General features: G+C 42.5%; 2 protein-coding genes across 3 annotated transcripts; one reads left to right on the top strand and one right to left on the bottom strand.

Moving 5' to 3' along the window:
• Positions 1-15,649: 15,649 nt before the first annotated feature.
• On the bottom strand, positions 15,650-60,711 carry Smad4 (SMAD family member 4). 2 transcript variants are annotated; one of them, XM_032886205.1, is made up of 12 exons: positions 60,613-60,711; positions 46,500-46,876; positions 44,636-44,810; positions 44,001-44,030; positions 36,739-36,951; positions 33,086-33,205; positions 32,878-32,994; positions 31,499-31,549; positions 24,121-24,304; positions 23,284-23,452; positions 18,636-18,774; positions 15,650-17,391 (listed from the first exon to the last, which is right to left on the bottom strand). In XM_032886205.1, the coding sequence occupies exons 2-12, from the start codon at positions 46,746-46,748 to the stop codon at positions 17,180-17,182; spliced, it is 1,659 nt and encodes a 552-aa protein (XP_032742096.1). In that variant the 5' UTR covers positions 46,749-46,876; positions 60,613-60,711; the 3' UTR covers positions 15,650-17,179. The 2 variants fall into 2 exon arrangements, with proteins under 2 accessions (XP_032742096.1, XP_032742097.1); XM_032886206.1 differs by lacking the exons at positions 32,878-32,994; positions 33,086-33,205.
• LOC116884392 (translation initiation factor IF-2-like) lies at positions 60,163-61,277 on the top strand. The gene is made up of 2 exons (XM_032885500.1): positions 60,163-60,215; positions 60,287-61,277. The coding sequence occupies exons 1-2, from the start codon at positions 60,163-60,165 to the stop codon at positions 61,275-61,277; spliced, it is 1,044 nt and encodes a 347-aa protein (XP_032741391.1).
• Positions 61,278-72,089: the final 10,812 nt, after the last annotated feature.

The raw sequence follows: 72,089 nt of genomic DNA, 5'->3' as shown, positions 1-72,089 counted from the left end.
GTGGGTTCATTTCTGGACCTTCAATTCTATTCCACTGATCTACCTGCCTATCTCTGTACCAATACCATAGTTTTTATCATTTTATCACCATTACTCTGTAATACAGCTTGAGGTCAGGGATGGTGATTCCCCCAGAAGTTCTTTTATTGTTGAGTATAGTTTTCCCTTTTTGTTATTCCAAATGAATTTGCAAATTGTTCTTTCTAACTCCATGGAGAATTGAGTTGGAATTTTGATGGGGCATTGAATCTGTAGATTGCTTTTGGCAAGATGGCCATTTTTACTATATTAATCCTGCCAATCCATGAGCACTGGATATCTTCCCATCTTCTGAGATCTTCTTCAATTTCTTTCATCAGAGATTTGAAGTTCTTGTCATATAGATCTTTCACTTGCTTGGTCAAAGTCAGACTGAGGTATTTTATGTTATTGTGACTATTGTGAAGGGTGTCATTTCCCTAATTTCTTTCTCAGCCTGTTTATCCTTTGAGTAGAGGAAGGCTACTGATTTGTTTGAGTTAATTTTATACCCAGACACTTTGTTGAAGTTGTTTTATCAGGCTTAGTAGTTCTCTGGAACTTTTGGGGTCATTTAAGTATACTATATCATCTGCAAATAGTGACATTTTGACTTCTTCCTTTCCAATTTGTATTCCTTTCACCTCCTTTCATTCTCCAATTGCTCTTGGCTAGGGACTTCAAGTACTGTATTGAATAAGGAGGAGAGGGCAGCCTTGTCTAGTCCCCTGTTTTAGTGAGATTGCTTCAAGTTTCTCTCCATTTAGTTTAATGTTAGCTACTGGTTTGCTGAATATGGCTTTTACTATATTTAAGTATAGGACTTGAATTTCTGATCTTTCCAGGACTTTTATCATGAAGAGGTATTAAAATTTGTCAAATGCTTTCTTCAGCATCTAATGAAATGGCCATGTGGTTCTTATCTTGGAGTTTGTTTATATAGTGGATTACATTGATGGATTTCCATATATTGAACCATACCTGCAACCCTGGGATTAAGCCTATTTGGTCATGATGGATGATCATTTGGATATGTTCTTAGATTCGGTTTACGAGAATTTTTTTTCTCCATCTTTATTAACTTGGGTATTTATTTACATTTCAATTGTTATTACCTTTCCCGGTTTCCAGGCCAACATTCCTCTAACTACTCCCCCTCCCCCTCTATGTGGGTGTTCCCTTCCCCATACTCCCCCCATTACCGCCCCCCCCCCAGAATTCTTTTCACTGGGAGTTCAGTCTTAGCAGGACCAACGGCTTCCCCCTTCAACTGGTGCCCTTAGTAGGCTATTCATTGCTACCTATGCAGTTGGAGCCCAGGGTCAATCCATGTATAGTCTTTGGTTAGTGGCTTAGTCCCTGGAAGCTCTGGTTGGTTGGCATTGTTGTTCATATGGGGTCTCAAGCCCCTTCAAGCTCTTCCAGTCCTTTCTCTGATTCCTTCAATGGGGGTCCCGTTCTCAGTTCAGTGGTTTGCTGCTGGCATTCACCTATGTATTTGCCATATTCTGGCTGTGTCTCTCAGGAGCGAGCTACATCCGGTTCCTGTCAGCCTGCATTTCTTTGCTTCACCCATCTTACCTAGTTTGGTGGCTGTATATGTATGGGACACATGTGGGGCAGGCTCTGAATGGCCATTGCTTCAGCCTCTGTTCTAAACTGTGCCTCCCTATTCCTTCCCAAAGCTATTCTTGTTCTCCTTTTAAAGAAGGAATGAAGCATCCGCATTTTGGTCATCCTTCTTGAGTTTCATGTGTTCTGTGCATCTAGGGTAATTAGAGCATTTGGGCTAATATCCACTTATCAGTGAGTGCATACCATGTGTGTTTTTCTGTAATTGGGTTACCTCACTCAGGATGATATTTTCCAGTTCCATCCATTTGCCTATGACCTATTTCATAAATCATTGTTTTTGATAGCTGAGTAGTATTCCATTGTGTAGATGTACCACATTTTCTGTATCCATTCCTCTGTTGAAAGACATCTGGGTTCTTTCCAGCTTCTGGCTGTTATAAATAAGGCTGCTATAAACATAGTGGAGCAAATGTCTTTGTTATATGTTGGAGCATCCTTTGGATATATGCCCAAGAGAGGTATAGCTGGGTCCTCAGGTAGTTCAATGTCCAATTTTCTGAGGAACCTCCAGACTGATTTCCAGAATGGTTCCAGTCTGCAATCCCACCAACAATAGAGGAGTGTTCCTCTTTCTCCACATCCTCGCCAGCATCTGCTGTCACCTGAGTTTTTGATCTTAGCCATTCTCACTGGTGTGAGGTGGAATCTCAGGGTTGTTTTGATTTGCATTTCCCTTATGACTAAAGATATTGAACATTTCTTTAGGTCCTTCTCAACCATTCGGCGTTCCTCAGTTGTGAATTCTTTGTTTAGCTCTGAACCCCATATTTTAATAGTTATTTGTCTCCCTGCAGTCTAACTTCATAAATTCTTTGTATGTTATGGATATTAGCCCTCTATCAGTTGTAGGATTGGTAAAGATCTTTTCCCAATCTGTTGGTTGCCATTTTGCCTTAATGCCATTTGCCTTTGCTTTACAGAAGCTTTGTAGTTTTATGAGATCCCATTTGTCGATTCTTGATCTTAGAGCATAAGCCATTCATGTTTTGTTCAGGAAATTTTCTCCAGTGCCCATGTATTTGAGATTCTTCCCCACTTTTTCTTCTATTAGTTTGAGTGTATCTGGTTTGATGTGGAGGTCCTTGATCCACTTGGACTTAAGCTTTGTACAGGGTGATAAGAATGGATCGATCTGCATTCTTCTACATTCTCACCTCCAGTTGAACCAGTACCATTTGCTGAAAATGCCACCTTCTTTTCCATTGGATGGTTTTGGCTCCTTTGTCAAAAATCAAGTGACCATAGGTGTGTGGGTTCATTTCTGGGTCTTCAATTCTATTGCACTGGTCTACCTGCCTCTGTACCAATACCATGCAGTTTTTATCACTATTGCTCTGTAATATTGCTTGAGTTCAGGGATAGTGATTCCCCCAGATTCCTTTTATTGTTGAGTATAGTTTTAGCTATTTTTGTTATTCCAGATGAATTTGCAAATTGTTCTTCGGAACTCCATGAAGAATTGAGTTGGAATTTTGATGGGGATCACATTGAATCTATAGATTGCTTTTGGTAAAATGGCCATTTTTACTATATTAATCCTGCCAATCCTTGAGCATGGAAAGTCTTTGCATCTTCTGAGATCTTCAATTTCTTTATTCAGGGGATTTAAGTTCTTATCATACATATCTTTCACTTGCTTGGTTAAAGTCACACCGAAGTATTTTATATTATTTGGGAATATTATGAAGGGTGTCGTTGCCATAATTTCTTTCTCAGCTTGTTTCTCTTTTGTGTAGAGGAAGGCTACTGATTTGTGTTAATTTTATACCCAGCCACTTTGTTGAAGGTGTTTATCAGGTTTAGTAGTTCTCTGGTGGAACTTTTTGGATCACTTAAATATGCTATCATATCATCTGCAAATAGTGATATTTTGACTTCTTCCTTTCCAATCTGTATCGCTTTGATCTCCTTTCATTGTCTGATTGCACTGGCTAGGACTTCGAGAACTATATTGAATAAGTAGGGAGAGAGTGGGCAGCCTTGTCTGGTCCATGATTTTAATGGGATTGCTTCAAGTTTCTCTACATTTAGTTTAATATTAGCTACTGGTTTGCTGTATATGGCTTTTACTATGTTTAGGTATGGGCCTTGAATTCCTACTCTTTCCAGTACTTTTATCATGAAGGGGTGTTGAATTTTGTCAAATTTTCTCATCATCTAATGAAATGATAATGTGGTTTTGTTCTTTCAGTTTGTTTATATAATGGATCACGTTGATAGTTTTCCATATATTAAACCATCCCTGCATACCTGGGATGAAGCCTACTTGATCATGATGGATGATTGTTTTGATGTGCTCTTGGAGTCAGTTTGCAAGAATTTTATTGAGTATTTTTGCCTCGATATTCATAAGGGAAATTGGTCTGAAGTTCTCTTTGTTTGGTCTTTGTGTGGTTTAGGTAGAAGAGTAATTGTGGCTTCATAGAAGGAATTCAGTAACGCTCTATCTGTTTCAATTTTGTGGAATAGTTTGGATAGTATTGGTATGAGGTCTTCTATGAAGGTCTGATAGAATTCTTCACTGAACCCATCTGAACCTTAGCTCCTTTTGGTTGGGAGACTTTTAATGACTGCTTCTATTTCTTTAGGAGTTATGGGGTTGTGTAAATGGTTTTTCTGGTCCTGATTTATCTTTGATACCTGGTATCTGTCTAGGAAATTGTCCATTTCCTCCAGATTTTCAAGTTTTGTTGAATATAAGCTTTTGTAGCAGGATGTGATGATTTTTTGAATTTCCTCAGATTCTGTTGTTATGTCTCCCTTTTCATTTCTTATTTTGTTAATTTGGAAACATCCTCTGTGTCCTCTGGTTAGTCTGGCTAAGGGTTTATTTATTTTGTTGATTTTCTCAAAGAACCAACTTTTGGTTCTATTGATTCTTTCTATGGTCCTTTTTGTTTCTACTTGGTTGATTTCAGCTCTGAGTTTGATTATTTCCTGCCTTCTACTCTTCCTGGGTGTATTTGCTTCTTTTTGTTCTAGAGCTTTTTGGTGTGCTGTCAAGCTGATGATATATGCTCTCTCCTGTTTCTTTCTGCAGGCACTCAGAGCTATGAGTTTTCCTCTTAGCACAGCTTTCATTGTGTCCCATAAGTTTGGGTATGTTGTACCTTCATTTTCATTAAATTCTCAGAAGTCTTTAGTTTCTTTCTTTATTTTTTCCTTGACCAGGTTATCATTGAGTAGAGCATTGTTCAACTTCCATGTATATGTGGGCGTTCTTTCCTTATTGTTATTGAAGACCAGCTTTAGCCCGTGGTGGTCTGACAGGACACATGGGATTATTTCTATCTTTCTTTATCTGTTGAGGCCTGTTTTATGACCGATTATATGGTCAATTTTGGAGAAAGTACCATGAGGTGGTGAGAAGAAGGTATATATTTTTGTTTTAGGACAGAGTAATATAAATATCTGTTAAGTCCATTTGGTTCATGACTTTTCTTAGTTTGTCTATGTCTCTGTTTAATTTCTGTTTCCATGACCTGTCCATTGATAAGAGTTGGGTGTTGAAATCTCCTACTGTTATTGTGTGGTGCAATGTGTGCTTTGAGCTTTAGTAAGGTTTCTTTTACATATATAGGTGCCCTTGTATTTGGAGCATAGATATTTAGGATTGAGAGTTCATCTTGGTGAATTTTTCTTTTGATGAATATGAAGTGTCCTTCCTTATTTTTTTTTTGATAACTTTGGTTGAAAATCAATTTTATTCGATATTAGAATGGCTACTCCAGCTTGCTTCTTCAGACCGTATGCTTGGAAATTTGTTTTCCAGCCTTTTACTCTGAGGTAGTGTCTGTCTTTGTCTCTGAACTGTGTTTCCTGTAGGCATCAAAATGCTGGGTCCTCATTGTGTATCCAGTTTGGTTTTTTTTTTGTTTGTTTTTTGTTTTTTTTGTTTTTTTTTTCCGGAGCTGGGGACCGAACCCAGGGCCTTGCGCTTCCTAGGTAAGCGCTCTACCACTGAGCTAAATCCCCAGCCCCGTGTATCCAGTTTGTTAATCTGTGTCTTTTTTTTTTTTTAATTAACTTGAGTATTTCTTATTTACATCACGTTCACTGGGGGTTCAGTCTTAGCAGGACCAAGGGCTTTCACTTACACTGGTGCTCTTACTAGGATATTCATTGCTACCTATGAGGTCAGAGTCCAGGGTCAGTCCATGTATAGTCTTTAGGTAGTGGCTTAGTCCCTGGAAGCTCTGGTTGCTTGGCATTGTTGTTCATATGGGGTCTCGAGCCCTTCAAGCTCTTCCAGTTCTTTCTCTGATTCCTTCAACGGGCTCCTATTCTCAGTTCAGTGGTTTGCTGCTGGCATTCACCTCTGTATTTGCTGTATTCTGGCTGTGTCTCTCAGGAGAGATCTACATCCGGCTCCTGTCGGCCTGCACTTCTTTGCTTCATCCATCTTGTCTAATTGGGTGGCTGTATATGTATGGGCCACATGTGGGGCAGGCTCTGAATGGGTGTTCCTTCTGTCTCTGTTTTAATCTTTGCTTCTCTATTCCCTGAATCTGTGTCTTTTTATTGGGGAATTGAGTCCATTGATGTTGAGAGATATTAAGGAATAGTGATTGTTGCTTCCTGTTATATTCATATTTGGATGTGAGATTATGTTTTATGTGCTTGTTTTTGTTTTGTTGCAAAACGATTAGTTTCTTGCTTTTTCTAGGGTTTAACTTGCCTCCTTGTGTTGGGCTTTACCATTTATCCTTTGTAGGGTGGGTTTGTAGAAAGATTTGTATAAATTTGGTTTTGTCATGGAATATCTTGGTTTCTCCATCTATGTTAATTGAGTTTTGCTGGATACAGTAACCTGGGCTGGCATTTGTGTTCTCTTAGGGTCTGTATGACATCTGTCCAGGATCTTCTGGCTTTCATAGTCTCTGGTGAGAAGTCTGGTGTGATTCTGATAGGTCTGTCTTTATATGTTACTTGACACTTTTCCCTTACTGCTTTTAATATTCTCTCTGTTTTGTGCATTTGGTGTTTTGACTATTATGTGACGGGAGGAGTTTCTTTTCTGGTCCAATCTATTTGGCATTTTGTAGGCTTCTTGTATGTTTATGGGCATCTCTTTCTTTAGGTTAGGGAAGTTTTCTTCTATGATTTTGTTGAAGATATTTACTGGTCCTTTGAGTTGGGAGTCTTCACTCTCTTCTATACCTATTATCCTTAGGTTTTCTTCTCATTGTGTCCTTGATTTCCTGGATATTTGGGGTTAGGAGTTTTTTGTGTTTTACATTTTTTTATGGTTTTGTCAATGTTTTCTATAGTTACTTCTGCCCCTGAGATTCTCTCTTCTATATCTTGTATTCTGTTGGTGATCCTGATCTCTTTCCTAGGTTTTCTATCTCCAGGGTTGTCTACCCCCTTTGTAATTTCTTTATTGTTTCTATTTCAATTTTTAGATCCTGGATGGTTTTATTCAATTCCTTCACCTGTTTGGTTGTGTTTTCCTGTAATTCTTTAAGAGATTTTTGTGTTTCCTCCTTAAGGGCTTTTACTTGTTTACCTGTGTTATCTTGTATTTCTTTAAGGGAGTCATGTATGTCCTTCTTAAGTCAGACTGAATGCTTGGTCTCCAGTCTGTGGTGCTGTTCTGGGAAGTTGTGGAAACTTTAGGAGGTGGGAACTAGCTAGTGGCAATAGGTCCCTGAAGACAGACAGGTTCTTAAACATACAGACCCTGGTTCTTCCTGTCTACCAAGAGCTAAACAGCTGCCCAATTATACATCCAATGTTGAGACTTTCTACCTCACAATACACTTGGAAGGTGGAGCCAGCTGACCATGAATGCACTCTGAAAACACAAGCCACTCTTTTCTCCTTCAGGTTGTCAGTGATTTTTTTTGTCATCTTTTCCGGAAAGCTAATACAACACTGCTGGGCAGACTAGATTTGTGTCAGTGTGGTGTAAGTTAGAGGAAGCTTCAGTTGAGAACATTCCACCATAAGATAGGCCTGTGGGCCAGCTAGTGAAGCATTTTCTTAATTAACTGGGAGAGGTCCCAGCACATGGTGGGTAGTGCTATCGCTGGGCTTGTTGTCCTGGGTTCTGTAAGAAAACAGGCTGAGCAAGTCATGAGGAGCAAGCCATTAAGCAGCACCCCTCCATGGCCTCTGCATCAGCTCCTGCCTCCAAATTCCTGCTGTTTGAGTTCCTATCCTGACTTACTTCAGTGATGATCACCCTTTCCTCCCCAAGTTGCCTTTTGCTCATGGTGTTTCACTGTGGCAATAGAAACCCTGAGACAACTGTTTCCAGACCCCACAACCACCAGTGTGTTTTCATTTCTGTTCTGATTTAGCTCAGGTTTTTTCTTTACCCCATTATTGAGAGATGCATCGGTAGAGTGTCTGAACAGCCTCTTGTATTTGCTACTGCTACTTTAGTGTATTCAAAGAACAACTTACATGGTCTCAAACTCTTAAAATATATCCATGTTATGACTATATCATCTATCACAGTGCATGCTGTTACCACTGGGAAAGCATATGCATCTTAAAATGTGTTTTTGTTGTTTTGTTTTGTTTTTTTAGCATTTTGAGAATGTTTTAATAGTTTTTTAAATTGTGGATAGATTTAAAAAGCAGAAGTAATTAAATATGTGTGCAACTTTGAATACTGGCAAATTTGTTCTTTAAAAAATTCATTTTTAGTAAATACCCCACTTCCCATGCCAACGAGTTCAAAGCTCTTTCCCACGTTCTCTTCCATTAGATTCAGTGTATCTGGTTTTATGTGGAGGTCCTTGATCTACTCGGACTTGAGCTTTGTGCAAGGTGACAAATATGGATCTATTTTCATTTTTCTACATACCGACTGCCAGTTAGACCAGCACCATTTATTGAAGATGCTTTCTTTTTTCAATTGTATGTTTTTGGCTTCTTTGTCAAAGATCAAGTGTCCCTAAGTGTGTGGTTTAGATCTCCCTACACACATTTTGCAGATGTGCAGCTTGGTCTTCATGTGAGTTCTGAACAATTGGTATGGGGACTACACCAAAAGCTGGTGCCTGTCTGTGAGATGGTGTTCCAGCTGGGCAGCCTTGTCTGGTCTCAGTGGGAGAAGATGCACCTAGCCTCACTGACTTGATGTGCCATGGTAGTGGGGGATACCCAGGAGGGTCTCCATCCGCTCAGAGGAGAAGGGGAAACAGGAATTGTGGGAGGGGGTAACTAGGAGGGGTCGGTGAGAGAGTTGCAAAGTGAGTTTAAAAAGTCATCAAATTATCTTGGAATAAGTCAGCATCTAAAATTTCTAAAGGCGGGAAATACTAAAGTTTCCAAATTCTCTAGTACCTTAGGCTTCTCCTGTATAGCACCTTCAATTATCTTGCCTCTCAGAAGATTAAATTTGTTTCTTTGGACGACAGATTGATCATAATCTTCTTTGTCACCAGCCCAATTTGGTCTTATTTGGAATATCAGGGAAAACCTACTGTTGATCCTCAGATATCCAATCTTGGTCTAATAAATTATAAACCAAGGCAAAAAAAAAAATGCATTTCTAAATTGTGAAATGGGATCTGGCTATGCAGCACAGCCTGACTTCAAACTAACTACCCTCCTGCTTCAGTCTCCTGAACCCTGGGATTACAAGCTTACAACACTGTGCCAACTTACATCCTGCTACTTTTTGGGGGTTGGCATTTTTAGGTTAGCATACCAAGTGATGATTCGAGCATGGGCCCTTCCGAGGACCAGTACACTCTGTTCTCACTCCCCTACCCTCTGCCCTCCCAGGTCCTTTCTTCCCTCAGCTAATCCCTTCTGCTCTCCTGTTACACGCAGCCCGTTTCTCACTCCCTTAACATCCTTTCCTTTCCCCCTCCCTTTCTAGTTCCATGACCTACAGATGTACACCCATGACAGCATTTATGCAGCTTTAAATGTCATTTCTGTACAAGCAAAAACGTGGAGGTTTTTCTCTAAGTCACTTAACATTCTGATTTCCAGCTGTACCCATTTCCTTGCAAACTTCATGACTGCATTTTCTTTCCCCATTCATCTGTTGATGGCCATCAGCACTGGTTCCATTTCCTGGCTAGTGTGAACCCCACAAGCGTGATGCTATAGTACACCTGGATGTTGACCTGCAGGTGTACACCCCAGTCCTGTGTCTGGGTCACATGGTCATTCTGCCTTGGGGGACGGAGCTCCAGAATTCCGGTTCTGATTCTCTCTAACCGTACCAAGCATTTGTTACCATTGGCTTTCACTGGCAGTACCCTCTCTGGAAACCAAACACCTTCCTAAGTAACTGTAAGCCATTTATAATTCTTCTTTTGAAATTGTCTATTATTTATTGATCCAATAATTTCGACTTTTTGGTGTTTAATTTTCTTGTAGTTCTTTATATATCTTGGCTACCAATCCCATCTGATGTAGTTGGCATACTTTTTCTCATTCTGTACACGATCTCTTCACTCTGGTGATTATTTTGTCATGCAAAAACCTCAATTTCCTATAATCCCAACTCTTAGTATCATTCTCTATGCTACTGGAGGCTGCTCAGAAACCCCTTGCTATGCCTGCCTCTTGAAGGACTTCTTCAGCCATTGAAGTCTACAGTCCGTTTTGAATGCATCTTCCAGGGAAGAGATGTGGATCTGACTCCATTCCCCTAAATATGGAAATGCAATTTTCTTAGCACAATTGGTCAAGATGGCCGTTTTTTTACAACATATATTTTTTGGCATATTTACCGAAATATTATGTGGCCAAAACATGGAGCTGTATTTCTGGGTCTTCCATCCGACTCTGCCGGTCTACACGTTTTGTGCTTGTGTGTGCAGTTTTGTCCCTATCGCTCTAATATGAGTTCTGGCACTGCTCTTCTGACAAGGACTGCTTCCAGTTTGGGGCATCTTGTGCCTCTGTATGAGGTTTAGGATTGGTTTTTTTGTAACTCATTTCCTTACCTCTCCCCCCTCCAACCTCTCCCATGTCCCCTGCTCCCTTAAGCTCAGTCTCTTAGCTGTATAATTGTATACATAATTGTACATAATTTATATAATTAGCTCTTCATTTAAGGGGTGGGGCTCCATGAGACTGGTCTCACATTGGCATATTAATTAGTGTCTTTGTTGACACCTTGCTACCATATTGTTGAGATTTCATGGGTAGGACTTCCTGTCACATCTAGAAAACAATTATTGATGTAGCAGACTTCTTGGTCTTCCAGCTCTTTCAATCTTTGTTCGATCTTCCACCATGTTCTTACGTGTAGGGTCTGTGTTGTAGATGGATCAATTGGGCTTATCAGTTCTCTGAATTCTGACCAGCTGGGGATTTCTGTACCGGTCTTCTAGAAAAGAAGCTTCTCTGATACAGGGTGAGAGACACACGTAACCATGGGTGCAACTATTCAGAGTACAGAGGAAGAGGAATTATAATCGTTTAGCAAATAGATACTCTAAAATATTGCAAACTTCAGGTTAGCAAAGGAGAAAGCCCAAGTCTCCTGGCCCTGATGAGCATCTCTTAAGCGCACATCAAGATGAGAGAAGAGATGGTGGTCACACGAGCCATTACGGTCCACACACTTAGCTGCAGACAACCTTCTTCTTTCCTAGAGCCTGAGACTGGGAGGGTACAAGCTCTCCTCAGTCCCGTCTCCAACCCATGCCTCTCCTTTAAGCACCCTGGTGGTGCTAACACTCCTCCAGCACCCACTTTCAGCCCGCCCCTTCTTTAGAGATGAGTGAGGACCGTTACTCCCAGGCTGTCTCTAGAATGTCATCATTTCCCATCGCAAAAGTCACAAAGAAGAAACTGTCGATGTCAAGTGTGAAAACTCCGGATCCAAGGCATCCATGAGTTTAAGAAAACGAATGAGCACATCATGATTTAGTTGGCTTTCTCTTTTAATCAAAAACATACTTTGTTACAGAGTTCTCAAGAAAGGTTCAACTATTTTTTTTTTTTTAAGCCACAGACTTCAACCAAGCAAAAGTCTATATAAAGAAAGTGGGCCTTTAGCTGACCAGGTTTTCCTAAGAGCACAAGCTAAGAGTGGGTCCAGAGCAGGAGACAAAGCTAGGAGTATCACCACCAAAACTGTCCCCCACGCCCTGTCACCTCTTCCACACTGGATCTGCAGCACACTGGTTTTCATAACCTATAGGGAGTCATGCTTTTAAGTCACATGTTAGATGCATTGAAGAAAAAAACCTCCCCATTTGGAGAGGTTTGCCAGCTCTATAGTAAGCCTCTTAACTAATCCAAACCTGTGAGTCAGTCCTTCTACCAATGACAATGACAATGACAAGCAGCCTTAGCAAGAGCAGCTGGCTTCATCCCTTCTTCACAGCTGCCACAGATGTGGCCTCTACCAGGACTCCCCACCCCCACCCCACCCCCAGCCCACCCCCTAGAAAGGTTCCCAGGTCCTTAAAAATAACAAAGTCGGTTATTATACTCATCCAAGCAGGCTGGAAGAAAATTCTCTGAAAGGCATGATCCAGCCAAAAGTTGTCTAATCAAAATGGATATAAAAGAGGCAAAAATAAAGCAAACAGTCATTCACTGGGACTGTTTTTCATAGCATCAATTAAAATATTGATATAATTCTGAAGAACTTCCTGTTTTGAGCACAGAAGAATTAAGCTACTAAAGACCCAAAGAAAGGACCTCTAATATCACTAGGCATCAACAACAGGATTTCAATCCGTTTCAGGTGAAGAATTGCCAGCACTTAGGAGGACGGTATCATACACATACCAAAGTCAGAGTGTCGTGACAGATGAGGACCTCTGCAGAGGCCCAGAGCACAGACGATGACACAGTGAGATGAAGGTGCCCCACCCCCACCCCCCACCCCTGTTCTGTTTGTACTTACTGCAGAGGCTCTGAACACAGATGCTGACAGTGAGATGCTCCCCACTCCCACCCCTGCGTTCCATATTGTACTACAGCCCCTAAGGTGGTGCTAGGCCTTTGGTTAAAAATAAGTCGTAAGGACATATGTAACTACGTGTCCACAGAAGAACAAGTACTGAAAGATCAAGCTCAGTCTCACTGAATAACAAAGAAAAAGTAAGATTTCCTCCTCAAACAGCAGAAAAAAGGTAAAGAGCAAATCTCAAACTGCTGCAGGGTGGGCAAGGTCACTTAGAAGCCAGAGCTGGCAGAATAGTCCAACCCCTCATTTCACAGACGAGGCAGCTGAGGCCCACAGAAGGGAATGACACATGACGTCATGAACTACAAGTGCAATGGTCTCAAATGAGTCCAGAGCCAGCTTCAGGTTGAATAAGAACATGAACTCTGGAGCTACTGAGAAAAGCATCTTAAACTGCTCAAAAGCATTTACAGCAACACAGAGAGATGATTGTCTTCACCGAAATTCTCCTCAGTCCTTCCTACATTACCAAAAAAAAAAAAAAAAGGACTTAAAAGCTTCCTTCATTTAATTTGATGCTAAAATCCCTGAAAACATCACTCATTGCATCGGCTGTCCCTTGGGGTATCAGACCCTCAGTTCTCACAAAGGCACCTATAGGTCAGAACTATCTACAGAGGACGGAGGCCAGAGAGCAGGGCCAGGACACGGAACAAGCAAGGGTGTTTTCCAGAGTGTGCTGAACTGGTGCCTCCAGCAAACAGTGCAGCTTTCTGAGTGAACTCGGTGGAAACGAAATCTTTCAAAACACCAGGGAGGGGGAGCAGCTATGGGCTATGGATTCTTATTCACTTATTTCTCTCCACATCAACCATATAAAACTCATCAAGAATTAGGGGCCATGGAAGCAATCAGAACAATGCCAAATAGCAGTGCACCAAAGTCTTCTTCAGCCCCCAAGAGGAAAGTGTCCCGGGTGACACCAGTACTCCCACTCGTCTGGTTCCCTCCCCTAAGCAGTGAAGACCAGAAAACACTAAGGAGAAGCTCGCTAACCACAAGAAGCAGTAGCTGACAGCAAGGAGGAAGAGAGAAGAGAGCCAACACTCAAACATCTAAACCACAATGGTCTTAGCATTTAGGAAGGGCTAGGCAGTGCTGTCTATCTCAGAAGCCCCAGAGGTCCACAGAGACAGAAATGGCATACCAGTATATTCTGATTTATGTAAATAGTTTCTGCCAATAAATGGCTCATTTTTCAAAGGTTTTACTGTTAGTAAGGCAAGATGATGAAAACTTTCATTCCCCAGGACTGCCAGATGAACAGCCTCACTGTGCTGAAAAAAGGCCCTGCCAAGGACGCTGCTAGGAATAAGGCCACTGCTTTTTAAGTACTGCTTCCGGCAGGCAGGCAGGCAGGCATCTCGAGAGAAGAAATTGCTTGGTTGTTAGAAGGGGAAACCAGAAAGGCCTGAGCAGGAGTCTCACAGCCTTTTCTCTGTGGTCATGCAGAGGAGGATTGGGGGGAAGGGACCATTCACAGATGGCTCTGTGTGGCTGGTCCCCTCCAGGCCCCCGCTTGTGAGCTATTAGGTGCTCCACTCACGACAGTGACCTAAGTCACACTTTACCGCTCGACCACTAGATAAAGAAAACAGTGACGAAGACAGGAAGCTATAGGAACTACTGAAAACATCTGTGGCCAGTTCCAAACAAAACTGCTCCTTCCAAGGGCTCTCAGCTAATGGCGCGACAAGTTAAAATTTAACAAGATCTAAAGAGAGAACACTAGCCAGTTGCTAACAGACAGGGAGCAAACACACTTCACATGCACAGACACTTCACAGGCATTGCGGGAAGACTCCCTTCTCCAGACTGTAAAACTTCAGAGTTACTTCCCCTCCAACGTCGCTAATACAAGCCACACCATTCGCCACAAAACTGAATTTTTCACTTTGAAATACAGCACGGCTAAACACGTGTTCGCTGATCCTGCGGGAGTGTTCCTCAGCAGCTGATCCTGGGTATGAACCTGCACTGCTTACAGGAGCGATGCATTAGGGCAGTGGAAAAGACTGGAAAAGCAAGTTCACGGCAGTGGTTTATCCTCAGCTCTGTGCAGCAGGGGTGGGAAAGGAATGGTTAAGGTAGATTCTAGCCTAGAAAAGAATCTACTTCCAAGCAAATAAAGGCAACACCATTAAGGACCTCTTTAATCATGCATAGAAAGGCACGAGACAAAGTAGAATGGGGTTCAAACTGGGTGGACCCACTTCACTCTCCCCCAGCGTTAATCTGGGGAGACTTCTGAGCTATGACTTAGAAAAAAACCCACCCAGAACCATACTCACATCATAATCAGACTCTAAGAACTACAGAAACTATTTTATCTCAATGTTTAACCGTAGGGGAGTTGTTTAACGTCTCATTCAAAGATAGCGATGTATAAGGGACAGAGACAGATTAACTGAGCTGTCAGGGACGCTGGGCTCCTTAGAAGCACAGGACAGGCAAATTACAAACATCGTCAATAACTAGAAATAATTTCTATGGCTCTTAGTAAGAAAACCAAGACAAGGGCTTGGCTCTGAAGAGATCCCTCTTAGCAAATATTTCCCACATACTTTATGAAAATGATTAAATATGGGACACTTTCCAAACTTTCCATAAAGTACAAAAGGAAGCATCAAGTTACAGCACTGCATGGTCAGATGACCTGGGTCTTTAAAAATCTTTACACTAAAACTTATTCTTCTCATTCCTAGTCCCCATTCATAATGAAACGGATCTAAAGACAAACATCTCTAGAGAAGGTATCTTTTTATAATTCTGTCAATACAACATTTTTTTTAAAAAATCACCAAACTTATACAGATAATTAGGTCTGTAACAGAAGTATTTGTAAGTACATAAGAGTAGAAACTGGTGAAGAAGCTTCTTACAAAACAAGATGTGTACGTTGGACTGAGATGTACACCAGTCGCAGCAGCACTCTGGTTTCTAGGAGCCTCCGGAACCTTCTGGCTTAGGCAGGCTGCAGGATGTGTTCATTTCTGTTGGCACAAAGAGAACGGCTATGCACAAGTGTTTCCAGAGCTCAAATGCCTACTGCAAGTTAAAATTCACAGAAAACTCTCAAAGAGTAAAAACATCTCAATGATGACCTTGGTTTTATTCACACTATTTTACTGTAGCCTATTTTTTTGCTACAGAAAATAAAAACTCAAAAAATAACCAACTCTACACATGATCCATAATGTACACGGGAAAGTCCTGGTAGAGTGTGAAGGAAAACCAGAGCTGCCCAATGCAACTGGCTGTTGCCTGTCAGTTAGTAGAAGGTGTCTTGCCACTGAGATTGGACTCAAAAGTGCAAAAGGAAAGCATTTTAAAAACCAAACCTAGAATTCAACTTCGTATATGGACTCAGTTTTATTCACTCTAGTAACTAGGTAAAAAGTATACATGTCTGTGGTACAGTCAATGCGTCCCACGCTTCTACTTCAACCTCTACAAAGTCACCACCAAGGGATCAATGATGGCAAACGAAGGGCTTAGGATAACCAAAAGGTATAAAAAAGTTTGCAGTCTTGCCCCAAGATACAAAAACTGAATTTTAAACAATGTCAAAACATACATGATTTAAACAGTATATGAAAAAAAGTCACACATCAAATCAAGTACAAAAATATCCAAACTACCTGTTACCAACTGCACGGTTTCCGTTATTCTGCACAGTCTTTAACATAGAATTTAGCAGTTTCCAAAATAGTCATTATTTCAGTTGAAGCACTGCCACCTTGCAGAACAGTAAAGCATCAGGCAGAGCAACTCTGCTTTTAGTGTTTTTATAAATACAAAACCTTCTCCCTATGAATTAAGGGAAAAAATTCCTCCCCTAGGCTTTGTTTTTTTTATAACCAACCTTGCGCCTAGAAATATAGAAGAATTCATGTACTGTTTAACAGGGCACAGTGTACCTCTCGAGGATGGCCATCCATTAGGGATAAAACTGTGTAATTTTAAATGGCATTTCTTTGACTGGTAATTGTAAGGAATAGTCAATATGCACACAGATTAGTGTTTTGTCTTGGGGAAAAAACCTAAAGTCTGCAAGACACTATGAATTTAATTCACCTTCACTGTTTAACTTGCAAACACCATTCTGAATAAAGACTGACAAAAGGCTCTAAGAGCGTGAAGCTGCTCTTGGAAGACTGGCTCGCCCGACTGCCACTTGCGTGCAGCTCGTTCAGCAATGACTTTGCCCACTAAGTAACAGGTGACTTAACTTTGAGAACTTCTCAGCCTTAAAATCAGCAACAGTGAATTTATTCTGCAGACAACACATCAGTGTCCTGCATGTAAGGAGCTCTCTCTCGCACACTTAGAGAGCTGAGTTCCCAGCACTGGAATGACTCCTTCATACATAACCAGTGAAGACTTAGTAAAAATTGGATCTTCCTGATCTTCAAGCTCTGAGCCATGCCTGAAAGTTCTAAAATAGAAAAACAGTTTTAATTCAGTTTCTGTCTGCTAAGAGCAAGGCAGCAAACACATCTTTCAACCCTTTATGAAAAGACAGAGCAGAACAAAAATGCAATAAATCTTCAGATTATAAACACGAGTATATTTCATAGTCCACCATCCTGGAAATGGTTAGGGCGTCCATGGTGTGAGATCTCAGTCTAAAGGCTGTGGGTCCGCAATGGGCATGGTGTGCAGGACTTCGTCCAGGAGCTGCAGAGCTCGGTGGAGGTGAATCTCAATCCAGCACGGGGTTTCTTTGATGCTCTGTCTTGGGTAGTCTGGGCCCCAGCCCTTCACGAAGCTCATCCTGAGTATGCACAAGCGCCGGAGGTCGTCTACACCAATGCCAGCAGCAGCAGACAGACCTAACGGGGGCAGAAGTGGGGAGGGAGTCAGGGAGCAGGGTCCTCTCTTCCCACCCTCCCCAGTCTGCCTTCTGTACTTATTTTCCTCTCAGCATACAACTTCTCTGTCAAACAGTAAGCACAGATCTAAACCTTATCACTGGTGAGTAAGCATTCAGTTAAGACAGTTTATATTCCATATATGTGTTTTAACTGCCAGAGAGTAAGTAGATTTCCACGTGCCACCAATAATTCCCCACTCTCCTCTTCAGAAGTAGAGGACAGGAGTGAAAATCAACTGATCTGAAAGTCAGGGCACGTCCACAGTTCTAAGAACCGCAGCACCGGCACTGCCATATTAGATCAGGACAGAACTAATAGTCAGGGGGCCATGTACTTGGCCTCCCTTAGACTCTCCGTTGACTTGTGTCTGTCTCTCGTTCTGAAATAATATGGAGGGAGAAGCATGAATAAAATTAAGGAATTGAATACTAGTCTGAATTCTTAAAGAAAACAGATCATGTCTACAACATTAAAACTAGCAAATGGTTTAGATCCCCAATCTTATTTAATTAGTGATGTCTGGTATATAACTAAATTGTGAACTCTTGAACATATATCCCAGCAGACTCTGTATCTCACTTCCTAGTCAGAACACAGTCATACAGTCAGTCCACATTTATCACTATTACCATGACACTAACGGGAAGGGCTCGCACGTGCTGTGGAGAAGCCTGCAGCGTCCGTCACTGCAGTTTTCTGAGGCAGTGTGATTGCTTACCACACTGCAGAAGTTAAGAACAGGGGTTGAATGAATCACTAGTTATGCCTTCAGACATGGAAGATGAGTGCCACGTGTTTCCATCATAAAAGTCTATAGTCAGGAGTTTAACTCTGCAGTAAAAAATTCCCCATCAGTGTGAAACCTGGCACAGTTCAGTTTTACCCTAAAATTAAGTCTACAAGTTATAAACTGCCACCCTCACTTTATTCTCTCTGTTTCTAAATGGAGGTGTCCAGTTTCGAACCTTCAGTAGCTGTTCCCACCAGCCCGAAGCGAATAGGAGACTGGCACCCCCTTAGGCCCTGATGCAAATAGGCTCCTACCCCAGACAAAGGGGAACTGACATAGAAGATGTTTACAGATCAAATGTTATAACCCAGTAAAAAATTAATTTCTATTATTGCTTGAAACAACCAACTGAGTGAGTGAGAGTCAAAGTCACCGTTGCACTTTGAACAGAGAAAACCAAAGGCACACGTACTGATGGCCGGGGCTATTCCACCTACGGACCCAGGACCAGGGATGTTTCCTGCCACAGCTGCCGCCTGGGCAGCAGCTGCGGCTTGCGCGGTGGCCGCCTGCTGCTGCATCTGCCGGTGACACTGCCGCAAATCAAAGACCTTTTAAAAGCAAAAGTGAACGTTTAATATATGAACGCACTACCAAAGACTCCATTTCATCAAAAGCCAACAAGCACTGTACAACAACCAGAGTTCTGTTTGCATCTCGTAAGAGCGAACTACAAGTTTTCAAATTTCAGGGCCTTTCCAAAGTACCCAGGCTTGATTCTCAGCACCCACATGACAGTGTGTGACTATGTACATGCAGTCCTAGGGGATCTGATGCCCTCTTCTAGCTTCCAAGGGCTCCAGACACTCACTTGGGGCACAGACATACATGAAGACAAAGCACCCAGACACATAATTTTTCAAAATAAGTTTTTAAAATTTTATAGTTTGGGTATCAGCAAGAGGTGCATTTCAGTGTTTGGAACAGATCCATGTGAGTCAGCTGTCCCTTGCTTTGTGAAGGAGCTACTGATCTGTGTCAAAAGAACAAGTAAGAAATTGATCCTTTCAGAATCAAACTATTAAATTGTCTTTTAAGCTACAAGGGACGGCTTTGATATCTGGCCAGTATCTTTGACAATGCTTAAAAGTGAAAAAGTTTAGCAAACTGCACTGACACTATATAAGAAAATATGTAGTTATTATATTTAAAACATTTTCTGGGGTGTGTGTGTGTGTGCACACGCACACGTGTGTTTATGTGCGATGTGTATACAGACAGCTGTGAGATACCTCATGTAGGCTCAGAACCCATCTTGGGCCCTCTGGAAGACTGAAAAGTGCTTTAAACTGAGATCCTAAAGCTTCTGGAGAAAGTACTTTGCCAACTGAGCCATTTCTCTCATCTTTACCCTAGAAGTTAGTTTTAATGAAATCCAAATTACAAACTGTTTTTATAAATCAAGCCTTTGATGCTTTATCTAAAATTATCATCATCTGGGTTTAATTCTAATAGCTTATATGAAATTCGTATTTTGTTGTTTTACATTGCATACATGCAATCGCTTTTTAAAAACCCATCACTAATCAAGTATAATACATGTAAATTCTTCTTTGGGGCTTGGGGATAGAGAGGTCTCACTATGTTGTCCTGATTAGCCTGGAGCCCACAGAGATGTTCCTGCCTCTGCCTCCCAAGTACTAGACTACGTACCACCCTAGTCCATATGTAACATTGTTATTTAAACAAAGGCTAAAAAAGATGTTCAGCATTCCTTCCCACCCACCACAGATCATGAAGTCAACCAAATAATCCTCACATTTGGGCACAGTACAGTTGTGTTGTAAATGACCACATATCCAGCTGGACGAACAGTACACCAGTGGCATGTATTACAAGAAACCACAGAAATGAGAACTGATGATGTCAATGTGAAGATGAATAAAAACAGTGGCCAGACACTGCGAGAAGCCTTTCTTCTACATGATTCATGTGGCTAACAATGCTAAGAGCAGAGAAGGGTCAGCTCTCCTGACTGGGAAAGTGCAACCACTGAAACGCAGCCATCTTCCTTTCAGAATCATGTAAGTTACAAAACAGTATTTCTGACCCACCCTTCCTAAGCCAAGGAACAACTTAACTACAACTACTTATGATCATGCTTTCTGCAGTTACTCTCAAGTAAGTTTATTACAAACTCATTACATAACACGTGAGTATAATATTTCAGTGTATTTTTTTTCAATCAAGAGCCAAATTTTGCATTACTTTTATAAGCCTCAATTATAATTCTGCATCAGCTTAAACTAACATCAGGAAAGAGCCTAGAGGGGGTTGGGGATTTAGCTCAGTTGTTGAGCGCTTGCCTAGCAAGCACAAGGCCCTGGGTTCGGTCCCCACCTCTGAAAAAAAAAAAGAAAATAAAGGAAAGAGCCTAGAGGAGAAACACACAGTGGTGTAGTACGTGCATCTGTATTAAGACTGCATACAGGATTTACTAAGTTACTGAACTAACTAAAGGAAGAGATCGAAATGTGGGACTGAGAAAATGGTGCAGTGGTAAAAGCACTTGTTCTTACAGAGGACCCAAGTTTGAGGCCTGGACATGATGGCTATAGCCATCTATGATCCCATCTCCAAGAGACCGCCAGCCATTTCTGACCTCTGCAAGTACTAGGGACACACGACGCATGCATTCATACGTAGAAAAATAAAGAAATGTAATTAAAAAAACTCAAAATGCAGATGCTGGGAATAAATTAAACTTAATGGGTTCCTAATACTTTTAAAGCTCCCTCTACATAAACATATGCTTGTTTTAAAAGAATCTTCTTCTTTCCCCCAACATGTGTACGTTCAAAAACAAAGCAGATTCAATATTCAAGAAATGCTAATAAAAACTGCAATGGGATGGATGAAAAACAGATAAAATGGAACCATCACACACTAATGGGAATATATGGTTTTTGTAAAACAGTCTAGCAGTAGCAGTCTAACGGTAGCACAAGTAGGCAGATCTTTAAGTTCAGAGCTAGCCTGCTCTCTACACACAGCTATCCAGTAAGAATGTCTCACAAGTAAGTGAGGAGCTGGGCATGGTGGCATATACCTTTAATCCCAGTACTCAGGAGGCGAGAGACAGGAGGATCTCTGTAGTTTCAAGCCGGCCAGATGAATTCTGGAATAGCAAGAACTACAAAATAAATAAATGACTTAGAAAGAAGTAGGACAAAATAGGATATGGTCTCAATGCCAAATACTGTCCTACATTTACTGCAAAAATCTGTGATTACCAAATGTCCAATGAATGATTCAGCCAAAAAGTAACTAGCCAAAGAAACAAACAACCCCACCACACTACACTGATAATACGAGAGAGAGCAAGCAAGAGAGCGAGACAGAGAGAGAGACTGAGAAACAGCCTTACTTATAGTAGCCAACTGAGACTGGAGTCATTAGCACTTCCAAGGCAGTAAGAGGGTAAAGACAGAAATCCAGCTTTTGTACTATGAAAAGGGACAACAGTCTAGTTTTCAGGGCTACAACTAGGCATCTGTCAATGAATCAAATACTAGCAAAATAGTTGGTCAGGTCAGATATGCCCCTAGGGTACAAATACAGCCTGTATCAGAGAAACTCAAGAGAATTCAATTTTGTGCATATCTGGAGGTGGAGATTAGTTCCCCAAAGACAAAGTCTTCCTACCTCCTATTTAGAAAATTGGGTTCCCGTAGCAAGCAAAACTGCCCACCAACCGAGGTGAAGCACAGGTCATAAACCCACGGCCAGCCCTGGAGTAAAAACAGGTCTGGAGTGACTCTAGCATCCCGTAAACTGGGTGGAGGGTCTTATGTAAACAGACTCTGGGGGGAGGGAAGAGGGTCAGCAGTTCAAGATCAACCTCAGCTACTTCACAAGTGCAAGGCCAGCCTGGGCTGCAGAGAGCCTGCCTCACAGTAACACAGATGACAAAACCTAAAAATTCCTGTAGAAAAGTTATAAACTGCAAACCCTTTCTCCTGGAGTGTCCTATAAACAAACCAGGCAATGATCACTGCTGTGGAACTGCTCCTCAGGAAAACTAACACACGAAAGGAACACGAGAGAAACAGCAGGGACTGGTCAGATCAGCTGTCACGTCCATAAGGACACAGGCCCACGTGCTCACTTCCTCCACACTCAGTATGCTTCCAAGTTTCACAACAGAAGCCGGACGGTGGGTCATATATGTCCTCAAGAATTCAAAACCAGGCAGAGATACGGAGTGAAACACTCCAAAACCTGCTAAGGAAGCACAGGCATCCTTCACAGCTGTAACCGAAAGGCTGGAGGGGGTTGGCCACCGGAAGCCTCTCCCCTTCTGTGCACACGCTGTGTGTCTACAGCGCTACACTCTTTGTAGCTGAAGCCCTTCCTAAGGAAGTGTTGAGGCACTCAGTCCCACCATGTATGACTGCTGGTAAGGAAGGAGCTCAGGATGAAAAATCTCAAAGAAAATACAATTAACTCACTGCACCTATATTTTTCTTCCCAAAAGAACAAGTGTTAAAAATAAAATTGAACCGTGTTTAATATGTAGAAATAAAAAGGACTCTGTTTCTCAGCATCGTAATTTGCAGTTTTACGAAGGGATGAGACACTCCATCCCGTGACACGTAACTTTACAGCAGTCCTCCATAAACTCTTAAACACTGGCTGAAATGAAATGTTAATTTTTCACCAATTTCGTGTTATAGAATATAGGTTTGGAGATTTTTAGTCAATGTTTTCAAGAATTTATGTATTAACTCTAAATGACTTGGAAAATCTGAAACCCTTGGACCTCAAAACGACCCAGCTGCTCACAGCTCAGCATAGATCCCGAGCAGGAGCACACGCTGCCGTGGTGGTGCTGCCGCTTGTTAAGATGGAGGAGTGGTGTGCAGCCGAGGCTGGCCCGAGACTCACAAGCCCAAGGGCCTTCTCCTGCCGTCCAGTGACTGTGCCCACTACAGGAGTCTCTCCTCCTCTGAACAAAACAGGTCAAACTAACACAGCCTTCTACTTCCTCACCTCTGTTTCCAGACTTCAAGCAACAGAGGTTTGTAAGCCTAAAATATTTACACGTAAAGAGGACTGACCTTTATATACGCACTCGGGTAGATCTTGTGGACGGCGTCACCAGGTGCTCGGCCAGCTTCACGGTCCAGGTAGTAACTCTGCACGAAGACGGCGTGGTCACTGAGGCACCTGACCCACACGTCCCCTTCACCTTTACACTCCAACTGCACTCCTTTGCCTATGTGCAACCTCAGGAGGAAAGACAGAGCCACATTCACCTCGTTACAGCCAGCCTCAGCTCAGGGCACAGCCAGAACAAAGACTGTAAGACAACACCTCAAAGACAGCCATTGTTAACAACTCTCACACAGTACTTACTATATAATAGTTCTCGTACAAAGTTCATTTAACCAAAATAACACAGTGATGTAAATTCTATAGTTTTAAGATTTTGTGTGTTTTGGGAGAGGGCACCATGAAGGTCAGAGGTTGGCATCAGACCCTTTGGAACTCCAGTTACAGGCAGTTGTGGTGCTGAGAACTGAACTCTGCTCAGACAGTAGCATGTTTTTAATAACTGACCCTCTCTCCAGCCCTATATCACTTCTATCACAAAGCCATTTAAGATATATGTAAATTCAGCTATTCACTCACATGAGCAATGCTTCAAGTATTCAAAAGCCATTTATGATTACCAGTTGTCGAATGGGATAGCACAGACAGAAAGCATAGTTATGAAGCAAAGAAAACTTGCTTTTTTTTTACCTCTATATTTAGCAAGTACCTACAATTAAAATGGGAGCTCACAAGTTCTAAGTATTGAAAATGACCTTAACTCCTCTATATTTAAGACTCGTATTCATAGAAAAACAATAGTCTTGAATAAAAGTTAATGTACTATTCAATTTTTACCATACCTTGCTCTCTCAATAGCTTCTGTCCTGTGGACATTGGAGAGTTGACCCAAGCAAAAGCGATCACCTCCAGAAGGATCCACGTATCCATCCACAGTTACAATAGGACAGCTTGAAGGGACTTTAAATGTCTCTCCTACCTGAACATCCATTTCAAAGTAAGCAATGGAACACCAATATTCAGGAGCTGCAGAAAACAAAGGAAAAGGAACATGCACCCCCTGTGACAGGTATTAGGGAGGGAGGTGCTGACTACACCAAACAAAACTAAACCAAGATGAAGGGGTAATGGGGTAAGGAAACGAAAGAAGTTTACTAAAAGAATGTAGTACACTTAAAGAATAGTGATTTCCATATTATACTTACAGTACTTATACCCTGACACTCTAAGGACCAAGTCACCTGAGAACTTAAACAACATCAGAAATCAGATTCTAGCCGGGTGGCAGTTGCGCATGCCAGCACTTGGGAGGCAGAGGCAGGGGCCAGAGGCCAGGGGCCAGGGGCCTGGGGCCAGGGGCCAGAGGCCAGAGGCAGGCAGATTTCTGTGAGATATGCCTGCTCTACAAAGAAGGGCTCCAGGACAGGCAGGGCTACACAGTGAAACCGTGTCCTGAGAAACTACGTAACTAAGTCAATCAGACTCTAAAATAAACTGTTATTATGATAGTTCATTCTATTGCACATCTGTTCTGTGGTCTGAATTTTCAATTTTAAAAACTACACCAGCCCTATTACATAGTCTTTGTTATGTTTTTACAGGCTCTAATTAGGAGAAAAGTCCCTAAATCAACATATTCCTGTTTATACTTAAAATTATGTAGTTATTTTACAGGGAGATTACTGTCTCTCAAAAATCAAAGGTCATTTGCCCCATGTATGCACGGTGTATTTCTAGCAACTGTTTCAGTGAAGCAGTACAACTTCAGCTCTGAGCACACACTTAGCTTGTCATGTGATGACTGTCAGGTGGCATGGGGGAAGAGACAACACTTGGTTTGGGTTACAAATGTAGTTATTCACTTCTGATTCTGTTTGCGTTATTAAAGGAAACTCATACATGTAATTTTTTGTTTTCCTTTTATATTTATTTACCACCTATCAGGAGAATCTTTTGGTGATACATGGAAAACAGCAAATGAGTTTCCAGTCCCTCACAGATCTACCTCAAGCAGGTACAGGTCAAATGAACAAGTGAATGTGAAATGCACATCATGAGTAACACTGCAGAGAGAATCGGAGGGGAAGAGGGAGGAGGGAGAGGAAGGAGAGGGGAAGGGTAGGCAGTGGAGGAGGAGGAAGAGGAAGAGGAAGAGGGACAGTGAATGCTGGGGAGGGGGAGGACAGACGGGAGGATGGGGTGGTAGAGGAGTGTCACAGAACAGAAGATGGCTGGAGGTCACCAGCTTACAGAGTAGAGGGACAATCTACCTGAAAACTTGGGACCTGAGTAAAAAGCTCTGCACTGGCCCCAGAAGAGGAATTTATGAGAGACTAGAAAAGGAGTAACAGTTCTGTCTGCAGACTCCTCTGTATAATGGTATGTTATAGTATGTAATAATCTGAATCAAAACTTTCAACAATCTAAAACATTACTTAACATGACAAAAAAGTCCCTCCCAAGAAAGTAATGACACTTAAAACTTAAAAAGAAATGATATAAATATAATACTAATGAATGAATTTCCCAAGAGAAAAATGTAATTGAGCCGAGAGTGGTGGACGTACACCTTTAATGCCAGCGCGGAGGCGGAGGCAGAGGCAGGTGAATCTCTGTTAGCTCAAGGCCAGCTTGGTCTACACAGTGAATTCCAAGAAAAACAGGGCTATGTAGGAAAAAAGAAAAGAAAAAGAAAAAACGAAAAGAAAAAACGGAAAATTTTAATTAAAAATAAACAAAAAACCTAAACACAACACTTTACAGGATGCTGGTTAATACTGTCAACAGGATCTACAGTCACCTAAAAGACAAAGCTTTGAGAATGTCTGGGATAGTCTCTATGCTGGGTCAATAACTAAGGTAGAGAGACCCACTATAATGTGAATGGCACTAGTCTAGAGAGGCTACCACTCTGGACTGAAACAGGAGGGGAGCAGGGCACAGGTACTGCTTCCTGACTACAGATGTAATGTGCTCAACTCCTAACCCTCTTGCCACAATAACACCCTAACTATGACAAACTGCACCCGAGCTGGAATTAAACCTTCCTTTCTTATGTCACACATTTTCTCAAACAAGCACAACAGAAGCACAGTACTGAAAAGTGGGGCCATTGCTGTGATCCGCTTGACCACGGGGTTCTTAAGCCTCGGGAACAAAGAGGAATGTGGAAGTTTGGAACTTTGATCTGGAAAAACCCTAGAATGCTAGACACAGAGCTTTAGGGGTCATTCTGGTTTAAGTTTGAAAGTAGAATGCCAAGAGAAATAAAGACAGTTAAGCCCAGGCACTGTATCTGAAACTGGTTAGAGCCATTCTCATCATAGCCTGGCTAGACTCTGGCTGAAGCCTGCCTGTGTTCTATAAACTTTAGTGAGGACAAACTTAAAAGAAATGGGCTCATGTGCTTGGTGGATGAAATAAGTCTTAGCAGAATATTCAGTCTGTGTCACAGTTACTGCTCACAGCTCTTATCAGATTCACAGTGAAAGAGAAAAAAAAAACCCACAATGGGCAATAAAACATGAAAAACACACAGTTGGCCAAGAACGACAAAGAAGTGAGCTTAAGTCACACAGAAGTAACAGCAGCAGTAAACACTGAAGCGATCAGGTACCACTGCACCTCAACTATGTATGGTGAACTACATTCTCAAACTGTGGGCCAAAATAAATCTTTCTTAGCTTCTTTGTTGAGGTGTTGTCACCACAGCAGAAGTAGCGAATACACAAAGGCACCTAAAGCTCTGCCACACAACAGAGAAAGTGCTCGCCGACGACGTTATCAAGACACACAAAGGCATGCCTGGGACACCAGCATCCAGGAAGCTAATGCAGGAAGAATGCGAGTGACGTCAGCCTGGACTACACAGGACTCTAAGGAAGATTATGTATTAAAAAAGAAAAAGAAAAAAGAGTAGGTGACTCAAAAATGTTTGAATACTTTGTAACATCATCCAATTAATTCACTGTAAATCTAATTCCTTAAAGGTTCTTGTTTAGGACATATAAAACACACCTCAATGACAGTTTAGAACATACAAAACACACCTCAATGTTTTTACACAGCGGTTTCTGAAACATTTCTGCAGTTCCTTTCTATAGTAAAAATCTCTGAGATGTATCTATTTTCATCTTTGTGTTTGTGAATGGCATGGGTGAAGCGGCCAGAAGAGAGCACCGGGGGCCCTAGAGCTGCAGTTATAAACGGCTGTGAGCAGCTACCTGGGTAGCAAACCCAGATCCCTCGGAAGAGCAGCCACTGCTCTCAACTATAGTTAATGAAGAGATCGTATTATGTTATAAACAATAGTAGTCAGCAAGTAAGTAGGTATACTGGCTGAAGCAATTTAAAAACGACCCAAATTTATGACTGTAATAAAAACTAATACCATTTACAAGATCTCTGAGTAGATAGTGTAAAAACAAAAATTTTGTTAGGAAGTGAACATGATGCTGAGTGAGGCTTCCGATCCCAAATGCATTTCTACTGAAGGCGGAGGCTTCTTAAAGGCCAGAGTCAACTCAGAAGAAAAAAGTAAGTTTTATAGCCTCCACGTTTAAGAAAAATAAACCTTTATCATTGTCAACTGAAATATCTACACATACATGAAACCTTTCATACTTCCCTGCCACCAAGATCCTGCGTGCCCAACCCCAGACCCCGCCGGCAGTCATGCTGTAAGAGCCGCAGCCTCGGGGGTTGGGGATTTAGCTCAGTGGTAGAGCGCTTGCCTAGGAAGCGCAAGGCCCTGGGTTCGATCCCCAGCTCCGAAAAAAAAGAACCAAAAAAAAAGAGCCGCAGCCTCACTCAGGACCCACACACTGCCTGCGGACAGCTGACGCGTTTACACAATTGAGAATGAAGAGGAAAGTGTATAGGTCCAACACAGAGCAACGATGGAAACCCAAGACCTAGAAGGTGAAAGAAGGAGTCTCTGTCTCTGAGGACACAAGGCTACAGGTGAGCTACGTGGGGGACAGCTTGGTACTGCTGGGCGACAGACAGCCTACTTCACGAAAAGCTTCTTTATTCTCAGCAGTCAGAAGGCACTGTTTTTATTTTAAAAACAATGGAAAGATAATAGAAAATACCCCTTAAGCTTTTTTGCATATATCTTTGCTATTTTGCCTCAAAGACAAACCACATAAAAGAAACTTCTGTAGCTTCTAAGGAGTAGCAGGAAACAGGAAACTGGGACTATTCATGTGCAGGCAAATCCTGAGTGAGGGAGCCCAGACCCAGAAAGACACACATGGTGTGCACTCACCTCTAAGTGGACAATGGCCATAAAGTACAGGATAACCATGCTACAATCCAGACCCAAAGAAGCTAACAAGGAAGGCTCAAGGGAGAAAGCTTGAATGCCACTGAGAAAGAGAAATAAAACAGACATTGGGGTGGATGAAGGGAAGGAACTGGGAGGGGGGGAGTCAGGTGTGGGGAGGTGAGGCAGCAGGGGAAGACTGGGAGAAGGAAAATTGAGGGGCTCCCAGGAATCTATGGAGGTGACCCTAGTTGAGACTCCTAGTAACTGGGGATAATGGCCACCTCCTGTGGCCAAGTGGGACTTCCAATGGAGGGAGGGGGACACCAACTCACCCATAAAACCTGTGACTCAGAATCTGTCCTGCCTATAAGATATACAGGGATAAAGATAAAGATTGAGGGACAGCCAACCAGTGACTGGCCCAACTTGAGACCCACCCCATGGGAGAGAGCCAACCCCTGACACTACTAACCCCTGTCTGCCATGCTTGCAGACAGCCCAGCACAGCTGTCTCCTGAGAGGCTTCATCCAGCAGTGGATGAAAAAGGCTGCAGAGACCACAGTCACACATAAGATGGAGCTCAGGGAGTCTTAGGGAAGAGTTAGGGGGAAGGACTAAGGAGCCAGAGTGGTTAGGGACACTGTAAGACCTACAGTCAGTTAATCTGGGCCTGTAGGGGCTCAACAAAGACTGAACATGTGTAGGCTAAACCTAGGCCCCTACACATCTGTAGCAAACGTGCGGCTTGGTCTTCATGTGCGTCCCCTAGCCTGACTCTGGATCACTTTCTCCTAGCTGGGCTGCCTTGGAGAGAGACGGTGCACCCAACCCTGCTTCAGCGTGGTGTGCCAGAGCGGCGGGTGTGGGGGACTCCCCTTCTCTGAAGAAAAACGAGAGGGAACAGTCGAGAGGGGTCTTATGAAGAGAAGGAGGGGTTGCGATTGGGATGTTAAAGTGAATAAATAAATTAATGAAAAAAAATGAAGACAATCACATGATTTGAGGTTCTTTTGTTTTTGTAATATAAGAATTCAGCTAAATACTGTTTGTAAAGGGGGTGTGGACTGTAAAGCACAGGTTTTATAAAAACTGTACAGTTGTAATGGAAAATGTATCTCTCCAAAGTATTCTTTAATTTCTGAAAATAAAAATGAGGTAATACAAAATCTGGATGGATACCTAATGGACTCACTGAGTTACTCTTTTTATTCCTCAGATCTGAATGTGAGCCTATAAATCTGGTATGAGCATATGAATATACTCCTGAACCACAAACACCACAAAGACACTGAAGAAAACACAACAGAGTGGCTGACCTTCTAAAGAATATGTAGGTAAAGCACTGGTAGTGCACACTTTAATCCAGTACTCCGGAGGCAGAGACAGGAGGATCTCTGGGAATTTAAGGTCAGCCTGGTCTAAATAGTAAGTTTCCAGGACAGCCAGAGCTACATGGTGGGGAAAAGACCATTTCTATTCTATTTGTCCAATAAGGAAAGAAGATGTGTACGCTGGTTACCGTGCATGAGTATGGCTAGCATCAGGTACCATCGTCGGTGGCACTGACAGGGGAAGGAAGAATGTTTCTTGCCTTGATCCTAACATCTTCATGTCTCTCTGTCTTTGGATTTCTACTGCGGTGATAACACACCATGACCAAACAACTTGGGGAGAAAAGGATTTATTTCATCTTACAAGTCTCAAGTCACCTTCCATCCCTGAGCAAAGTCAAGGCAGAGCTTAGGTCAGGAACTGAAACAGAACCCATGGAGGGACACTGCTAACTGGCTTGCTCCTCTTACAGCAACCAGAACCACCGACCCAGTAATGGCAGTGCTCAGAGTGAGCTGTGTCCGCCCATATCAATCATCAGGCAAAGCCCGAGCTCTGACCTACGGACTTCACTAGAAGGATAACTGCAGAACTGCAGCCAGGTGGACAAAGTCCCTTCAGGATGCATTTGCCACTTCTGGGATCTACTGAACAAGAGGTACCCATGCCAATACAGGTACACAGAGGTATCCTCATGTAGTGAATATTGTTCTCTAAAAGCAGGGGCTACTGTGAGAAGACAAAGCCAATCACTGCCATCACTTACTGCACTATGCATTCCACTCGTGTTACGTCTCTCTTCAGAACTGTTCCATCTCCTACTGAGCTACATATGAAACACTAAGTTATCCTTTAACTCATAGCCATATTTTGAAAGTCTTTATTAGAAACACACAGTTGTCCCGTGTCCTGTAGAGCCAGATGCTAAAACCTGCAGTTGTTCAAGTCTCTTACGTAAAATGATGCTTTGTTTGCAAATAATATACTAAAAGGCATGTGTAAATCATAGGAGAATAAATACCACATGGTCTTACATAAAGGGCTTGAGTAGTCTTAGAACTGGGTATCTGAGGGGCATCCAGGACCAGAACTCTGTGACTACTGACAGGCAACTAGCTGTAAGTGTATCTTCCTGAGTGAAGAATGAGAAAAACTCCGGTTCCTATTGTTTGTGCCTTTGACATCTCAAGTTTTCAGGGTTTTTCTGTGGTCAAAGTCTGTGCCTACCACATGGCCCTGGGGAGACACCCAGTCTCATCAGACTTGGCAGCAAGCCCCTTCACCTACTGACCCACATCGCTAGCCTCTCCCTGGGTTTTAAGCCACACTTCGGAAGCTACTCTACTGCCACTCAGTTTCCCTCTGCTGTGTATTTATGTATTCAATGCCAAAACCTGGCAATTCTATCCATAATACCTGTTTTTAAAAGGTTTTTACGTTTCTTTCAGACAAGTTAAAAACTATAGTCTATAACCATCACCTGCTCTTAAACTGCTGATTAAGTCAGTGATTATTACCCTGTCTGAGTCTAGTTACCCTGTAAATAATCCACCGGCATTCGCACACCAGTTATTCTAGTAAATGTACATACGGGAAATCAATATTGAAATGCACTTACCAGGATGATTGGAAATGGGAGGCTGGAATGCAAGCTCATTGTGAACCGGCCCTAAAAAAAAATAATAAAAACCCCATTTTATTTATTAAACGTTTTCTAGTACTAAAACTTTTAATAAACCTTAAATACAAATATCATAAGCCTTAAAATTTATTTAAATCATTTATGCCAAGAATTTAAAAGTTTATTTCCTGAATTATTTTGTGAGATTAACAGCTAACCTCTTAGTGTTATCTGACAAATTGATTAACAGCTAACCTCTTAGTGTTATCTGACAAATTCTATTTAACAATTTACCAGTTATATATGCAATATTTAATACAGATTATAGATTATTTATATAACAATAGTATAATTAATAATGCAATGTATAGTAATTTAAATTGCTAACCTTTCTAAAAAATCAATGCTTATATTAAGTTAGGGGCATTTATATAATAGAACAGTAGCAATCATAATTGAAAGCTTACTTATTAACACACGGTGCTAAAAACTTCACAGAATTACTATACTCACTTTTTACAATCTTGTTTCAAACAGATTAAAATTACAACCCTTGAGGCTTAGTAAGTTTAAACAAGTGACCAGCAATCATTGAGCAAACCCTGTAATTGTACACACTGGTCCAGGCAGCCATTAGAAATCACACTCTCTGAACACACAGGAAGGTAGTAATGTAACTGGTATGTAACAATAAGCATACATACATATCACACACACTCACTTATGTGACTGGAAGGAGAGAACACTAGAAGTATCCTCTAGTGTTATTATTTATGCCTTTTGTACTTTCCAATATTTTTGTATTATTAATCTTAAAATGGAAGGAAAAGTGATATGTAAGATTTATATTCCTCACTTTTTACTTCATCCCTATACTCGTGATTTTTAAAGTCAAATGAACAATGTTCCTATTCTACCTGAAGCTGGACTGTCTGTAGGGTGTCGTCCCAAGATGCCTATATGAAAAGGACACCTACACAGATCTAACATCTAAGATCTCTTTATCTACTGCAGTGATTCTGTGGTGAGGGAAACCTTGAGATTGTAGTACTCAAGGGCTTACGTCGACTGTGGGTGGATACACATACAAGACCTAAAACATAAAGCAAACAAATGCATGGAGGTCGATGTAGTGTTGATGAGCCGTCAGCAACAGTGAGATGAATGGACTCAGTGAATGAACAGCGTGCAAAACAGAGGTGTGACAATTAAGAACTGTTTACAAAAAATACTGAAAAAGTAAAAAGCACTAATCATTTAATAAAATTAAATTGTAAGATGAATAAACGATGCAAAACCATTTTTTAAGAAAATAGAAATCAAAGTACTAGCTAGAAAAGAAAAAGGCCCTGCGTACAATGAAAACAAGAGCTTACAGTAATGTCCAGGATGGGGCGGCATAGGCGGGTGGTGCTGAAGATGGCCGTTTTGGTGGTGAGGCAAATTAGGTGTGTATGGTGCAGTCCTACTTCCAGTCCAGGTGGTAGTGCTGTCTAAAAATTAAGGCCCATATGCATTAATTTGCTTTTATAACGGCTGCCTCTTTTTCTCAACTCTGAAAAGATTTAAAAGGCGTGTACATACTATGGTGGTAAGTAGCTGGCTGAGCAGTGAATCCATTCTGCTGCTGTCCTGGCTGAGGCCCTGAAGCTATCTGCAACAGTCCTTCACTATGGCTGCCTGCCAGAATGCTGGCCGGCTGACCTAGAGAGACAAGAAGACGTTAACACAGCACATGTGGAGATGCGGGTCTATGCTTTTATACAAAGACGAAGGTCTGATTATATCTGATGATCCACAATTATAAACGCGGGCCAAAGGCAGAACTCATCCACTACCTACCAAATGTAAAACCTAAAAGCATCTATAAAGGCAAACCCTCAGACGTTGTTCAAATACCCCTTTCTTAAGCCATGTCCTCCTAACATTAGTAGCCTATTTCTTCGCAGGCACTCTCAGATGCTGAGAAAAGCAGCTGCACGGCTAGGCTACTGTGACAGCGTTAGAAGCACGTCAGTCAGCTCAACCAACCCTCCCGCACCTCACGCAGACCACGCTGGACTTTCCTATTAGGATCTTCAAAACCCAGGCAAGAAAATGCTGCCAACATAAAGTTAAATGTCATGGCACTGGTGCTGGTGATGGCAGGACAATGGCATTTAACAACAAGCACAGGAGGACATGTTTTAGATGGAATAAGATGGCAAGGGTGAAAAAGTAACAAAAATAAAACTAGTTCCACATCACACCAGTACAGCATTTGTAAAACAACCAACAGAAGCCTATCAGTCAATTTTAAACATTTTTACAAAATCAGAATCATGCCAAGAATGTCACTGGACACCCACATTTATATTAAATTAGTTGCTCCCTCTGTAATACACCAGGAAAATAAGTTTCATTTGGCCCCTATTCTGTTCAAAATAAGTTTCATTATGTTTTATTATCTGGCATTTTAAGGTTTTATTTTGTAAGTGGAAAAGTGTATTTCTTAAAGCAAGCATTAAGTCACATTCATCCCGTGTGGAAAACACTGAAAGGTTCTCACTATCACTTGTCACCCACACTGTGGGGTGCAATCAGAAACTCAGTCACTGCAATTCAAACATGAAAGAGGAAGTTGCCAGGCATAGAGGCACGTCCACAGTCCCAGCCTGAGGAAAGCTAAGCAAGACGAATTCAAGGCCAGCTGAGCTACAATTACTAAGATTCTTGTCTCAAAATAACAAAAACTAAAACAAGGACACCGTCTCCCCCTACATAGCATAACTCCTTAAAACCAAGGACCGCAAAGCCACTGCACTCATCCATCTCTAGTGAGCACGGTCACCAGTGGACACGATGTCACAGTGTAAGCCCAGTCATGCAAAGGCCTTCCCATCCCTGTTTGTCTAATTTCTTTCCTTTAATTCTATCAATATATCTTTTTAGATGTAGGGGGAAAAAAATCTCACAAGTTCTAGAATCTACAATATTTATATTTCAATTACAAAAATCTACTTTACAAAGAGAATTGGATATATTTTGTTCACACCTTTTACTGGCCTTCAAGCACAACTTTCCTTGCAGGAAGGGGAGGGACAAAAGGTCAGGAAGAAGTCATTTGGAAATCCCTGAACAAAGCCTGATTTCCAGAGACCATAACACAAGTGCACAGCTGGGCCCCAGAAGTGATCCCCACGTAGGAGGATGTCATTACTTTACTCTCCATCTCCACCGCTTCTGTTAGCCAAACTCCAAATGAGTAAGCCTGAACACTAGGTAGGTGATATGCGGCCACACATGTAATGCTAGCATTTCAGAGATGGAAACACACAAGTCAGCAGTCTGAAGTTGACCTGGCTTATGGAGTGAAATCTTGTCTCAACCCCTGCCCCCAAAGAGCTACACACACACACACACACACACACACACACACACACATCAAATGTGCTAAGGTGGTGACCACTGAAAAAATACTATACTATTTTCACGTGGTAGGAATGGACTAATGAGAAACTGTGAAAACATGACAAGGGCTGGGTATATCCAGTGGGAAACTTCTTGCCTATCATGGGTGACACACTAGCTTAGAATCCAGCCTGGGGGGAAAGGGGTGGGGCAAAAAGATCAGAAACAAACCTACTTCTCCCCAAGATTAGAAGTTCAATGTTGAGTCTAACATAGATAAAATAACATTCTCTTAGGTGGTAACAAAATAGCAATCCTTATCAATCAAAATCTCTTGCCAATATAGGTTTTAAAACAATACTCTTAGCAATCAGTGCAATTAACATTATTCCCATGCTCTATAAGTCATTTAAATTTAAAAATAATAATTAGGGTCTAAGAAGATGTCTCAGTGCATAAAGCACTTGCTTCCCATGCACGAGGACCTAAATTCAAATGCCCAGAATCCACATTAGGCTAGATAGAATAGCATGCGTCTGTCTGTGTTTCCTCCTCGGAGGTAAATCAAGAGTCACTGGCTCACCAGCGACTGGCAGATGCAGCTCAAACAACAGACCCTGACTCAAACAAGATGGAAAGAAAGAAAGGACCAACGATAGAGGCTGTCCCTGACTTATCCATGTATACCACAGCACACACACCAGCATTCACACGTACACATATATATCATACACATTAAAAAGATTTTTTAAAATTTTAAATTAAGCAAGCAAGTTGCTCTATTTTGCAAAGCAGGAAGTTGTTCAACCTTTGGTGTTGTAAAGCAAACAACATAAAGAAAACCAGATCACACTGTCTTTGTTGGGCTCCCAGAAAAACTTAGCCTAGGCTGAAGGTGTAGCTCAGTGGTCAAGGATTTACCTAGCAGTGGGCGAGGTCTTAATTTCAATTGAGGTGATCAAGAAACAAAGAAAGGAAAAGAAGGAAGAAAAGAGAACAGAACAGAAAGTAAGCCTCCTGTAACATGGTGTAAAAGGCAACATTTTTACCACAAGAATCCTTTTCAAAGACATGGGTTTTAGTTTTATACTGAAACTGGTCAAAATACTTGAATGTCTCCCCACTGAAACCAAGTCTGTTTTAAGAGCCTTTTTTCCCAAGTAGTCACAAAAGAAGATTGAGAAGACTATTATAAAGTTACCTTATCAGATAAAATAATGGACTAAAAAGAAGGCTTCATGTGCACATCTCATTATAAACATCTTGGTTGAGAGCTGTTTGCCGGTCCAGTGAGACGGCTCAATAGGTAAAGGCTCTCACTACACAAGCTCGGTAACCTGAGTCACCAGGAACCCATGTAACGGGGGAAGGAGAGAAATGACTTCACAAAGTTATCCCTGCTCATGCACATACATGCACACACACAATTACACATGTAAACACATACGGTAATAAAAAATTAAAATTACTTGTTAACTACTTAACTATTTCTCTAAAATCTCTCTGAAAAATACAGGGGACTTTGTACTCACGCATACAGTAGTAAACAACATGTGTAAGATTTCAACTGAAGATCACGGTCAAAGTCACTATATTTGACTGTGTATCAGTATTAGAAACTTTAAACAAATTACAAACACTACTTTCTCCATAATGAATTCAAATACCAACCTAACATCTGTTTACTTCCAGGCTGAGTGGTATGGCTCCAGAGTGAGACTTCACCGGGCATGTATCAGGCTCCATACCATACCCAGCACCAGAAAGACCACAACAGCTCCAAGTGACTACAGATACATATCCCATGGTTAGGAAAACTTACGACTCTATCTGACTGCAACACTCACTTGTGGAAGCCACAGGAATGTTGGGGAAGTTGGTGGTACTGGTGGCATTAGACTCTGATGGGGCTAACAGAGCTGGGGCGCTGTACGTCTCCGTGGATGCGCGATTACTTGGTGGATGTTGGATGGTTTGAATTGAATGTCCTTCCGTGGGTAAGGATGGCTGTCCTTCAAAGTCATGAACATATTCATCCTTCACTAACATACTTGGTGGAGCTATGCAAAAAGAAAACAGACACATTTTTATATTCTTCCATTTTCACACACACAAAAAACTACATACCAAGTAATATGACAGTATCTAAAACTTAACTATAATATCAATTCAAATTCAGAATTGCTTTTCATATTGCAGAAAAGCATTTTCTCAGCTATAGCTACATTAGAGATTTTATCAATTTGACTCACTGAAATTTGAAGACATGTTCTTCAGTTTTCTGACAAACTCAGAAGTACATAATCATCTAAATAAGTAAAAACCAATGCCTAGCAAAATGAGTTCATCAGACACAGGATGTGTCTATGCCTTCACCTGGTGAAGAAGAATTCTGCCTCCCTGAGGAGTTCCCACGTTTAACCTCATCCTCAAGCCATTGGAGACAGTGCTTCTGTCACACCTGAGAAAAGGCACCTAAAACCACACACGCCAGTGCTCTCTCACGATCACCAACATAAAGATACCGAGTCAGTCTACAAGCACACACGCAGGCACTCAGTCTGACGCTGTCCATGGATGACTCCTCGATCTCTCACAGGCTTGACTCACTTGAAGTGATAGTGCAATCCACATGGAAAGACATCAGCAAGCAGAAGCACCGTCTTAACACGGTGACCATTGAATTAGCTGAACTTAAGAGCCAACTTCCAGACAAGGGGCTCTGCATCCAAAGTACCAAAACTAAGACAGGAAGGATAATCAACTTGTCTCTGACGTGGCCCAAGTGTTTGCCAATATGAGCAGAGGAACGTCACCACAGTACTGGCAACACCCACACTAGAGCCGCATGGATCAGACTACTGACTCCTGCTTATTCTACTCCAGGTTGAAGAGGAAGCCTGTCAGGTGACAGGAGACCATGTTCCCCAATATGATCCTAATCCCCTGCTCTTTCAGCAACTTCTTACATGCCACTTGGCTGAGGACCTCAAAGCTTTCGGTAAGTGCCATCACAGAAAGCAGGAGTTCCAACAATCTTCAAGAGGTGCCAGGTGAGCCAATCAAAGGTCAGTAAAAGGTCCTCAGCATAGGCCACCATCCTGTCCACTCCAGGAGAACTCATCATTTCTCTAACAGTCCTGCTTCAGTCAAGGATATTAAATTCAAGGAGGAAATAGCCCAAGCCCATCATGCAAGTCTGAGGGCCATACCTCCTGCCTGTCCTGCAAGTCTGAGGGCTGTAGCCAAAGGAACCACAACATTAGGGAAATGGTAGGTCCTATCTGTGGAACTATAGAGAGTTTGATTGGGTTAAAAATGTAGGAGAGAGTTCAGTAAGCTTTGGAACTTTTCTCAGCTGTGTTAGGTTGTTGGCCATATTATTAAAAGTCATCTTATCCTTTAATTGATTTGACAAACATAAAAAAGATACACTTTAGGCACATGAGAAAAGACTGCTCACAGGTACTCCATGGGTTGGAAAAACCATGCTAAGGAAAGAACTTACATCAAGACCAGAACTGAAGTACAGTAATGTGAATGATTTAGTTCTAGAAGCCTGATCATCATCTATCATGGAGTCTGACAAGATGGCTGCTCAAAATGGACAGATGCTAGCACAAGTCGTGAAGGATATGGGGCTTATAGACTATGAGCCCAGAGCTATGATCAGATGTTGAAGTGTGCCTTCCAGTATGTGACCACAGTTCTAGATGATGCTAAAATGTATTCAAGCCATGCCAAGAAGCTACGGTTTATGCAGATGTGCACTGGCAATACAGTGTCTGCTGACCAATCTTTGATGTCTCCTCCTCTGAAAGACTTAATAGATTTTTCAAGACAAAGAAATGATGACTGTGATAAGCTGTAATCCACCCATAATACATGTAACAATATATGCTTGTTCTCAAATCCACTGCACCAAAATTAAGTAGTATGCTGCATGTGTTCAAGCTGCATTTTAGAATATGGTACATTAATTATACTTACTATGGTTTTCAATTAAAATGCTGAGTCTATTTTAGTAGAATTAGTAATGGTTTTCCATCAACTTTTAGGTATAGAAATAAATTGCCAACAATTTCAAAAGCGCAAAGAAAGGAGGGAGGGAGGGGAGGGAGGAGGGAGGGAGGGAGGGAGGGAGGAGGGAGGAGGAGGGAGGAGGAGGGAGGGGAGGAGGGAGGGAGGAGGGAGGGAGGAGGGAGGAGGGAGGAGTATGTTTGGAAGTCCTGCCAGCCTAGAGAAAAAAAACAAGTCACAAAACACTATGGTGATACGCAGATTTAGGGGCTCAGAAGATGATTTGCCACCAAGGCTAGACACCTGAGAACTGTTCCAGAAACTCACAGTAAGAGAAATGATGCCAAGTAATCACATGCATGCACCCATGTGCGTGTGTGCACACACAGGAATGCATGCATCCACATGCACATACATACTTGCTTTAAAAAAAGAACCCACCAAGGCCCAGAAGTGTTCACAGTTTGTGATTTTTATATATAAAAAAGGGAATAATGCATGTATTTTCTGCATGAAAAATAAAGACGCCCTGGAAGCAAACACTAGGACCTAATCCAAGTGACCACACAAGCAGAGGTGGGAGCACTGGGAGCAGGCTTTCTAGATACCTTTCTATACTGTTTCATTTATGGACCAATTATGCTGCTTATTAAAAAAACAATTAAAAAATACAGTCTATACTTTTTAAGTCCATGAAAAAAGACTCAGTTCTCTACAGGACTAGAACTGATAAAAAGGGTTTACTAGAGTGGCTCACAGAATACAGTCCAGCTAGTCCAGCTAGTCCAGCAATGGCTGTCTCCTGAAGGAAAGTCCAGGAATCCAGCATGGGTTCAGTGCACGAGACTCCGTGTCTCAGCAGTCTTCAGTATACATGAATCCTGGAGGAGGCGGCTCTGGCAGCAGTGAAGGACTGCGTCCCCTCAGCAGCAAGGTCTATGAACTTGCCAGTGAGTGTGCAAGAAGGCAGAGGCAAACATTCTTTGTGCCTCTGTATAGGCTGCCCAGAGGTGCAGTCAGATTTAAAGTGGGTCTTCCAACTTCAGCAGTCTGCATTTAAAATAGGTCTTCCTACCTCAAATGATCCAATTAGGTAAAAACCCCTCACAGGTATGCCTAGTGTAGGCTTGGGATTTTAGTAAATCCAGATATAATCAAGTTGACCATCAAGAATAGCTAAAACAAGTCGTCTACTCCTTGTCAAGCCAACATACCATCACATATTATTTCATGCTTAATTTCCAAATAAAACCAACAATCAGGTCAAAATTTCACCTAACCTGACATACTATCCCACTTACAACCAGAAGCACATTATGTACTTTAGAGAAGGTGACAATGTTTTTGGAGGACATTCTTTTAGTACCTCAAATACAATTACACACTGATGTTATCTCAGTGATGCTACACTTCAGGATAAAAAAGTATCAGGAAAGAAAACACAAATATCTGAGCAAACACATTCTTAACAAAATATGACAGAAACACTTATGTCAATTATAAACATCATTTCTGCAGTTCGTCATATACTCTACTCCCATCTGTATTTCCTCCGCCCTCAGCAAGCATCTCAACAGGTCACTCTTTCTGGGGACGTGATCCACACTTTCAATCCTTTTTTGTTTTTTTTTTGTTTTTTTTTTTTAAACATTTATTTATTATGTATACATCATACAGCTTTCTGCCTACATGTATGCACATGCAGGCCAGAAGAGGGCACCAGACCTGATTATAGATGGTTGTGAGCCACCATGTGGTTGCTGGGAATTGAACTCAGGACCTCTGGAAGAGCAGACAGTGCTCTTAACCACTGAGCCATCTCTCCAGCCCCACACTTTCAATCCTAAAGAGTCTGTGTGCTTTATCACCCTTCCTGCACAGTTCCCACTGACTTGAATCCCATGACATGGCAGCACCAACAGACACCCTGAAGGGTACCCTGGACTCCAGACCAATCTTGCGTGCCTCCACTGGAGAAGCAATACAATTCCCTTTTGGTAATCTGGATCGATCACCCTTCCTGACTCTGTTACTATTTTCTTAGACTAAAGGTTTATGCATCATAACCCTAGAGTGGCCAGGAGAAGTCTGAGCTCACAGTCCAGTGCAATGTTTGCTGTAGCTTCTGGAGGAGGCACTCTCGCTCTGCAACCAAAATTCCTAGGCCAGCAGAATTTAAGGTTCCAGGACAGAAAGCAAAATGATCCACCCCAAGTGGACCACCAGGGGTGATAGTGAGTGGAATTAGTCCCTTTTCCATCCCTTAAGTCCTGAAACCGTCAATCCTATGGGAGAAACCATAATATATAGCGGGCATGATTCCGAGCATATGCTGCCTTCTGAAGAACCCTGCCCCAGCCCTCCAGGCTGCTGCCACCTAATCAGTACTGTAGCTGATCTGTGGTGAGAATTCTGGAATTTTGGTTTCTTTAAAAACACAGAAATATTCTATGTTTTTGTTTTAATCCCAGGTGTGGGATATGAGGCTGCTTCAGACTGTCCACAGCAGCTCAGAGTTGCCCCGTTCACTGGTGGGGGGACAGGAGGCCTTGATTTTGTCAGCTGCAGATTCTGCAATTCTGTGATGTTTGGAATTCTGGGACTTTTCAGAGGGTATATAAATGCTAGAGCTCCGAGAGGTAGGGTGGGTTGTTGGTTACTGTTAATTGCAGTTTGTAAAGTAGTTATGTGCAAAGAAACAACAAGAAGGAATTAGACATCCTAATGGCAAAGACCAAACTTGGCTCAAGGAACTCTATGCCCCTAACCAGCAGGAATTAGTCTAATGAAAAGGTCTCCCTCCCCCCTTTCCAACCCCTGACTTTACTCAGGAATCTCTTTCCTTTCCTCTCCTTTTTTCTCTCTTATCTAGTGTTAGGGATAGAAAGGGTGGGGGAAAAAGGGTGGAGAAAGACGGAAGAAAGCAGAACCCACAAAACAGCAGAAGACAGACAGCTGCACTGATCCATCCCTCTGTCACGGCAGCTGCAATAGACTCCATGGCCCTGTCACATTTCCCTGGCTGTGACATGGGTTCCTTGGTTAGAAGCAATGCTGTATGGAATACCATGATGGTGGAAAAGACACTCTGTAAGTCCATGGATGTAATGTTGGCAGAAGTATCACGTGCTGGAGACAGAAATCCATAACCAGAATCCGTATCCATTCCAGCAAGGACAAAGTGCTGCCCTCTCCGTGAAGGAAATGGTCCAATGTACTCAACCAGCCACCAGGCTTTGCTGGCTGGTCCCCCTAGGGAATGGTACCTTATCTGAGGATCAGCAATGGTCTCTGTTGTTAGCAGATCAGCACTGAGCACAGCAACAGCCACAGCCAGGCCAGTCTTGATGAGTCCATGTTGTCTCACTCACATGTAAACTCTATCTGTGCCACAATGGCCACTGCTCATGGGCCCACTGGGTAACACCAGGGAGGGCTGGAGAAAGGCTGTCCACACAACAGAACACTTCATCCTATCTTCTTGATTACTGAACACCTGCTGGTCACCTTTTGATGTGCATGGGACACGAGCATCTTCAGATACTTAACCATTCAGAAAGATCAATTCACATACCTCGTCCCCAAATGTCTTTCCAATTTTCTAATCACATTCTCTCCAACTCCTTGCCTATTCCATCAAACCACTGGCTACAACCAATGAATCAGTAGTAAACAATCTTGTATCTGACAACTTCTCCTTCAGAGCAAAACCACAGCCACGTGTACTAGCATCTGAAGTTCTGCCCACAGTGAGGACTTTCTTTCACTGGTGTCTTGTGGAGTTACCCTAGATGGTTCCTGCTTAACCTGTAGAACCAACAGGAAACTAGGCCCTAGTCTTCTCTTTCTCAGTTAACCAATCATAAGGGACATCCCCTGGGTCTATAAGACGATGCCTGGACCTGTTGAACAACTTCTCCTATTCCAGGCCCTATTCTAAGCTGGCAGCATTCCAAATCACTTGGTATATTAGCCAAAATAACACAGTCAAGGGAGGAATGTGCTGAACTCTGAATAGAAGAAACATGCCACATTTTTCTTAATATCTCAGCACAGTAGCAGCAATAAAAAAAAAATCTCAATATTTGTAAAATGAATACATAGCTTGGTATGGTCACAGTTTCAGGAAAGAGATGACCCTTGCTAAAACTGATGACCACACAATCCCAGCTGACAAGAAAGGAATGTTTCATTTTTCTCAGCTTTTCATGAACCAGCCTACTATTATTTCTTTGTCCAGTTCAAAAATGAAATGTGTGAAAAATCTGTTTTCTAAGCAATTTAAAGCAGGCAAGACTGTCTACAGAACTACCACTAGGGGGATCCACTAATGTGGAACCCTCACAGCCATTCCATATTGAAATTCTGAAATTATCACGAGTTTCCTAAACCCTAACACCCTGCAGGACACTTATTTACAAGATGTCCTGAGCCGGCAGAGGGAGAGGTTTCAGCAACCTTAAAGCCATCACCCCCAGAGTCAGGGCTCCCACTACCACCAACCACAGTTCTAGAGACCTGTAAGCCACACAGTGGATGCCTCTGTCTCAGGCACTTGGAAGGAAGAAAGAGCCTAACACCAGGCAGGCTTTCCAGAACGGTAAAACTGTGGGACGGAAGCTCCACGGCGGTCCCCCTCCCTGGGGAGACCACGTTCACTGCTCTACGATGACGATGCAGCATCTCCATAAGTTAGGATTGAGAGGGTTCAGTTCCTTAATAAGTCCATTTTTAAAATTCCATTTTCATATATACTAAAACACCCAAATTAAAACCAAGTGGCTTTTCTCATCTCAAAACACTTTAGCCTTTTGTTTCACTGGGGCTTTGATGCCCCTTCTGGCTTCCATAGGCAGCCGACACATACGATACACAGGCATACACGCAGGGAAAACACTCAAATGCATAAAATAATGTAGTAAGTCCAATTTTCAATGTTACCACATACCTCCCTACTAATCTGCATGTTCAGTGTAGCAACTTTTTTCTTTTTAGTGTTACTAGCTCCTACACAAAGCACTTATAAACAAGAAATAAACAAGACATGTTAAAAGAAAAGAGAAAAAGTTACAAGAATCTAGTTACTTACCATTACTCTGCAGTGTTAATCCAGAGAGATCTTAATTTTTTTTAAGGAAAAGAAAATGAAACATAAATCATTACCATGAACATATCTTCCATTACATTTTAAGTTATAGAACATCAAGTTAAGCCAGAGATTATAAAATTTCATGGGCCATTTCAGTTTAAAAAGTGGAGCAAACATTGACTATACGTGTATCTAAATTTCTATTTATATATAGAAATACACACACATATATATATGTCTCTCATCTTATTTATAACAACAATGTACAAAAGAGGTAAAGGATCAATTTTATATACTCAGTTTTAGAAGTAAAAAAACCCCACAATTTGTTCAGATTTAAGCATTTACATCATCTGACATCTGACTCCTGAGCCAGGCATGGTGGTGCGTATCTCTGTGACAGTGCTCAAGACTGGAAGGAAGAAGAGCAAGAGTCACCCCTGGCTACACGGCCAGCTCTTGGCCAGCCTGGGACATGAAACCCAGTCTCAAAATAAATTTTAATTCTGATTCTTTAACTTCATTTGAAGTCTTGAGTAGTCCTCAAATACAAGCTTTAACTTAGAGAACTTAACATGACTGGGGTCTTTTCCCTTTACACATCTGTGACGGTTCTGCAGTGACAGTCCACTTACCAATTCCAGGTGAGACAACCCGCTCATAGTGATATGGGTTCACACAGACGCTATCACATTTTAAGTCAAATGCATACTGACAATATTTAACATGTTTTAGTTCGTTCTTGTGTAGATCAGGCCACCTCCACAGACGGGCATAGATCACATGAGGAAATCCTTTCCGACCAGCCACCTAGGACAAGAAGCAATTATTAATTTATTAAGTATAAGTTATGCAAGGGACTCTACAGAGTGAGAATCCATGACACTGCGAAACACACGCATGGCCTTGTTCCAATTTCCTTGGATACAACTAAAATCCTAGGCTTCTAAAAGTCGTCTCTTCTTTCTGAGGTCTAAGCCAACTGAAGTCTAGAGCTCCCAAGCATCATCAGAAGGGGACAATCACAGGAAAGACAACAGTAGAACTTTAGCCCCCACTCCCCAACCTCTGCTGAAGGGAAAGGTTACAATGTAATGTAGAGCTGATTACAATGTTAATTTATGTCTAGGTAATTAAACCTGCAAGAGAAAAAAAAGAAACAAAAGAACAGGGTTTGAGAGCCTGGGATAGCTGACCACGTGGTTATGGAAGCTGGTCCTCCTGGAGAGGCTATGGAGGTTTACCTTGCCTATGCCTCTCTCCATCTGTAGCCTTTGCAATAGCCTTCATAATGGTAAATACGGTTTCCTCAGTTATGGGAGATGCTTGAGTAAATTACTTAGCCTGTGGGTGGGACTGTGGGAACTCCTGACAGCAGACAGAAGCACAGGTAAAACAACCAGACCATTATGATTGGCATCTCCAAGTAGACTGGGTCAGAACTGAACTGAGTCAGAGGATGCTCAAGGACCTTCCCTGAAGACCGGCTTGTTTGCCAAGATAAAAGAAATCTTCACGCCTTTTAAAGTCATGTCTTCAGCATATACTAGGAAAAACAGGTTTGCGAGTCCCACACACAATTCCACCCCTGCAGCCAATTTCAGACTGCAACTATCCTTTCAAAGATGAAAATCCAAAGTTCAAACTAATTGAAGCATAGGAGTACACACCTGTAATCTCAACCCTCAGGAGGCTGAGCTACAAAGAATAAACAGCCTATCCAGGATCACACATTACAGCAAGAATTTGACTTCCAGAGTTCAATTTCAAGGCCTGCACTCAGGTTTTTAAAATGCAAAAAGTGTGAAATTGTCAAAAATTATGTCTAAAATCTAGAAATAAAATTCTAAAATCTACCTTCACATTTCCAAACTTCCTCACGCATACGATATCACTTGAAAAAAGTGACCACTGAGTATTTCACTCCAATGAAAATAGTCTAACATCCCTAACTGACAAGAGTCCAGTGTATCGGTTAGGATATTTACAATACCAAAAAGGGTTGGCAGGTGGCGAGTGTGAACTATAAGATGAATGCCAACGTGCTATACAGGAAGTTAGCTTTCAATATTGGGTTTCTCATTTAATTTTTTAACATTTTTCTTCACTGCATGATTTTTTAATAATAACATAAAAAGATAACATCTATCTTTTATGTATTCTGCCACATACTCTCATCAGGCACACTGGCAAAAGACGTACAGTATGTCGAGACAGAGCTATGGAGCTCGAGAGATAGCCCAGCACTGAGAACGCCTGAGGCTCTGCCCTGACAGGCAGTTTGACGGCAGCATCTGGGAATGCTCTCTTCTGGCCTCTTTCAGTATCTGTACACACATGCACATAATCACACATAAGTAACAAAAATAAATCTCTAAATATATGAAATAAATATATGAAGATGGAGCTCACATTAAATTGGTAGTAACCTAAGAGAAAATTTTAAAAATATCTATTACTCTACCAGCACAGAAGACATTCAGAACTCTTCAGACTAACCTGCAGTCGTCCATCCAGTGTTCTCTGTATGGTGACACACTTGCTGGGATGAGCTCCATTTGTAGTTATAGCTGTTATTAAAGAATCCAATTCATCTTTCTTCTCTTTCAGCTTCTTCACCAGACTCTCAATTGCTCTTTTGGCAAATGTCTCACTTTCTCCACCTTGTCTGTGGCACATCAAACTGTGTACAATGCTCAGACAGGCGTCATTGCTTGTCGGTGTATTTGTAATAGACATATTGTCCATCTGTTCAAGTTTTTTCTTTTAAATCAAACTTTCAAATTTCTGGAGTAATTTTGATCTTTTGAAGGCAGTGAAAACCAATGGCCAATGTTGTAAGAAAAATTTTCAAGACATCTGGTGAGCAGGATAATCTAAAAAAGAAGAAGAAAGATGAGAACACATTTCAGAAGGTAGATACAATCATTTTGGGAAAGTTTTGAAAAACTTTTCCACTTAAATCAAAAGACTCAATGCCCATAGTTTTTAAAAATGTTTAAAGTTTGAAATGACTTAATTATAAAATATAGGTTTTGATACTCCAAATCATTAAAAATTCAGGCCTTCTCATCACAAAGGCACACTAAATCAAGTCTTACCAAATGTGCCATTACCCCAAACTTTTCCTTAGTTATTTCTGCACCCTATTTTCTACAGCACTGCTACAATCCTGACCCCTCTTAGCACTTACACTCGCCATGGTTATTTCACATTCACCTTCTCTAGAGCAGTGGCTCTCAAGCCTCGCAGTGTTGAACCCTTTAACACACTTCTTCGTGCTGTTGATTCCCAACCATAACATTATTTCATTGCTACTTCATAACTATAATTTTGCTACTGTTATGAATCATAATGTAAATATCTGATATGCAGGGTATCCGATATGCAACCCCAGTGAAAGAGCCATTCAACCTTCAAAGGGATCATGACCTACAGATTGAAACCGTTGCTCTAAAATATTTTTATAAAATGCTTCTCAACTCATTATATCCCACATAAAGAAGCAAATGTTCATGTCTATGAATAGTTATCATTTACTCACATGCATAAATATAAATAAAAAGATGAAGCAAGGTCTTACTCTGTAGCCCTTGCTGGCTGGACCCACCACAATACCCTGCATTAGCTTCCTAAATGCTAAGGTTACAACCAGCTAATAAACTGTCATCAAAGAGACACTTTCCAGATAACTTTTTGCACGAGGATGTGGAATCAGAGATCAGGACTAGGATTCCAGTTATACTAAGCAGCTAGACAACGAGTTACTTAACCCTTCAATCTGGAACTAAAAGAACTCAAGGGAGAAAAAGCAGTATGAAGCGCACTGTACATGGTTTCAGTACAAAGTACTCACTACCTGAATCCTGAGGTATTTGTTTTTAAAGGATGTTATCCGGAACACATTCTACACGCATTTATATCTTCTCCTAGTAAAGCATTCCACAGAAAATATAGGAGACAATGACAGTTTAGCCACTCACAGTTCAAAGGCATACAGAAGGTTAGATAAAAGGACAGCCATGTGTGCAGCGTCCATAGTCTCACTTTTAAGTAATGATGATTTGTTAATGGAGAAAAGGAAGAAGGGAGAAGTATAAGAAATCACTGTACAGTCAAAAGAAGAAAAGAGAAACAGAAAGAGAAAACACAAATCCTGGCTAGGCAAGTAGTGCACACCTGCAATCCCACCTTCTTGGGAGACAGAGACAGAAGACCGTAAACCCAATGCCAGACTGTACAACTCAGTAAGAGCTAACTGCCTGACACACACACACACACACACACATATTTGCACACACATACACACACACACACACATATACACACATACACACACATGCACGCACTGCACACACACATGCACACTTACACATATATACACAGACTGCACAACTCAGTAAGAGCTAACTGCCTGACACACACACACGCACACACACATATACACGCACACATACACACACACATATACACACATACAAACACACATACACACACACATACACACATACACACACACATACACACACTCTCTACCAGACTGTACAACTCAGTAAGAGCTAACTGCCTGACACACACACGCACGCACACACACACACACATATATACACACATACACACACACAGACACACACACCACAGTCTCTCTCTGTCTCTGTCTCTCTCTCTCTCTCTGTCTCTCTCTCTCTCTCTCTCTCTCTCTCTCTCTCTCTCTCTCTTCCTAAGGCTAAGTAATAAATTGCCTGCTTTGGACTGGAAGAAAAAAGCCCCACTCTAACCTGAGGACCACTAGTCTGATACCTCTCACTGCCAGACTCACTAGTTTAATGTCTATATTACAACACCTGCTGTGGTAGTTTGAATAAATATGCACCCTATAGGTTCAAATACTGGAATGTTTCATCACCAGAGAGTGGCACTATTCGAAAGGATTAGAAGAATCGGGAGCTGCAGTCTGGATAGAGGAAGTGTGTCACTGGAGGTGCTAGGCTGTGACTTTCTAAAGCCCTCCCCACACCCTCTCTGCCTGCAGAACAGCTACTGCTCCCACTAAGATGATAATGAACTAATTGACACTAAGCCAGCCAGCCCCCAACTAGCCTTGGTCTTGGTGTCTCCTGTGTCTCACTCTTCAGCAAATGAACAGTATGACTAAAACACCTGTGGACCAAAAACTGGAACTGTCATCCTCATCATTATATACCCATTGCTAGGACAGGACAGGTAAGTCCCGCATACTGTCCAGCAAACACATTGCTGTGTTTCACATGCTTAACTCTTAGCATTCTTTGGCCTAAAACATTCATCCCCATTTTAACCACTCGGTAATTAAGCCCTAGCTTCCTTTCAAAATACAGCCAAAATATTAATTGCCCCCATAAGGGTTTCCCCTACTAAGCTGTTGCCTTGCTCTCAACCTCAGTTACCTCCCTAATATGCTTATGTTTCTTATTGATCCCCTCCCTCAAGTTTAAATTTAAATTTTAAAAAATATATATTTATTTTGTCTCTCAGTTCTAACAGTTAAATAACACTACAAATGTAGAGGGTCAAGAAAACACAGTCTCACCTTTCAAACTCCCAATACCCTGTAGCTCCTGACTATGGTGGTTTGAATAAAAATAGCCCCAAATACTCCTATGTTTGAATACTTGGTCCCAAGTTGGCAAGGACCAGGAGGCATGACCTTGTTAAAGGAGGTGTGTCACTAGGGCCTGGGTGGTAGGATGGGTTCTCATCATTGCCTTCGTGGTCACCACCTCGTGGTTGTGTCTCACCATGTAAGCTCTCACACTCCCCACCATGATGACCAAGGACTGACCCTGTGAAACTGGAAGCCAGCCCCAATTACACACTTTCTTTTCTAAGTTGCCTTGGTCATGGTGCTTTGTTGCAGCAGTAGAAACATTTAAAAAAAAAAAAAAGAGACACCAACACATACCAAGCCATGTGTCTATAGACTGACCTGACCATTTTTATTCTGTGGTACTCTCTCAGGACAAACTTAAGTTTGCAAAGAAGCTCTTTTATATTCTAAAATTATTATAAGTTTGTACCAATGTATAATTTAAGTATCTAACCATTTTTCCACAGTGTTAATATTAAAGGTTATTCTTTATTAAACTTAAACTGGGGTCTGGCAGTATTACATACAAACGCTACATCAATTTTAAGTTTCTTTGAACACAAAAATAATACATATATATATATATATGTATTTCTACATTAAAACTATAAAATTACTATAGTACATTTCTACTATAAAAACGTGATGGACATGAGCAAATACTAACATGATAAAATAAAGCTGTATGTTCCAACTAAAGTTCTAACAACATAAATGACCTCCTTCAGTCTCTCTCAGTGGTCTCGTCTATGAAATGGGTGCAGTATCTATTGGTCCTGCCCACCCTACAAACTACCTCAGTAAGAAAATGCAACAGTGTATACAAAGCCATACAGAGCCTTAACTGACTAGAGCAAGGAACCCACACTTGCAAACACTCTGGAGCTACACATCAGTAGGCATGGATCAAGAACACATTTTCTCAGGGTTGAGGATTTAGCTCAGTGGTAGAGCACTTGCCTGGCAAACGCAAGGCCCTGGGTTCGGTCCCCAGCTCCGAAAAAAAGAAAAAGAAAAAAAAAAAGAACACATTTTCTCAGACCAACATCCCATTTCTGTAACAACCTAGAGCACCTCCTTTGCTGTCTTGAAATTAAAATGCAATCTGATTATTTAAGAAATTGAACTGTCTTAATAGCTGGAGGAAGCAAAGACTCACATAGTTGAGACCTGTATAAAGGCACACCAGATCAGAGATGTAAATAAAGAAGTTGAAGCCCCAGAATGTAGCTCACAACATATATGTAGCATGGGTTAAACTCTGGAACCCACTTTTAAAAGGGAGTTAAGATGTTTATACTGTATGTGGCCTCATAAACATGAGTTGTATATTCAGACTTTTTAAGACAAACATGTTGGTGACTTTGATTTTTCTCAAATGGTGTAACAGATAAAGCTCGAAAAAAAAAACTGAACTATACACTAATTATATTTTCCTCCTATGTGAATTTGTAGGATATTTTCAAGTCTTGTGAGATGCCAAGATAATTCTTCCCTGTGTCTTCCAGAATGCTATCACTTAGACCCCACCTACAAGGCCACCTCACAAAAATGTCTCCGATACTCCTTAAGGAGCACTGCTTACTCAGTAAGTGGTGACTCTGGCTGGGTGCAGTGGCCTCAGCTAACAAGGAAGGTGGGACAGGAAACCACCTGGGCCGCAGTTTCTTATGATCCCATCTGGGGTTCCTGTGGAGGACACACACACACACACACACACACACACACACACACACACACACACACACACACACAGTAACAGCAGTAGGAGGTTTGTGAACCCACAAAAAACAAGTAATAAAGCCAAGGCATTTCTGGTGGTGCTTGCCCACACTCAATGTGTGACGTCACTGCAGACAGATTGCAAACTACTCTTCACAAACTACAGTGTTCTTACTGCAGTTCCCAGCTCTTACTACAACAGAATGGTTTAACTGCAGAGGACAAACACAGTATTTTCCTACCAGCGTTCTTTAACATGTATCAAGTTAGTGTAATTATTATGTTGTATTAGAATGTTTGATTTTAAAAACTGTCATTTGAGTGGCTGACCTGAGTTTCATTTTCTTTTACTTGCGTAATGAATTTGGGTTTGGGATTGGAACTAAATTTCCAACAATTGGGAAACAGCTCTAAACATCTTTCTTCACCTTGTACTGTGTATGTATGTGAAGCAGTATCCTCAGCACTGATGCTCATAAAAATCAAAATACCGACCAATTCCGAAAATATTCTCCATTTGGCAGTTTCAAATATTTAGCAAAGACATAATTCTTTATGTAAAAATCAACAAGCATGTCATGTTATCAGTACAAATTTACTCTAATCTTCAATAAACTGTAAAACATTATGTACAGCAAAAACTTATTGAATAAATTATGCTTTACCAGTAAGTGTTTGGCTTGTATGCCTATTTTTAGATGCTACATATCCAAGTCAAAGAAAAAAAAAGTTTTGAGTTCAAAGTTTTAAAAAGCTGGGCAACATAGAAACATTTCAATTCATAAAATAATAAATATTCTTTTTTCTTTTCTTTTTTTTTGTGGGGTAAGGGGTTTCAAGACAGGATCTCTCTGTGTAGCCTTGGCTGTCTTCGATTTGCCTGCCTCTGCCTCCCAAGTGCTGGAATCTAGGTTTTGAAGGCAGTGGTAAGACATGTGCCTGTCTAGTGTGAAGTACTGGGTTTAATCCCTAGCTCATGCAGGTGTGCACAACATATCTAGGAAACTCAAGCATATTACCAAACACATAAGAACTGAAGAGATATGGAAGCAAGTGGGACAACATAAAACGTTCCCATCTTGATATAATCATTAATCAAATTAGAATTGGCTATGCTACAGTTATAACCAAGTCCCAAATACCTACCGTTTTCAAATGTATTTTTTAAGCTCTTTATTCAGCGCAGATTCGCGTGGTGGTACCACCCACTGCCCCATCTGAGCCTGACAGAGCGCTCTCTCTCCATGTTAGATAGAGGGAAGGGAAGGAACAGTATGCATTACCTTTAAAGGTTATTCCTTAGCCTTGCCTCCGACTGGCCATAACCATATGGTAATACCAGTGATTCTCAACACAGCCAATTAGTCTCTTAAGGGACATCTGGTAACGTCTAGAGACATTTTTGGTCTCTGGTCATAACTCTGAATGTGCCTGTTCTCTGATATTAGAAGTAGAGTAGGATCAAGCAGAGTTAGCTCTTAGTTGAGCCTAAGTGGACAGTCACTGAAGGGAGGAAAACTGAGCAGCAGAGTACCACTGGATGTCTAATGGCAAAGGACAGGAGAGTACCAAACATCCTTCAAAAGGCACACTATCCTTCAGAACAGAAGAAAACTACCCAAAAAGACAGTAGTTCCTAGGCTCTGACAAATTCAAGAAGAGAAGAGAAGAAAAAGAAAGCCAATTCTCCCACAAGCCAGGAGGGCCATCAGAATACTTGGTAAAATCTCATACTATCTACACACATGAAAATCAACTGCCAGGCTGAGGGGAGTGAGGGCGACGTGAAAGAAACACGGGAAAAAAGCAAAGAAACAAGAGTCATACACTCTGTCAGATAGCCTAAATAACTTTTATAAAAAATAAATCTTTTCCAGAACACAAAAGTTAGTAGTAAGAATGACACTATTTAACATCTGTGCAAATTTCTTTACTGTGTAGATTAACAGGTAACAGCTGGATTCTACCTTCTTTAGCATTCAGTCTGCTGTGGATTTCAAATACAGGAAGAAAACGTGACACAGATATGTATAACTGGCAAGAATACTTTAATATTCCTTTCAAATAATAATAGATATTCACCTTTTATTCAATACCAAAACTTAGAAAGTGGAGATCGGTTAGGGTCATGAAGAGATGAAGAGCAGTCTGAATTCTGAGACTCTGGGTCTGTTGTAGAGAACAAGCATGTGAGACCTGAGTGTGAGTCCCTAAACCCAGGCCAAGAGAAGACAAGAAAAGCAGAGCTGAGCAAGCATGGCGGCCACGCTTCAACCCCAGTGCTGTGAGGTAAAAGCAGACGATCTCTGGAGCTGAGACTAAAACAAAACAAACTCAAGAAAACTAAAAGCAAAAGCAGACCACTCCTGACAGACAGCACCCAGGATAACCCTCTGGCGTCCACAATCGGCTGCAAGCAGTACAGAGAGCACTGCCCATGCAAAACCGAGTCTCTCCACCTCACTCTGGACATATTATAACCTTAGGAACTGGTAACCCAGGAAACACTGGTTCACTGAGTTATTCAGATTTCCAAATGCTGAACCATTTCCTTACAGAATATTGTTTGTTCATTGTTGTTTGACACAGGGTCAAGTCGTAGCCCAGGCTGTCTTAGAACTCACTATGGAGATCAGGCTGGCCGTGATCCTCTTGCCTCCCCCTCCCACATACTAGGTTTACAGGCACAACTATGCTCAACTTTCATGTATTTAAAAAAAAAAAAAAAAACTACATTCCTTAAAAATCACCAACAATCTCACTAGAGAGTCTTTAACACAGACAGAGCCACGTTTCCCACAACTCTAACTTTTTCTCTGACAAGTCCGTCACTTTCCTTACAGTGCCAGCCCACATATTCAGTTGACCAAACAGTCAGTTCTAGAGGACGGCAGCCTCTCTACAGGCGCTCTTCTGTGAAGGGAAGCAGCGTGCAGCGTGATAGCTGATAGCTATCAATCATGGGAGTTAGTTGTCCTAGACATGAGCAGTACACTCGAACATGCACAAATGTCTCATACATGCTTCCCATTAATCACATAAAACACAGACTACTTAAAAGCTAACACTGTTCATTTACTTTACCATCGGCATTCTTAAGCAAAACTGCATTTTTTTTCAAATGCTCAACACATTACCTGAATGTGAAAAACACAAGTAAACTGTTTTAATTCATGCCAAGGAACTTACTGGTCTACCTACCACTCTTGTACCACAGTGTAACTGCACACAGGGAAGACCAAATGTCTCCACCCTACTATGAAAATTATTTTGAGCTCATGAACTCTTTAATAAAGAGTATGGGGCTTCCCAGAAATACACCAAGCGTATTTTGAGAACCACTGTTTAAAAGATTGGAAATGAAGCTGGATTTTAATACCCAGCCACTGGACGATGGCTGCCTCAGAATCCCACAGAAGCCCCAAGTAACCACTGCAGGTGAAGGCCTGCCTGCCTTACAGCCCAAGTCTGAAGTGCTGTCAGCTCTACAAAGCACTCATCTACCTCACAGGCTTCTCTTCACACATCACCAAAACACAATAAAACAAATTATACCACCATGAATAAATGTACCTAATTTAAGAGTAACAACAAAGTGGCTTTTAAAAATAATTACCAACTTCATTTCAATAACTACGCACACTATCCTTTCAATTAAAAGTCTATCACTTTTGCTTTTTGGTTTGCTTGAAAAGGCTTTCTTTCACTGTGAGGCCTTGGCTGTCCTGGAACTCAAGAGATCCTCTTGCCTCTGCCTCTCGAATGATGGATGAAGGACTGTACCATCACACGAGTCTTCACCTGATCTATGTAGGATCCATAGCATTATGTGCGTCCAGTGTCTTAAAAATGAACTCTCCACACCTCACTCTGGACATATTATAACCTTAGGAACTGGTAACCCAGGAAACACTGGTTCACGGAGTTATGCAGATTTCCAAATGCTGAACTATTCATTTCCTTTTGTTTGTTCATTTGTTGTTGTTTTGACACAGGGTAAAACCGCAGCCTAGGCTGTCTTAGAACTCACTATGGAGATCTGGCTTCAGTTGACTAATTAAGCACTAGTTCTGTCATCCTTCCACCAAATGATTCAACTGGGATTAACTAGTCAGTAGTTACCACTAACAAATACCCTCAATTCAGTTCTGCATTTATGAATATATTTTGAAGTAATCCCATTACTCAAGAGGCTGAAGGAAGATCTGAAATTCAAGGCTCTGTGGCAAAATATACATATATGCACATGAACACACACAGGCACAAGCACACATAACCTGAGAAAGCTCAAGCTATATACATTCAACTGTATTTACAAAAACCATCCCTTACTAGGACAGCAAGTATTTATCAGAAGTCCTTTCCGCTTAATAATAGAAGATGCATTCAAAACATGTAAATTAGAATTTGGTAAGTTCTGAGCAAAACACTCAAAGTATTTATTATCAAAATGTTTAAACAAATACAGAAATAAGAATAAGTAGTATAAATAACCACACACTTCACAATCAAGGGGCTTTATTTCCTAATAGTGACAGCCATGATTCTTCCCTTCCCTCCTATTCTGAAGTGTGTTTGTGTGTGTGTGTGTGTGTGTGTGTGTGTGTGTGTGTGTGTGTGTGTGTGTGTGTGTGAGAGAGAGAGAGAGAGAGAGAGAGAGAGAGAGAGAGAGATGGAGTTACAGGACAAAAGCAGTTACATGTTTATAAATAGTTCTTCCAAAGCCAAGACACGCAACACAGGTAACTTTATAGACCAGAACTCTGCCACGACTTCAGGTTGAGCAACTTGGAAAGGGGTAGAGTAGCTCAGTGGCATAGCACTAGTCTGACCATGTGTAAGGCCCTAGCTTTTAATCACTGCAAAAACTTTAAAAAGAGACCATATGCCCTGAGGATCTCCCTACAGCACTGCCAACTAGTTGGGCTAGTTGGGCAACTTTGTCCCAGTGCATAAAGTAAAGCTCCGACTGCACAGGTTTAATCAGTGCAGCTTTCTTCTAAAGGGCCGGGGAAGTCAGGGTTAAAAACTTCATCACTTCCAAGCTGACTAATCCCTTAACACAACCAAATTCCAGCGCTGATGACCTGACTAAACAGTTAGGAACACAGCTTCTTCTATGGAGACTGGAGTTTGGTTCCCAGCACCCATCTTGGGCTTGTGGCCTCCTTAGTAAAGACCTGTAAAGACACACATACACACACACACGTGTGTGTGTGTGTGTGTGTGTGTGTGTGTGTGTGTGTGTGTGGCTAAAAATTAATAAGAGGTTGGAGATACGGCTCAAAAGTTAAAAGCCCTGGTTGTTCTTACAGGACAAGGATTCAATTTCCAGAACTATGTGGTGGCTCATCTCTAACTCCAATTCCAAGGTATCCACAGCCTGCTCTCCTTGGCCCCCAGACGCCAGGTACACAAGTGATGAAATTACATAAGCAGGCAAAATATCCATATACACTGGATATTTTTAATAGAAATAAATCTTTAAAAAAGAAACCAAATTCCATTGGGAGTTTAGATGTTAATTTAGAGACCAATTGCATGATCATAAGAAATTCAGCTTCCTAAAATTTGTTACTAAACAATACGAATCATTTGAAAATAAGTGAGGGGGTCAGGAAGAGAGGGATGGGAAGAGAGGAAGTCAGAGTTGCAATGGTCACCTTCTGCATGGATTTATCACTGCATTAGCAAGAGTGTAAAGGGGAACTGAGCAGGTATCGCATTATTCCGTGCAGAGACAGGGCTGCCCAAAGCTCAAGGCCAGTCCTGACTACATCGTGGGACCCTGACCCCAGACATATAAAACAAGAGACGAGCATAAACGATCATCTTCAAAGATGAGGCCCCGGGGTTGGGGATTTGGCTCAATGGTAGAGCGCTTGCCTAGGAAGCGCAAGGTCCTGAGTTCAGTCCCCAGCCCCCCGGGGGGGGGGACTACAAAGATGAGGCCCCTAAGGCTCAACTACTGTGGTCTTTAAGCTCGCTACACAGAAGGAGTCAGGCATCAGTGTTAAAGCAGTAGAAAGGGATGGGAGGGCAGCTCTGTGACAGAACATGCCTAGCACTCATGAGGACCTAAGTTCTATCCCTAGCAACAGTGGGAGACTAGCACCAAAAAAGTAAATAAATAAACCCCATATGGTATCGAGTTTCTAAGCTAGGAAAACAAACTTATTTAAGATATGAATAATGGATGCAGTTGTGTTGAAAAAGACAACCAACACCTAACTGACTAACACAGGTAAACACGTTGTTCTATGAGTGTCTGACCTATGAACCTTAGCGATCTAAGCAACTTGAACACCTACCAGCCTAGGTTTACATAAGTCCCATCCTCGTCCTACCTCTCCCAGCCCTCATTCACGTTCATATTCAAAATAAATGTTCCTGGGTGCCAGCTACATCATGTAAAAGTGTCAAGGTGACACAATCTTGTTTCTGAGAAGCTGGTATTCAGCCAAATTTTCCATTACAAAAATTACACATTTTTAAAGTAAAGGGAAAAAATCCAGCAACTCTAAATGTGTCTCATTAGCCCAAGCTCTGGGTATTGCGATCAGAACAAAAGTAGCTCCCGTACATGCTATCTGTACACATTTATCAGTTATCTGAATGTCTACCTCAGTGAACCTTACTCAACAGATGGGGGAAGAACTAGATAATTTGAGAAAGAGGTACTCAACATGACATTCCCTTCTAACGTTAGCTTTCATTTAGCCCAGAAAACAATGAAAGCATTTAGTCAGGTTAGTTTTATACATAATTAAGGATCACCTGAGTCAGTCTTCCTCACGGCTTTAACAAAACACAGTGGAGGGTGGGAGGTGTCCAACCATATAAGGAAGCACTGAACAGGACCTTTATAAAGAGACATTCATTCTGGGTGAATGAAAAGTGAAAAGAAAAACCAAAACCTAGGCATCAACTAGATGGGGGACAAAAGAGAACTGAAATAGGTAATACTTCATCAAAAAAAAAGAGTATGTTCTCATTAAGAGATCAAAGTTTTAAAGAAGTCCATCCAAATATGCACTGTAAATTTAACTGACTCTGCAGACTGCAGTTAACTGCCCTGGTAGAGGCCTCCTCAGTCATGCACAGCGCAATCAGAACAGTGTGTGCCAATGTTACTGTAACTCTGGCTCAATCAGAAAAAAAACAAAAAACAAAAAAACAAAAAACTCAAACAGGTTCTAATTGAGAGTGGTGCGTGTGGGGGGGGGTGTTCTGCATAAATTAGTTTAATGCTCTACTATTAACCCCTCCCCTCCCCTCCCCATGTGTGTGAAGCAAGAGAATCGGGAGACACAGCTCACAAAGAGAAATACTTCGATTAACATGTAGCATAAATCAAAGTGACCTTAAAGAAAGCAAGATCTGTACACCTCATGTAAGCAGAACTATTTCAAGAGCAAAGCTATCAGGAAAGTTCAGGTCCATATAAAACATATTCCAAATTACTTCACTGACTTGCTTAGCAAAAAATTTCCTTAATTCTGTAAACACAATGTTAACTCTTCCCAATTAAGATTTACAGCAGAAGCTTTTACTCCAAAGTATCAACTACTTTTTCAAAAACAAAAATATGTAATACCTCTTTAATGCATACTCACTCAAAAGCCTAGAAAGCAAAGAAAAAGGCCACCTGTCTTACAGCACTCACTAAGAGAGTCTTAAGAGTCTTGCCAATTCTCTTCAGAAAGGATTTGTTTTAATTCCATCAATTTAAGTCTACATAACTCATCACATCAAGGTCTGAAGCTGCTTCATGGGTGTTAATCTGCCTCTGTGCAGGTTTGTAACAAGCTCATTTGAAGAAAACAAAATCCTGAGTGTATGAGCATCCCGTCCCAATTTTGTATTCCAGCACCTGAGAAGCTGAGAGACAGGGATGGGCAGGAGTTCAAAAAAAGTGGTACGGGAAGCCCTATACACTTGTGGCAGTACACTAAACACTAAACGAAGCATTAGGGAGAAATTGTATTTTTTAAAAATATTATAGCAATCATTTACATTTTGAAATAACATGTACTAATCCCATCAGATATATCCGAGACACAGAGTCTACAGAAGGGAACAGTTACTTCTAAACGTCTTATGCTACATTTCAACTGCAAGTGCTTCATGTCCTGAAAGCAAGGTAAATTTGTGAAATCTATAATAAAAGCTATTCAAATGCAGTGCTTGGATTTCTGTACTTAAAGTTAAGATTCCACATGGATTTTGTCAGCAGAAAGTCCTGAACCTGATTCTTAAAACGTTCAAAGAATAAAACTGCTACTGAGGGAGAAAAGATGCTAAATCTGGCGAAATTCAACGATTGTTAAAAAAAAAATTAAGCGAGATTACAAGCCTGCAGAACATGAATTCAGGGTGCTTAAAATAACTCCCTCTTTATCTTGTAACTTTATTTCTAAGTGACAATCCCACCTTAAGTTATCAAAAACTGAAGGCACTGATAAAGTACTTTTAAAATGAATTACCTGGAAACCAACTTTAAAAATTAAGTTTACTCCAGGTTCTGTGGGGTGGAGGTGGGGCAGTCGGGAGGAGCTATCAATAAACAGGGCTTTTTAAAACCTCTGGCAAAGGAACCTTTCAAGTTAACTAAACACGCCCTTGTCTTTGAAAATCTGGCTTGAGAAATCATAACAACAGTTTTGGGTGCTGAAGCCAACGCCCTCCACCCTCCACCAATTTCACGCTCCATGCATGTAGCCCTAACAATAAAATAAACTATGCCTTTTATTAGGAGACACATTTTATTAGGGGAAGGAGGTGGTTCAGTTAGGCGCTAAGAATGTTTCCCGCATGCCGCCATCACCCACAATACCCAAAAAAGTAAACAAATCAAAGCTACAAACGTAAACTCAGAGCACACAACCAGGAAGAGAAAGTGGGGACAAAGAGAAAACAAACACTTGCTGGGGAGAAGGCACGAGAACCGACCCGGGGCATCCGGGGTACAACGCACTCCGGCCGGCCCGACGCGTCGGCCCGGGCTGCGGCCAAACTCCTCCCGAACAACAAAGAGCGGCGGCGCGGACGGGACCGGCGCCCGAGTTCCCGGGACGGCGGACGCGCCTAACTGCGAGCGGAGTTGGGGCCCGGGACCCACGCGCGGGCACGCGGAGCCCGGGCGCGCGGGGGCGACCCACCCGAGCTCCGCCGGGCCCGCGCTCGCGCCGGCCGCCGCGGAATCCGCCCAGGGGCGGGGAAGCGCGGGCGCCGAGGCCCGGGCAGGGGAGAACCGCGCGTTACCTGGGCTCCGCGCCGCGCCTCGCCGTCGCTTCCGGGCCCCGCCCGCGGCGTCCGGCCCAGGCGGCCCCTCTCCCCGCCGCGCCGCCGACTGCGCCGGCCGGGCCGCAGGAGCTCCGGAGCCGCCCGCCGCGGGGGGCCTCGCTCGCGGGCGCCGGCTCCGGTCACGCGCTCCCGCGCCGGGGACGGCGGCGGAGCGGAGCGCGGCGCGGGAAGGGCCTCCCGAGGGCGGCGGGCGGGCGGGCGCGAACACGGGCTCCGCCACCCGAGCCGCTCCGTTACCGCAGCGGCGACGACGACCAGGGCCGTGTTGTTGCTGCCAACTTGTCGGAAGGACACTGAGCATGCGCGCGCGGAGACCACATCCGGGTAATTTCAGGGTTTGGCCCTTTTCCCCCCCGCAGCGCTCCTTTCTCCCGGCTGCCCCCGCCTCCCGCCCAGAGCAGAGAGGATCCCAGTGCGCAGGCGCCCGCGGGCAGCAGCGGTGGCGGCCCAGGCTGAGTGCGCGCAGTGGCGCGGATGGGGAGTCGTCTTCTGAAACGGAGTGCGGCTCTGAGTACCCAAGCACCGTGGGACAGCTCGGGACGAGCGATGGGCATGCCTGCCGGGCTGGGTTGGGTTTTGAAGACCTTGATGGACACAGCCGCACCGAGGACGCGTGTTTGTAGCAGTTTACTCTGGAGAGGGGTTGCTGCCCCTTTCATCACACCAGCTCCAAAGGGTAAACTCGGAGGCGCACGCGACTGTCAAGGAGGCACCGGTTCCAGGGTCTTGCCCAGTGTGGTTGCCCGGTGTGGCCAAACGTGAGCTGTTGGAAAAGAGGCGGGGATTTCGAGTTGGAGGCGACCTTCAAGACTTGCTTTCTGTACACCTGCTAAATAGATTGCGCAGGCTAGGATGTGAAGCCCAGTTTCAGAATTTCACACCTTACAAAACAACTCAAAACTATCTCCCATCACTTAGGTGGCCCGATATCTAAATATTTCAGGGCAACCTAAAGGGACAATTCAAAGTTTGTTGTCCATATACAAAGCCTTGGATCCATCCCAGTACCACAAAAGTCAAAGGGTGGTGCATTTTGGTGGCAAAAGGCCTGTCTCTGATTTTGACTTTGTACTTACTTTCTTTTATAAGTTTATGAATTTTGTACTTAGTGACTAGAACACCAGATTACTTTCTGGTCCCGGGCTCTGAATCAGAGCCCATGCCTGTAATCTTAGCCCTTGGGAAGCAGAGGCAAAAGGATCTCCAACCTGGTGGATTAACGTGGCAAACCAGGACTAAATAGTGAGACCTTAGCTTTAAAACTATTTAGACACCTAGAAAACATAAATTTTATAGTGGTTTTTTTTTTTTTTTTTTTTTTGCTTCGTTGTTCACCTCTTATCAGGATTCCTTCAAGTCCAGCTATTCGACTTTCGACTAAATCATATCCCCCCCCCCCCGGAGCTGGGGACTGAACCCAGGGCCTTGCGCTTGCTAGGCAAGTGCTCTACCACCGAGCTAAATCCCCAATCCCGACTAAATCATTTCTTAAGTCTGTTGGAGAAACTTTACACACGACAATGTGTAAAACTCCCAGGGTAAGCCAAAGGGACAATTCAAAAGTTGATGTCTGCGTTGAGAAAATAAACTGCTTAAACGAATCGATATTAAATTCCTTCGCAAATCCAATTCTTCACTGTCGTCAAAATTGGCGGGTGCAGCACAAATTGGGTTATAAAAAAAGATATGAAGTTAGGAAAAGGATATGCGGGTTGGGGGAGTTCAGGAGCTGCTGAAGACTAGGGGTGGATAAGATCTATATACAAAGTATCCATGTATGAAACTCCCAAAGAATACAATTTAAAGATTGAAGGGATATGTGTCAGCTGGCAGATGTTAAAACTGATCAGTTGTAGATCATGACTCTTTGGATGCTCCTGAAGGAAGTATGATAAAAGTAAGTAGTATTACTAACACTAAACTTCTAGTCCATCTGTATCAAGTATATATGTCTATGTAATATATTATACTTCAGAAAGTTAGAGCAGTACATACTGTCTGTTCCTACATTGTCCAGGCACTGGTCCTCTACAAAAAAGCAAGACTCCCTTAGGAAAGAATTCATTCCCTCACACAGTTGTTGTCAGCATTCATTGCCTGTACACCACAGGGTTGGAGGTCTCAGTCTCTTGTGTCAGGTAGAGGCCCTCTCATGTACTCTATAGCAGTGGTTCTCAATCTGTGGGCCACAACCCCTTTGAGGGTCAAGCCTCCTTTTCACAGGGTTCACATCTCAGATATCATGCATATTAGATATTTACATAATGAACCATAACAGCAAAATTACGGTTATGAAATAGCAACAAAAATAATTGTATGGTTGTGGGTCGCCACAACATGAGAAACACCATTAAAGGTTTGCAAGCAGTAGGAAGGTTGAGAACCACTGTTCCAGAAGAAGCCTTCAATATGGTAGCTCGCTTCTTCAGAGCCGGTTGAGATAGGAGTTGCATCAAGGTTTTATCATTGTTCTGTTTCTCTCTCTCTCCCTTGGAGCTCCTCCGTGTGTGTGTGTGTGTGTGTGTGTGTGTGTGTGTGTGTGTGTGTGTGTTCCTGTTCCTACCTGGAGAGTGCATGTGTATATATCAGTGCATGGATATGTGGAGGTCAGAAACTATCAGGTGTCTTCCTCTATCAAACTCCACATCATTATTGTTTTGAGATAGGGTCTCTCACTGAACCTGGAGCTCGGAGATTTGGCTAGACTAATTGTCTGGCAAGCTCTAGGGATCCTCTTATCTCTGCCTCCCAGTGCTGGGATTACAGACATGCGCCAGCACGCCTGGAGTTTTAACAGGAGCGCTAGGCATTGAACCCAGATCCTCATGCTGAATGATAAGTACCTTACCAACGGAACCACCTCCACAGCCCCATCACTATCTCTCAAAGAGATGTTCCCAAAGCTGACCCTAACTCCTGGCCTCACGTGATCCTCCCGCCTCAGCCTCGGTCAAGCGGGAACCACTAACACCTGCTTGGCTGTGGTCTTCTGTGGCATCATCACATACACAGAATCATACAGGACCTAAAGCAAAGCACTGGTTGTGTTTATAAAGGGGAAAGGACCACAGGGCACGAACACTAGGAGGTGCAGGCCATGTAGGATGAGGACCGCGTGGATCCAGGAATACTTGGTCTCTTCTTCACGTCCCCTTCAGGTGCCCTTTGCTTTTTTGCTTAAGGGGACTTGACTATTCCCTGGGACACTGCCTCTCTCCATCTCTCAAGCAGTGGGAAATGTATTTTCTACTATGAGCTCCTTGTACTATATCTTCCCTGGGGATGAGTCTCTTAAGTGGTTATTCAGTACTAAGGGATCAGTCCTGAAATCATATACATTCAAGTAAATGGACTGGTCAAGTTTTATTTATTTATTTAGGTATATATGTTATTTTTATATTATTTATTTGGGTATGGGTATAATATATACATATATGTGTACATATATGTATAATATATGTACATGTTATATGAATACTATATAGTATAGTATATATATGAATACTATATAGTAATATATATATAAAACAAAAGGATGCTATGAATTCTAGAGGGGCCAATAAAGGGTATGTGAGAATGGTTGAAAGGAGAAAAGACAAGGGAAAATATTACTTATATTTTAATGTCTTTTTAAAAAGCAAATAAATCATCTGAATTTCCACTTTCCCAGACCCGTGACCTTTATTTTACCATCCGAGCCTGCTCCTCCCTCCTAGAAGAGTGTCTGAGTTCTGAGGAAGCCGCTCACACACGGGCTGAAGCTAGCTCTACGCAGAAGGTGGTCCCACCCTTCTTACCAGGCCAACAGCTCTGCAGAGCACTGTTCCCTCCTTCCTGTGACATCGGTGTTCCCTGCTCCTCCTGCCGTAGGCCTGCCAACAGCTGTTACTTCTCCTCTCCTACTGAGCCCTCTCTCTGCCCCATTTGCAGAACTTCTACGAGAGTGTTGCGTAGAAAATACTTCATTTTGAGTTCTCCCTTCCAGAAGTGGCATGCATACATAGGGTATAACTCTGTTTCTATAAAGTCCCCGAACAAGTGATGTAATATGTCAAGACACACACATGTGAGCTAGTGATAAGCTTGACAGCCCAGCACCCACATAAAAGCCAGGCGTGGTTGTACCCTCCTGTAATCTATCACTGGGAAGGGGGAGACAAAAATATCCCTAAGGCTCACTGGCCAGCCAAACTAATCGAATTATTGAGCCCCGGGCCCCTTTCTCCAAAAAAAAAACCAAAAAAAACCAAAAAAAGGTGCCTGAGGAAAGTCACCACGATTCCAAATACATGTTCACAACTATGCACACATAGCGACATGCACACACACCTGCAGACACACACATATGACTGCAGACGTGAAGCCGCAGATTACTGTACTTCCGCTTGTCAGCTGAAGTGGTAGGTCCTGGACCCTCTCCTCGGACCTTCCCATCATCCTTTGCAATTGAACACTCTGTATAAAGGACTATTGGAAAGGTTAATAATGAGCTTCGTTTTGCCTAACGGTTAGGTCCCATCCTGATAGACTTTTTTTTTATGTCAGCCGACACAGCTAATCACTGGGTAGAGCTGTGTTTTGTGTTGTTTTATGTTTCAGCCTCTTGGTTTCCCTGGTGTCTCTGTCCCTGTCATTTTGCTGGCTCCATTCCTTCTCTGAACCTTTTAACCTTGCACCGGTGGCCCCAGGCTCATTCCTTCCATCTCCTCTTTTTCTTTTCAACCTATCCATGTTTTCTCAGTGATCTCATCCGTTCTCTTGACTTTCAGTACCATCGGAGATATATGATATCATCACAAGATGACAACGGTCAAATTTATATCACCTTTCATCTGAAGCCCATATTGTGGTTATCTGCCAAATCCCAAACTCTACGGGTCACAAACTGAGCGTTATTCTCCCCGACGCCGTGACCTCATACCTGAGTCAGGCTGCATTCTGTGCTTTCCCATTTCCAACAGAACAGCTAGAAACACATCACTGCCAGTCAGGCATGGTGGCACACCCAGACAGTCGCACCAATCAGAAGGCGGGAGAGCTCAAATCCAGCCTGAGCTAAACAGTGAGATTCTGTCACAAAGGGAGTAAGGGCTGCTTCTACATGTTCCTTTTTGTTCTTAGTTTGAGGGGAGAGAAAAAGCTGAGAAGCGGGCAGAGCAAAAGCTCCATCTTTCTGTTTCCCTCTAAAAGTCGCTGTCCAAGCTGGATTGAACGGGACCGTAATGGACCACTGTGGACAGAGTCCCAAGCAGGGAAAGTGGTAAGGCAGGAAGGAAGGAATTAGGAGGGGAGGGGAAAACCCACGGTGACAGCTCTGTGGTGAAGCGCTTGCCCACCATACACGAGACCTTTAAGTTTGATCCTCAGCACCAAAATAAATAAATGACAAAGCCTCAAATCATTTCTTTATTAACGGTCCCCATTATATATATATACATATATATATATATATATATGTGAATACACTGTCACTGTCTTCAGACACCAAAAGAGGGTGTCAGATCCTATTACAGATGGCCGTGACCCACCATGTGGTTGTTGGGAACTCAGGACCTCTGGAAGAGCAGTCAGTGCTCTTAACTGCTGAGCCATCTCTCCAGCCCAACGGTCCTCATTTTGTTCGGAGTGAAGGTCCCCGTAGTTATAAGAGTTCTAAGTCGAGCACTGCCCCTCCTACCATCGCCTCTATGTTCACACCGTTGTATGAGTGTAGGGGTCAAGACTACCTCAGGCTTTTGGGCTTGGTGGCAAGTGTCCTTGCTCACCGAGCAACCTTTTCCAGCAACTCTAGACTCTAAGCCTATGCCAGAATTTGTTTGCCATGCGTGGTAACAGATGCCTGTAATCCCAGGATTTGGGAGGTCTAGTCAGTATTGTAAGCTCGAGGCTGTCTTGAGCTACATAGCTAGTTCTGGTTTACACAGAGAGGCCGTGTTGTTTTGTTTTTATGTGATTTCTTATATTGTTTGTATCAATGGATATTAGTGGGGATTTGAATGGTAAGTGTCCCACACAGGTTCATGTACCGAAAAGTCACTCTATGCGTATGGTGCTGTCTAGGGAAGTTATGAAACCTTTAGCTGCTGCAACCCTGCTAGAGGAAGGGTGTCACAGAGGGCAAGCTTTGAGAGTGTGTAGCTCACCCCAGTTCCGGTTTACTCTGCTTCCCCTGTGGGGCTGAAGATGTGATCTCTGAGCTTCCTGCTCTGGCATCTGCTGCCATGCCGACCCCCCACCACCACACACTAGGGCCTCTCCTTCTGGAACTGTCAGCCAAAACAGAATCTTTCTTCCCTTTCTTGCTTTTCCTTGTGGTGTTTCATCACAGCAACAGAAAATCGAACAACACGCACTGTACTCCTTATGCAATCGAGACGGAGTTCCTCGCTGGATGTGGTGACTCATGTCTTTATCCCAGCATTTGGAAGACAGAGGTAGGTGGGTCTCTATGAGTTTGAGGCCATCCTGATGTACATGAGTTCTAGGACAGCCTGGGCTACATAAAGAGACCCTCTCTTAAGAAATAGACAGCAACAATAACAATGACGATGTTGACAATGGGTCTTCTTAACCTTAAAAGACTCCAAGACTCTATTTTATAAAGTTTTTTTTCAAATCAAAGAGAAATATTATAAGTGGATCAATAAAAAAAAGCCTTTCCAGCCTAAAATATTACACTAAAATGCTCAGAAACACGTGTAATGGAAATACAAGATCAGAGACCAGAGAATGATATAAAATTTCTTTTAAAGGAAAGCTTGTTCATGTTTTTTTCTTAATGGATGATAGATGGGTTATTCTCTTTAGATTCCTCTGGATATACTGAAGCAATGATGTAACAATCTTATTTTAAAATGCCAATACTCACAATGCGACAGACATAATAAAGCTACCATCACTTAAAGCTAAAATGAAACATCTTAGATATGACCTTTAAAAGTACAAGGAACATAGTTTCTCAAATTTCTTTTATGAGGCAAGGGAGGAAGACCACCCTTGAAGACCACCGGCCCAAGGCACTCGTGAGAGCCAAGCCACCACCTTGTGGGGCTTTTCTGGGTGAGCCACTTCTATTTCCATCCACATCTCTGACCTGTGCAGACTGAGGCTTCAGAGGGTTGTGTCCCTGGGTCCCTTAAGGGGTTCCGCACCTCCTAGGAACAGTCCTCTCCCGTGAGAGACAGCCACGGACTCCTGCCCCTCTATGAGGACAGGGACAGTCCCCATAGAGGAAAGAGCAAAAGTGAACTACACCGTGGGAATAGCCTAACAACTGACAGCTTCAAGCACGTCACTGACACATTTTAGTGTTTCTGAGGCACGGTCTGGATATGTAACCCAGGCTGGCACCGAGCTTGAGCTCCTCCATCTTCCCCCACCCCACATGTGCTGGGATAATGGGTACACACTACCATGTTTAACCCAATGTCTTTTTAAAGAACCCTGGGGTGCCCTTCGGTGATTTAGCAATGGGAAGTGTGTTAGCAATCTTTAGCTTCATGTCCAGGGCAGTACCCTTGAGGGGGACTTGGGTGTACATTTGCCTTCCAGACCTTTTGTTCTTAGTTTGAGGGGAGAAAAAAAGAAATCTGAGAAGTGGGCGGAGCAAAGGCTCCGTCTTTCTGTTTCCCTCGAAAAGTCTGTAACAGCCTCTGTCCAAGCTGGATCGAGCAGGACCTTCATGGGCAGCTACAGACAGAGTCTCAAGTGGAGAAAGAGGTGGGGTGGGGAAGGAAGGAATTAGGAAAGGAGCGGGGAAACCCAAAGTCCATCTTTGTCCAGCCAGCAACTCTCAAAATCCACAGGAGGCCCCTGGCATCACTGATGGAGACAGGGCAGCACAACACTGCTTTAGGGGCTCCAGTTGCCTCTTCAGGGTATTGGATGTGGTACTTGGTCCCTACTAGGTGCCAAATACTGAGAGATTTGGGGATTAATCTTCTAACAAACATTCTGGAACAGCTCCCAATCTTGTGGGCGACAGTGGAATGCCGAGATAATTCTGAAGGTGTAGGAGTGAATATTAAGGCGTGGGGGTGGGGGGTCTAGAAGGCCTGAGGGAAAAAACAACTTTCCAGCTGAGGTTTGTGAAGCAGTCATTGAGAAAAGAGGGAATTTTTCAAGGCAAAAGGAACAGACTTAGAAACACGAAACTGGGGTGTTTGTGGAATGGTTTTTAAAAATCAATATGTAGCCATGGAAAAACTTGCCCATGTAAAACAGCCAGAAAACTATTCATAAAAGATTATACAATAGATTATTTGCTATAGTAAGTAGAGACTGATGTTTCTCAAAGAAGAAAAAACTTCAATAAGTTACGGTCCATCCATGCAACAAAAAATGTCAGACCTTGTGCCCCAAGTGTGACAGCTATGAAGCAGAGTGATAGCAAAAAGACTAGCGTGCTGGCATTTAGGCTGTATGGAGGAGAAATAAGTGTCACACTATGGGGGTAGCACACAGGGTAAGAACAGAGACCAGGTAAGTCAGATGAGAGGACATTTTTCACTGTATAGTTTCTTTTAAGGAGGAAATACAGAGACAAAGTGTGGAGCAGAGACTGAAGGAAAGGTCATCCAGAGACGGCCCCACCCAGGTATCTATCCCATATATTGTCACCAAACCCAAGAAGTGCATGCTGACGGGAATCTAATATAGCGGTCTCCTGAGAGGCTGACAAATACAGAGACAGATGCTGTGAACCAACCATTGGACTGAGCTTGGGGCCCCCAATGGAGGAGTTAGAAAAAGGACTGAAGGAGCTGAAGGGGTTTGCAACCCCCTAGGAAGAACAACAATATCAACCAACCAGACACCGCAGAGTTCCCAGGGACTAAACCACCAAACAAAGAGTACACAGGCAGGGATCCATGGCAGAGGATGGCCTTGTTGGACATCAATAAAAGGAGGCTCTTGACCTGTGAAGTCTCAATGCCCTGATGTTGGGGAATGCCAGGGCGGGGAGATGGGAGGGAGTGGGTGGGTAGGTGAGCATATTAGCAGTTCAAAAACTTAGATGTGAACTTGACTCAAACTTGAAATTTAACACGACCAGGACCTAGACTCTCTGGGACTCTGTCTCAATCCTGCTTTTTGCTGAGTCTCTGGGACCAACTCTGCATCCTCCCTGCCACAGACAAACCAAGCTGCAGGTTCCTGGGGCTGCAGCTTCTCAAGTCCTAGCATCAGCCTGAACACAGTAAGTGTCCCACGGGATGTGAGCACAGAGATAGACGGGTGGAAGAGGAAGAAAACGGATGTGGAACAGAACGTGAGGAGAGACATGCTGGTTAACTCAACTCTTAGGGCCATACACACGTCTGACTTTTTATAGTCTTATTGATATATGATATTGAAATCTCTTTTTCAGTAGACAGTTTAATGCATTTCTGTAAACGTATGTGTCACGCGGCCACCCGCTCAATCACGTTTTAGAACAGCGCATCCCTCTAATGGTCCCTCACGCCATCCTTCCCCTTGGGCCCTTTTGATAAGTGATGCATTTTTCTAAGAGTTTTCTAGAAGCAGAATCTCATGCACGCAGGCTTTTGTATCTGGAGTCTTTCAACATGTCTCGTGATCCAAAGTGTTGCCGTGTGCATGAATGAACAATCGGATCCTTTCGTTGGTCAGTATACTCCACTGTACACAAATCCACGGGTGCAAAAGTAGGCTAGTAGGTTAGTAGTGGTCATCAGGCCATGGGAGGGAGCCGAGGGATTATAGGGTCTCCTGTGGGGAGGATGGAAATATCCTAGAGTTAGATAATGCCGATGATTACACGCTGAACTAACTACTCTATAGGGTTAAAATGGTGAGTTCTGTGTTATATAAATTTTATCTGAAGATGACATTTTGAGAAGCACTGCAGGAATCCTTACTAAGCAAATCATCCTTGAAGGCCAGCTGGCCTGGGTTCAAGGAAGAATTCTGTTCCAAAGGGACCTCAAGAACTCGGACAAAGGAGTCCGCCTCAGTTTCCCTTCCAACTCATCTCACAGAACTGTGGTAAAAGCCGAGTGATAGACTTCAGCTAACTCACCTGACATAGCCTAATCAGTGTTGGCTTCTGTTCAACTACGCACACGTGCCATGTGCTAAGCTGGAACTGGATTCAGCAGGAAGCAAACACTGCGATCCTTCAGCGAGAAATGACGCTGAACCATCAAAACGTTAAGAAGTAGGGTGGGCCTGGAGGTACAGGCCTCTAATCCCTGCTACTTGGAAAGCTGAGGCAGGAAGATCACCCATTTGAGACACACATTAGCTACAGAATAAGTCTAAAGCAAGCCTATCATCACTCTATGGAAACATTGTATCAAAGTGAATGGTAAAAGCTAGGGCTGTGCATGGCGGCATTGCTTATAATCACAGCACTCAGAGGAGACAGAGACCAGAGACCTGTGAATTTGAGGCTAGCCTGGTGTACATGTTGAGTTTGAACTTATAGCAAGTTCTAGGCCAGACAGAGCTACATAACCCCTCCTCAAAGACAAACCTAAAATGGACAAGATCCTCTTCAGTTCAATCCTCAGTACTGGGAGGAAAAATTGTCCCCGTACTGGGGACATTCTGTAAAGTAAACTGATGTAAAATCTATATCAATATCGTTAAAGACAAAGCCCAAAGGAAGGCTCTTCTACTTCCAGATTAAGGAGACAAACAGACATGCCTTTTTATTCTTGCTACTAAAGATACTATGGAATAGAGATTAAATAATGATATCAAACAGATTTTATTTTGTCTTTGTGTGTGTAGGCAAGGATTGGACCCAGGACTTTAATACATACTAAGCACGTGCAGAACCACTGAGCCCATACACCCTAGGCCCTGGTGTGGGAGTGTGTGTGTGTGTGTGTGTGTGTGTGTGTGTGTGTGTGTGTATGTGTGTGTGTGTGTGTTGGAGGTACTACCCTTTGCCCAGAGCCTCAGATGACCCAAAGGGGTCTTTTTTTTTTTTTTTTTTTTTTTGGAGCTGGGGACTGAACCCAGGGCTTTGCGCTTGCTAGGCAAGCGCTCTACCACTGAGCCAAATCCCCAACCCCACCCAAAGGGGGTCTTAAGAAATGTTTCTGCATCCTTAATCTGCACACACACTCACACAGTTTGAGAGCCTTAAGGAAGGGTTTGATTCAGTGACTGCAGGGCCAGACTAACAGACTCTAGTGAGGCAGACACTGCTGGTCCCTAGACCATGGATCTCAAGAAGCAAAAGTCCCACACTGCATGGCCCAGACCTGCCAGGATCCAAACACCGGTTTCATTAAGGGAACAGCACTGTAGAAAGAAATGACAAGATGTGGGAGTCATCCAGTCATCAACCTGCCCCCTCCAAATGCTTTCTGGCAAGTCGAGCTGCCTCTTTTTCCAACACACCTTCATTCACAGAAGGTGCAGAGTGTACCCACTGGGTGCTACACTTTAGGATTCAGAGC

This window comes from Rattus rattus, chromosome 15 (assembly GCF_011064425.1).
Source record: "Rattus rattus isolate New Zealand chromosome 15, Rrattus_CSIRO_v1, whole genome shotgun sequence".
Taxonomy (NCBI): domain Eukaryota; kingdom Metazoa; phylum Chordata; class Mammalia; order Rodentia; family Muridae; genus Rattus; species Rattus rattus.
This window is presented reverse-complemented; position numbering and strand designations above follow the sequence as displayed.

What these genes read in the sequence shown, in the direction of transcription:
- LOC116884392 (XM_032885500.1), top strand. Translation starts at nt 60,163, where the DNA reads ATGCCGCCATCACCCACAATACCCAAAAAAGTAAACAAATCAAAGCTA. An exon ending in AACAAATCAAAGCTACAAAC is followed by an intron (nt 60,216 to 60,286) that starts GTAAACTCAGAG and finishes GCTGGGGAGAAG; the next exon opens with GCACGAGAACCGACCCGGGG.
- Smad4 (XM_032886205.1), bottom strand. Translation starts at nt 46,748, where the DNA reads ATGGACAATATGTCTATTACAAATACACCGACAAGCAATGACGCCTGT. An exon ending in GCCCCATCCTGGACATTACT is followed by an intron (nt 31,550 to 32,877) that starts GTAAGCTCTTGT and finishes ATTTTTTTTTAG; the next exon opens with GGCCGGTTCACAATGAGCTT. An exon ending in GAAGCTATTGAGAGAGCAAG is followed by an intron (nt 23,453 to 24,120) that starts GTATGGTAAAAA and finishes TTTCCTCCTGAG; the next exon opens with GTTGCACATAGGCAAAGGAG.